We start from the raw sequence: 71,507 nt of genomic DNA, 5'->3' as shown, positions 1-71,507 counted from the left end.
ATTAATTATAACATCCAACATGTAATATGATTTTAGGTGGATTTCGTTTCTGTGGTTAAAAGCTGAACAAAGCTCTCTTCTTAGAGTTTTTATTCCCACCAGAGAATACTTAGACTAATAAAATATTTTGAGAAAATTTATAAATCAATAGGAAATAAGAGTTTTTGGCCCCCACCATAAAATAATTTCTTAAGTAAAAAAAAAAACCTTAAATAATAATTGGAAATAAGAGTTTCTGGCTCAACCATAAAATAATTTCTTAAGTGAAAACAAAATACTTTAAGTAAAATATCTACTTACTGGTCGCACCCGAAAAAAATTCCTTAAGTACAAAATAATATACCTTAAGTAAAAGAATCTTAGAGCAGTTCCTATGGAATGAACAAAATCCAAGTTTGTTCATTTTGCTCCCACTATAGAATGAACAAACATCAAAAATGGATGTTCAAATCAATATATTTGTTGATTTGAACATCTGGATGGACCACACAACGCGCGCTTGATGATAGGTCCGGCGATCGTGCCACATATGCGGAGTTGGAGGGAAGATCGCTGGAGTTGGAAGGAAGATCGCTGGAGTTGGAAGGAAGAACGCCCCTCACATATTCTCTCTCCAAAACCTGGTTATTATAATTAGGGTTTATTTTTTATTATTTATTAAATAATCCGTGGGACCAAACTCTTATTAGTTTATGTAAATAAAATTATTAGTGAGACCCAACTCTTATTAGTTTATGTTAATAAAATCACTAGTGGGACCCTAAAATATCAGATTTGTTCATTTTGCCTTATTTTCTATAGTGGAGAATGCAGTTTGTTCATCCACGTGGCTCAACAAAATTTTATTTTTGTTCATTGCCATAGGAACTGCCCTTACCTCACGGTTAAGGTAGTTTTTTTTTCTTTTTACTTGTTTATTAAGATATGAAATTCTTCACGTACAAAAATAAAACACAAAATTGGTTAAAAAGACCAAAATCAACAATTCCTGGGTGAAAATGACATTTAGATTTTGATATTGTTTAAATGGACAAAAATGTAAAAATAGTAAGGATGTAAACAGTTTTTTTTAATAGGAAAGGAAACTTTTATTATAAAAGAAGTTGTTACACAACTTGTTTATCCTGCTGAATTAGCGATCCAATCCAGGCAGGATATCTGTTTTCCCAGTGAAAAGAAAATAATTGAGTTCTTGCCATCTTAGCTAGAGAATCTGCTAAGTGGTTTGCATCTATGTGCACATAGTTGCAAGACCAAAAACTAAAAGAATTCAAGATATCTAGAGCGTCCTTAATCAAATTAAAAGAAGTCCATTTAACTGCTGACTGCCTTCCTTTCAGTGCTTCTATTACATTAACGCAATCACCCTCCAGCTGGATTCTTGTCAGACCCTTGTGTTTAGCCCACATGACAGCTTCCAACAAAGCGCGAGCTTCAGCTTGCTCCGGATCTATTGCAGAAGATGTACCTCATCGCAATCCATCACAATCACTTGAAACATTTCTGCATATTAGTCCCCAACCAGACATACTATTAGCGTCTACATAAGAGCCATCAAAATTAATATTAATCACATCCACAGGAGGTGGAGACCAATGATGTTGTAAATGCCTATAAACTTGGTGTAGTTGACACTGTGCGATCTGAGTTCTTTTCCAGTCATTCAACTGAGTATGGACTGAAGTAGCAATATTTTGAGTATCGATGTTTATATTATCAAAAACCTTTGCACATCTGGCTTTCCTGATGTGCCATAGACAGAAAGCTGCAGTTTTATACATACTGAAATCCATCACTATATTGTTACTACATGTCAAAAAGAATTTTACTACCCAATCATACATATTAGAATTCAGAATCTGTGTTAAAAGGACACTGTCAACCTTCATCCAAACATTCCTGGTAATACTACAGTCAAGGAAGAGATGCTGAGGGATTTCTATGTCTTGGCTGCAAAAAGAACAAGTATTATCATTATGTTTAGTGAACCTAGCCAGTCTAGTTTTTGTTGGAAGACAACTATGCAAGAATTTCCACATAAAATGTTGTATTCTAGGTGGAAACTTATGTCTCCAAAAAACTTTCCAGTTTATATACATGTTGTTCTTACTAGGAGTAACAGTAAGGTTTCCTGTAGGATTACTTTATAAGCATATTTGACAGTAAAAAGGCCATTATTACTAGGTTCCCATCTTAATTTATCCCGACCAGAGAAAGGAATTCTGATTTTCTTTATCTTCTCTACAGTTTCTCTATCAAAAAGAGCAGTAATGGTATTCTCATTCCAACAGTTAAGATCGTTATCAATCAGTTGGTTGACATAAACCATATTAGAAGAATAGAAATTAGAAGATGGGGGTTTATGCATATTTGGGATCTAGTTATCCTTCCAAATATGCACTGATTTCCCATATCCAATTTCTCAAACATAAAATTTCTTAACAAATTCCAAACCTGTGCAAATCCCCTTCCAAATCCAGGAACCCTGTTGAGAAATATTACCATTCAAAGCATTAGAGTTAGCAAAATATTTACCTCTTATAATTTGGGCCCATTGATCATCAGGGTTTTCAACTAATCTCCAACCTAGTTTGGTTAAAAGAACAAGATTAAGAACATCAGTTCTTCTAATGTTTAGGCCACCTAGGTCTTTAGGAAAACCTATATCCTTCCAGCCTTTAGGAAAATATCCTTTTTCATTGTCTTTCTTTCCCCACCAATATCTCATCTCTAGGCTATCCATTTTGTCAGTCAACTTATTTGGCATTGGAAAAACAGCAAGATGGTGGCTAGCTAAGCTACTTAGGACAAATTGGGTCATTACAGTTCCACCAGGTGGAGCAAGATATGTAGGTTTCTAGTTAGCTAAGCTACCCTTAGTGATCTCTAGTAAATGCCCAAAGGATTCAGTTTTCTTTTTTTGAAGGAGGAGAGGGACACCCAAGTATTTCTCATTAAGAGACATTCTTTTAATCATGAGGATATTAGATATCTTGTTTTTAACATTAGTAGGTACCTTAGCACTGAAAGCAATTGCCGATTTCTCAAAGTTCACAGCTTATCCTGAAAATTTACTGAATTGGTCAATTAAAGAAGCTAAATTTCTAGCATCTCTAGTTCTAGCTTTAATGAAAATCAGACAGTCATCAGCAAAAAAAAAAAAGAGAAACCGAAGGACAATGCTTATTAACCTTAAAACCATGTATGAGATTATCCTTTTCATCTTGAGTCAAACCTCTAGATAAAGCTTCCATACAAATAATGAACAGGTAAGGAGACAAATGATCTCCTTGTCTTAAACCTCTTTGAGGGTAATAAACTTTACCAGGAGCACCATTCAACAAAATAGAGGTAGAGACAGTTGAAATACATTGATTAATCATGTTACACCAATCATTGGAGAAACCAAGTTTCCTTAGACTATCTAGAATAAAAGACCACTCAATTCTGTCAAATGTCTTTGACATGTCTAGTTTGATGAGCCATCTTGGGCCTTTGTCTTTTTCATAGAGTGAATTAATTCATGGACAATAACAATGTTATCATGTATTAACCTACCAGAGATAAAAGCAGTTTGAGCTGGAGAATTTATCTCATCAATCACACATTTCAATCTAAAAGCAAGCAGTTTAGAAATTATTTTATAAGTTACATTGCACAAACTTATAGGCCTAAAATCTATAGAATCCTTGGGGAAGTTGTTTTTAGGAATTAAAGTAGTAAAGTTGTGGTTCAATTGCTTCAAGATATGATGAGAGTAAAAGAAAGATTGCGTCATTTTGACTACTCCAGGTCCTACTGTGTCCCACATCAACTGGTAGAAGCCAGGGGGAAACCATCAGGACCTGGAGTAGTCCAAGGTTTCATAGCAAAGACAATTTTTTTAATTTCCTCACAAGAAGGAACAACAGTCAGCATACTATTATCCTGATCAGAGATACAAGCATTTATGTTACTAAGAAAAGAGTTAGAACATGGGGGGGATGAGAAGTCCTACTCATGTAACTAAAATGTCTAAGTAATTCTTCCTCAATATACTTCCTCTTATCTAACCAAAGCCCTAGGTTGTTCTGCAGGGACTCAATCTGTGTTCTTTGTCTTTTTAAAATTTTCTTTTTGATGAAATAAGTTGTTTTTCTGTCATCTACCAACATGGCTTCTTCCACATCATACCAGTATTTTAGATCCCTAGTCAAATCAGCTATTTTTATTAGCATTTTGGTTATTATTGTTTCTAGTAAGATCAGAAACTGAGATTCTAAGTTGGCAATATGAGTACTAATATTCCCAAAGTGATGATAATTCCAATTTCTAAGTTCAATCTTGGTATGGTGAAGGTGATTTGCAAGTTTAAAGGCATCAGAGCCATTCATAGTACATTTCCATTCAGTTTTAATAAGTGCAGCACAAGTGGGATATCTAAACCAGGCTTTATTTACTCTAAAAGGCATCTTGGTACTACACTCCATTTTACTAGTTACTAGCATAATAGGACAATGATCACTACCTAAAATAGTAAGATGATATAAAGCAGCATGAGGATAGAGATCATTTCAATCATAGGAAATTAAAACCCTGTCTAGCCTTTGAAGTAAGAGCTCATTACCACTCCTCCTATTACACCAAGTAAAGGGATTACCCATGTAAGGCATACTGCTAAGACCATAATTGAACAATAAAGCATTGTTATCATCAATCTCATTTTTGGTTGGGAAGATTATCACCTTCTTTTTCACTACTGTTAAGAATGAAATTAAGATCTCCTATGACTATCCAAGGATTGTTATTACTTTGTCTAATACGACTTAGGTGGGTCCATTATCTATCCTTGTCATTGTCATTCAAAGCACCATACAAACAAGTCAGCAAGGAGCTGGAATTTTGACTATCTAATTTTACTATATAGTTTATCATGTTAAGCTGTATATCAATTATCTTAAGATCAATTTCGTCCTTCCATAGTAAGCACAGACCACCAGAAAGGCCTATAGGGTTTATGTAGGTGATATTTGGATATTTGAATCTTTTAAGGAGAAAGCTCATTCATTTTTGTTGATTTTTGGTTTCAGTTAAGAAGATAATGTCTGGGTTTTGGGATCTAATGAGCATGTGAAGATGATTTCTAGTGTTTTTATTTCCAAAACCAAAAACATTCGAAGATAAAATCTTCATGATTGAGAAATAATTTAAAAAACTAATGCAAGCTTTATCAAATTCAAGCAGAAAAAATAGATTGTAAAAGGATTTTGTGGGAAATACCTTATGCTCCCCTGTTGTGCATTTGGATTGTTTCTCCTCTGTTGTGATTCTTTCTGTAGTTGTTAGATCCAGTTGTTCCTTGTCATTAGAACCATCAATATCTGTGACATTGTTTCTTTCTTGAGCATTTGTTGTCCTTAGCCTTTTACCCAATCTTCCAGACACATCCCCTTCATCTTCTTGAACTGATTGATCTACCCTTGAGATTAGAAGAATACCATCCTTTGGAGGGACAAACTGAGTTTTCTTTGATTCCTTCTTCTTTTGTACCATAGGGATAATCTCAGAACCACTTGCTTCATTAAGAAACTTTTTCCCAGCAGTATTTTGCACACCCAAGAAGTAGGGTTTATTTTGAGCTTTGACAAGGAAGTCAGTAGCTGCTTTACAGGCACCTGTGGTATGCTTTATAATGTATCAGCTGAGGAAGATGTTATGTGGCTGCTTCTCATAGAAAAACTTGATCCACCTTGTGTATCCTGCGATAGTCTTTGCCATGACTCCTCTCCTCAGGGGATTATTAATGTCAAGGAACACACAAACCGTAACTCACTCCTTATCAACTGGAATAGCATCTTCAGGTTCAATAGCTACTACCTTTCCCAATAATTTTCCAATTTTTGTTACAGAGATCACATTCATATGCTCTGGAAGTAATTTCTTGAGTTGGATCCAGAAACATTGATAGTCCCAATCTAGATCTTTGTAAATGACTTCAGAGGTATAATCATGAAGAATGACCAAGTAGTTGTTAATACTCCATGGTCTGGTAATAAAAATTTTCTTTTTCATCTCCTCTTCTTTAAACTTGAACACCATGATGTTTTCTCAATCTCCACCACTTTTACCTCACCTTCAGGGATGAAATGCCAAGTGAACTTAATATGGTGCTCAACTGCTTTGAACCCCATAGATCCTTCCTCCATTATAATCATACCAATGAGACAGTTATTCCAATCAACAGTCACTTTGTTGAGTTCTTCTTCTGATACTTGAAGTTGCATATCATTATCCTCATCCAATTCCAGAGCATCAAGCCTTAATCTTTCTGCCAGATCAGTAACATTTTTTCCATTGGTAGTTGCCATGATTCTTTTGGTATTGGTATTGAAACTTTCTCCACTTTGAATTAGGGTACAATCTTTATACCTATGGATACCCAACCTAAGATTATTAGGGTTTTCAGTATCAGTTAAGGAAACTCCTAGCCGAGATATTTGGTGAGGAGATATAAACTGATTGTGGCAAATCTTCATACTTACGGTAACAAAATATGTGACTAGTAAGTCAAGGAGAAGAATTAGGATTCTGTTACCAAACTTATCTCTGCGTTTTTGAATTTTAAATTTCATTTTCTTCTGCCTTTTCTTTCTTTGACTTTTCAACTTGGAACTGGATCGGTACCAACTCAGTTTGTGGCTCTCATGATATTGGAACAATGGATAAAACCGTGCTTCAAAAAGCAACTGAACTAACAGGGCAAACGCTTTAATCGCAACTTCAAAGAAGGAAAACGCCATTGAGGAGAGAACAACCTGTAAACACAATAGAGGAGAAATTAGGTTAACTAGAAAACCATTTTTCAAATTGGAATAAGAAATAAAATTAAAACAAGAAAAGGATTTAGAATTTAGATAGAGAGAGATCTATTGAAAGATTAGTGAACAAAATTGAAAAAATCATGCTGAGATTGAAAACGAAATCATAGTCTGTGGTAATGGAATAAAGATACTGAATCGAAATTGCAGACTAGTTTTACTGAGTCAGGGTCGCCGATCTGCTAAGTCAGGGTCGCCGATCGGGTAGAGAAGAGATAAGATATGGGAATTATTTTATATGTACTACATGTGCACACATGTGTGCAAATTGAGATGTCAATATACAATATCTGGGTTGAGCCTACCTTATAGAATGTGATAAAAAGATTGGATGTAAACAGTTTCATCCTACCCATTTTCAAATATTTTTTTTTTATTTTTAATTTACATCAGGATGCATCTAGTTTCATCCTTACTATTTTTTAAGTTTTAAGTGAGGATGAATCCAGTTTCATCCTTGCTATTTTTTTGGTGTCCATTTCACCCATAATAACTTTTACTCGTCCATTTGAATCATGTTTTAAAAATATTTGGACAAGTGACCCATTTTCCGAAAATAAAATATACATTTTGAACAGTGTAGTCAATATCGGCCGATATATCGCCGATATTTCGGATACCGGTCTAGAACGGTACGATATAAAGGATATCGGGGATACGATATTTACCCGATAAAATCGGCCGATACGGACGAAACGAGATTTTCCGAAATTAAACGGTACCGGTCATTTTGTGTAAAGTGTAAGGGTAATCTTGGTTTTTCAGTTCCGGTATAGGTTAAATCCCTAAAATTTTCATTCGATTGTTTTCAGTGGAAGAGAAAAGAAGAGAATCCAATACCTGATTCAGAACTGTGGAAGAGAAAAGAAGAGGAGATGAAGTGAAAAACAGATCGTGTTCTTCAAATACCTGATTCAGCAAGTCGTGTTCTTCAAATATCATCATTGAGAATCCAATCTAAGGAAGGAACTTTTGATTAGCTGATGTTCTTCATCTAAAAATCTCAGAGACTATTGATTAATTGAAGGTTGGGGTTTTGAACCTTTTGATAATTAGTCTTTTTTTTTTTCGCTTTGATTAATTAAATTCGTCAACATCTTCAAAACCCACTTATTTTTGAGGGTTCATTCTTATTAATAACTTGTACCCACAAATTTCATCTTCAAAACCTATATCAGAAAGAAAAAAAACCCAGTTTTTTCTTCATCAATTAAAGAATTTGAGGTAATAGACCTTCCTAATAGACAATGGAAATTGACAGTTAATGGTCAAATATGGTAATAGACCTTCTTTATTATTGGTTTTTTTTTTTTTTATTTTGGTTGATTTATTAGCTATTTATGTTTTAGGTTATGGCTATGAATTCTTCTAGTGCATCTAATGCAAACACCACAAACAATATATGTGGTTCATTGCCTTCTTCTACGCAATCTAGGGATCCGGCATGGGAACGGGGTGAACGCAAAGACCCAGAAAATCCAAATATTATTACCTGTTTGTTATGTAACAAATTAATCCGTGGTGGTGGAATCATAAGGCTTAAGGAGCATCTCGTAGGAAAGTCAGGGAATACTTCACCATGTCCGAATGCAACCACTTCTGTTATCAACAAAGTAAATCAGTTGTTTGCTGTAAAGAAGACCGAAAATGCTCATAGGGCTAACATTGATTTAGCGTACCAGCGTACATTCAACTCTGATGAAGGCTCTGATGTTGACACAGATGTTGGGGAACAACAAGTTGAAATTGATGGCAATGTTGGCAGTGGTAGTGGTGTTGTTTTACATGTTCAAAATCAGACGAAGAGAAAGCGAATAACCCAAAGTAATACAAGAGGTCCTATTGATTTATATATGAGGACAGATCACAAGAAAACTCAAAAGGTCACCGCTGAAAGGAACTGTGCAGTGAAAGAGAAGTTATTGAAGACTGCATGGAAATGCATATCATCTTGGATGACTGAGAATTCAGTGGCATTTAATACCGTTCGTTGCCCAAGTTTCAAAGAAATGATCTTTGCAATTGGTGATTACGGGAAAGGTATTTTTTTCAAACCTTGTTTTCCTTGATGAACTAGTTCCTTGCTTGTTCCTTGATTGATGCTTGCTTATTGAGAACTAGTTGCTTGTTAAATGTGTGAATGATATAACATGCTTCTTAGAAATCTCATAACATCTGTGTTGTCTGGAATTGCATAATGTGTTGACTATTGCATAATATGCCGACTATTGCAGACTATTGCATAATGTGCTGACTTTTTTTTTTTGTTGATGTTAGCTATGCCCCCCCCCCCATCTTACCATCAGATTCGTACCAATCTTTTCAAGGACCGATTAGAAGAAATGAGGATGTTCGTTGATACCTTTAGGGAACATTGGAAGAGGTTTGGATGTTCTATCATGTCAGATGGTTGGACGGATGGGAAAAAGAGACATCTTATTAACTTTTTGGTGAATTGTCCTAAAGGTTCAGTATTTTTGACGTCTGTGGATGCCTCAGATAGAACCAATGATGCTGATTTCATTCGTAAGCTTGTAAAGGAGGTAATTGCTGATGTTGGTACAGAAAATGTGGTTCAGTTCATTACTGATAATGGTTCTAACTTCAATTAAGGCAGGGAAGGACTTAATGCTTGAATACCCACATATATTTTAGACTCCTTGTGGTGCTCATTGTGTTCATTTGATGCTAGAAGAACTTGGTTCCAAGCTTCCAAGAATCAAGACAGCCGTCATACTAGGTAAGAGACTAGTTACATATATTTATGCTCATTTTCAAGTATTGAGTTTAATGAGGGAGTTGACTGGTGCAGACTTACATAGGTCTACAAAAACTAGATTTGCAACTCAATATTACACACTAGAGAGTCTTCAAAAGTATAAAACTCCTATGCAAATGGTGTTTGTGAATGATAGGTGGGTAAAAACTAGGTTTGCAAGAGAAAATGTGGGAGTAAATGCACTTAAAATTGTTACAAGTATCAAATTTTGGGAAGATGTCGATTACTCTTGTAGGGTGCTAAAGCCTTTAGTTAAGGTAGTAAGATTAGTGGATATCGAACGCAAACCTACAATGCCTTATTTTTATGAGGCAATGAGAATAGCAAGGGATCAACTTGAGAAGAATTTGGATGAAGATAATGATACTTGGGTTATAGTTAAGGCTGTTTTTGATAAGAGATGGAAGAATAACTTTAATCATCCTCTACATTGTGCGGCTTATTATCTAAATCCTTCCATGTTCTATAAGATTCCAGCTCATTTGATGGATAATGGTCCAAAGTACATAGAAATCAAAAGGGGACTTCATACAGCTATGTAAAAGCTTATAACCAATGAAGATGAACTTGAGATGGAAACAACTGAATTGAGAATGTACAGCGATGCTTATGGAATCCTAGGAAGTCAGACTTGCAAAAAAAGAAGAGACAAAGATCAACCTCGTAAGTTTTCCTGTACTGTAAGTTTAAAATTTGGTTACGTTTGTGTTAAATAGGTTTGTATTGATTAGCTACTTTGTTCATGTTTATGACAGATGATTGGTGGATTACATATGGAGGAATCGATGTCCCAAACCTACAAAAATTTGCAATCAGGGTATTGAGTCTTACTTCTTCTGCTTCCCCATGTGAGCGAAACTGGAGCACATTTCAAAATGTGAGTCTTACTTGTTCTATATTTACAGTTGCATTATGTTCTTTGCAAAGTCATAAATTTCAACAATGCATGAAACAACAATGTATGTTCTTATCACAACAAACTGGAATGCATGAAACAATCAGTTTAGCTATTTATTTTTTGTATTTCAGTTGCACACCAAGAAGCGGAATCGCATAACACAACAAAAATTGAATGATAGTGTATTTATCCAATATAACAAAAAATTGCAGCGTCGTTATAAAGAAATTGCAGAATATAATGATGATGGGAAAGCTCGTGACCCTATTTTTCTTGATGAGCATGATGAAAATGATGAATGGTTGGATCCACAGAACTTACATGACTTGGCTGTAGAAGGTAATAATGTAACTTTGGATGATTTGCAAGATATTCTTGGCGAAGAAAGTCGTCCAGTTGATAGTAGAGGTGCATGTAGCTCTCGAAGCAAGTCTACTTACCCAACCGATTCTGAATATGATGGCTATGATACTGATCAATTGATGTTAGACACTGATAATGGACTACTTGATGGACCTAATGGAGCTACTGAAGATGATGATATCTATTATTTAGAACAAAATTGTATTATCTTTGTTTAGTTACCATTTTAGTTTGTAAACTTTAAAGTTGGTGAAGTTACTCTCTTGTTTCCGGTTTGAACTTTAAACTTGTTTAATTATCCTTTTAAGTATTGAACTTTAAAGTTATTGAAGTTACTCTTTTGTTTTTTTTGATAAAATTAATGGTATATATTATATTTTATCCGTAAATTTAGAACCGATATTATACCGATATTTCAACGATAATATCCCCGATATAAAATCGTACCAGTGTATCGGTCGCGGCCGAGATGAACCGATATCCGACATTAACTACATTGATCTTGAATAAAACAAAAAATTCACGGGCAAAAGAAAAAAACAAAAATTCGTGGGCGAATTTTTTTTTATCTCTCTACCCGTTTTATTAATTTATTCCCTTAAGTATGACCTATACCAAAAAAAGAAATATGAAATTCTTCACAGGGAAAAACAAAATATATCTTGGTTAAAAAAAAAACTTCACGATTAAAATAAAAATACATGGTGTAAAAAACAATACTTCACGCGTAAAAAAAAAATCTTAATTGAAAAAAAAAAACTTTACAGATAAAAAAGAATTTATCTTTATTTTACATGTTTAAAAAAAACTAACCATGAATCATAAGCCTATTTTTATTCACCAATACACCCGCACTTTTCTCTACAAAACATTTAGGACGTGCAATGCACGTTCAACAACTATATATATCCCAAAATTTTATTTTTATACCGAAAGATTATACCCACAATAAAACATACATATTTTGTGCGAATATCTAGATAGGTGCTCAACTAATTATTATAGATATGAAATATTGAAACATAGCTTAGGAAACAATACACGGAGAAAACTGACATGGCAGTAGTGCAAGCCAAGTCATTTATTAACGATATCCATACACATATCAAGTAGTACTTCGTAAACCAGAGGATGGAATTCAGTTATTGATTTTTAAAAGACATTTCTAGTTTCTGGATTTCCGTAGAGACTTTGACGTCTGTTGCTAACCCAAGGCTCTCAAGTAGCTTTATAACGTACCAAGGAAAGTCGAGCTGCCACCATTCAAGACCTAAACGAGCCGAAAATTCAAAAGCGTGATGATTGTTGTGCCATCCTTCTCCACTTAAGTTTATTATGTTCATCACCCAATTGTTTGTGGATAAATCTTTGGTGTTGTATGGCCTTTTACCCCATATATGGCATACTGAATTGATGACGAAAGTGCCATGGTGTGAATATGCTATTCTAACACCCTAAATGTATATGAGAAAATAAAATTATCAATTCATTCGAATATGCAGATAAAAATTTGCCTGTGATCCAATGATTCCACCAATAAAATACAGATAACCGGATTTTCCCTAGGTTATGTGACTGAACTTACCATTCCCCAAATAAAGTGGGGCAAGCCTCCTGCAACGTACAACAGCAGTCCAAGTCCAACATAGTGAAAGGATATTGTTTTCTGAAGAAACCTGTAGTAAGCTTGTTTTTTTAAATCCATGACATTGTTTCGTCTTCCGCACTGCAAAAACATGACGAGAATGTTGTCATTGATGTCATACACATTGTGAGCAGGGACAGTACTGTTTACTATCGCAGAAATTCTCCTGAGACGGTTTACCTTCAGGTTTTGTTCAATTAAGTGGCAATGAAAGGCTATGTATCAGTAATAAGTAAATAATAAATAATGATTAGTAGACCGAGAATAAAACCTTTTCCCTTAGGTAGGTGTGTTGAAAAATCCAATTTATGTAGCTGAACCAAAATCCTTCGATTGGGCTATGTGGGTCTTTGAGGGTATCCACGAACTGATGGTGAAACCGATGAACGCTTACCCAATATATTGGGTCTCCCTGAATGAGCAAGTTCAACAACAGAAAACACATTGAGCAAATAAACATACACGCAACAAAAAAGATTGGGCATCACACAAGGAGAAGTAGGTGCATATGCATGTAGCTAACCTGTCCAGCATGAAGTCCGAAATAAGCAAACAAATATTCAACTGATTTACTGAGCTTCAAACTTTTGTGACAAAGGCTTCTATGGTAACAAAGACCAACCCCTATAGGTCCACATAAGATGATCAATACCACAAAAACCCAAAATGCATCCCAAGTAAAATGGAATGGAGCAGCTAGTACACATATATGTTCCAGAATTACTATCCCCAAGTTGGCGGCATCCCATAAATAATCCGATCCTCCTATTGAAGAAGGCGTCAGCTCATTTTCTGTACCTTGCAATTGTACCTCCTCCCCGTTTGGATAATTATAAACACTTACATGCGGAGCCATATTTTGATCTATGTTCTCTGGTTTGCGTATTTGTAGTTTACTCCGGCTACGCCTATTTATACAATTGTTTTGAGATGCATATTTAACTAACCTTCTCTCATTGTTGTACTATGTATGTTATCCTGATATCTCATGAATTTCATTAACTACAGCTATGCAATGTTGACAGGTAACGACCACCTTCCAAGATAAGCAAACAATTATTCAAGTGACTTTGTGATCTTGTAACTTCTATGACAAAGGTTTCTATGGTAACGAAGACTAATCCCTATAGGTCCAGTTAGCTGCATATACATTACCACAGAAACCCAAAATGCATTCCAAGTAAAATGGTAGAACATATACATATATGTCCCAGAATTATTATCCCCAAAATTAGTGTTAACCTTGACTCAAGATACGTTGTATAGTAAAATTCAATCGTTTAGCAACAGCATTCCAAATTGGAGAGACCATAGGATACTGAAAGAAAAGGTGACATCACATAAAGGACAATCAGGGTGTGATCATATGCCTCTTCTATAAGTGTTTCTCTAGCTTTAGCTCTATTATGAGCAAGTAACCACTTAAAAGTGGACCGTTAAACTTCCAATTTTGTTACCCCAAACCTAACCTCTTTATTATAATGATCCCATAGATTCACACAAAAAGGATAATACACAGAAAGCTCTTTGTTTTCCTTCTAGATAAAGAGCAAATTAATGGATTGGAAGACAAGTTTACTACTAGTAACTTCCTTCACAACAAGTGTTAGGGTGTTTTTGTGAAACTCTCAAGTTAAGGTTCACATGAAACTCTATCAGTCTTGTGACTATAAGCACGTTTAGTTAACTAATTTTATGCGACCAGAAAAAACATTAGTAAAGCTTGGCATGTCAAAGAATACTAGCTAGATATCTTAATAAAGTTCTGCCAAATCATGCCATTAAAATTCAGAAGCAATGCACCATAAATTAACATTTTACCTATAATTGGACCGAACCATGATCTACCCAATACACTTATATATTCATAAGAATTAGTAGTTAGGCAGAAAATATTGATTTATTAAAGATTTTGAGAGGAAAGAAAACCTTTATTCTAAAACTAGTCTTAGATTTTACAACGATTTTAAGAATTTAAATTTGATCTGATACATAATAAGGGGTAGTTATTTAGTGAAATTGAATCTCTTTGTTTCTGTCAGACTGATAGTGTGGACTGAAACTGAATTTCTGCTAATCTTTGGTTTCTTCTTCGTTTTCATTTCTGCATGCAAGAAAGCAAAGAATGCAATCTCTATTATTTACATTTTTTTTTTAAGATTTGAGATCATCACAAATATGGCTATCAAATTAAAATATGTCTGGATATTCACAGCTTTACTGTATTGACAAATCATAATTTAGGGGGTATTAAACCTTGAAACTCTGTTAATTGACCTCTTGACTATCAGTGAATCATCCCTACTTGACCCAAATAACCATAATATTTGTTGATCATGCTAGCTTTCACCTAATTCTCTCATTAACTTATTCTGCATAAATATCCCTGCATGCAAGACAGCATAGAATGCAATCTCTAGTAATTTTTGTGAACTACATTCCATATTCATATAAAGAATATAAAGAATTCTCATTCGACTTTTTTGATCGAAACAATTTTCATTCTCTGGCAAGTTTTGGTCAAATTATAATTATAGACTACTCTACATAGTTGAAACAACATGACATTAAGTGACAGTGGAGATGCTGTTATTTTCAAGATGAAGCAAAAGAAAAAGAGATTACCAGATTTCTTGCAGGGCGTGAATTTGAAATATGTCAAGCTTGGCTATCATTACTTGATTACCCATCTCTTCACTCTATTTCTTGTACCTATTTTCATACTTCTCGTTGCTGAAGCTATGCAGACCAACCCAACGGATGTGTATGAGCTTTGGCATCACTACCTCAGGTACAATCTCGTCACCATTGCGACTTTCGGGGTTATCATGGTTATAGGTTAATGTCTTGGACTCGATCGGTCTACCTTGTTGATTACGCCTGTTATCTTCCACCATCTCGCTTTCAAATTTCAACCCATGTACCTTGAGCGTTGTCAAGGTTATGGTCACCTCGATCAGCCTTGTGATTACTGGAAATCCACCAACACATCCAAATGAAAAGTAAATAAGATCTAAGACATGATAAACGTAAGAATAAAGGATTATTTATTAATCTTCAGCGAGATACAAGTTATACTCGTGGACAATCAAGAAACCCTAATCCCCTCTCCAAGCCTATGGATTACAAGGAAACCCTAACTTTCCCTCTCTCCTCTTTTCTGCTAGAATCCCCCCCTTTACATTGCTCAAAGGTCTCTATTTATAGGCCTATGAAACCATAGTGGTACACAAATCATATCATCTCACCGAGGTTACTTTATGCTTCGCCTGGTGCATATTCCATAAAGGTTTCCCCCACCTTTCGTTGTCTTCACGTGGTCTTGTCGGGACACCTGTCCCGTTTCTTGCGCCCTACTACTCCTACTTCGCAATTTGTCTTCTTCGTCAAGAAATCCTTTTGTGGCTTCGCCTTAGCATCTCGATAGTCCTTCTGTTTTTCTTCGGGATGGGGACTTACCTCGCGTTTGGGATCTTTGTCTCGCCTTCTGATGTTGACTGATCTGATAGGTTACTGACACGGATCTTTGACTAGTATTTCATTACCCTACTTGGTATGACACGTGACAATCCTATTTCGTGTACCTACATTTTTCCTTTTCTTATTCCGTCCAAGTTGCTGCGAGGATGCAATAAGAACCGTCTTAGTTTCCTTAACCGTTACGTTCCCCATTCCCGTAATTCCACGTGGCCACGTTCCCTGGGTAACCTTTCGTTACTGGTCATCTTTACTTCGATCATACAGCTTCCGGTTTTACCGACCCCCTCCTCTTGCTATAAATACACTTCTCCGCCCTTACTTTGAGTTTATTTTCTGCTTCTTCTAATCTCTGTTCTTTTCTTTCTTAACCTCTGTTCTTACTTTTTCCTTATTTTCCCATAATCCTCTAGTTTCTTCATTACGATGTCTCCCAAAGGAGATGCTGCATCTTCTTCTCTCAAAACTATCGAGGAGTTTCAAGCCGATCTCCAGAAGTTAGGTTTATCCTTAACTCCAGTTGTTGATTCTTCCCCTGATCCTGCTATTCTCGCTACCCAAGAGATGGAACTGAACTACCGGTGGCTTGGTTAGGATACTTGGTCTGCTGATAAGGTGATAATCTCTCTAGGTCAGCTGAGAGCGGTACTATCTTTACCTTTGTATGATCCTTCAAACCCCATCTTGCTGGAGATTCTCGGTAGGCTTCAGTGCGGGGTTTTCCAGCGTACTGGTAATTCGGTTCGTATTGCCAATGAGTTCAAATTTCGTTCTCGTGATGGCATCTCGCAACTTCCTTCTTCAGCTGACGAATTTGATTCCTTGGATTTCAACATAGACTCTTTCATGGACAATTATTCACTTGTCTTTACAAGCACCCGGGAGCATCAGAAGTGGGTTCTTGAGCTCGTTAGAAAGGCGGTTTTTCCCCCTACTAAGGAGCTTCTTCTATATGTGGATTCCCAACTTCGTCTTTCTATTGATGACTAGGCGAGGTTCCCTTTAGTGTTTGGTGGTCCTTTCGTTTGGCGTTACGTTGAAAAGGGCTTTCCTCGCGATGGTCCTCTTCCCGACACTGTTACCTCGCGGGATGTGATTCGTGGAGACTTCGTTGGACTGCTCCTAGCGAGGTATGACTTTCCCTGCTACAATTTGCGTCATTTGGAACTATCTGTTGTACTTATGATTCTCAATTTGTTTTAGTATGTGATGCCCTCTACTGGACTCGTCAAGGTGCGCTAGGAGAAGAAAGTGGCTGCTAAGAAGACTCCTTTTGAACAGGTATCATTTTCGTCCATTTGCTAGCGGTTTTGTGATGATTTGCCTATCCTGACGTCGTGCCTCTTCGTAGGAAGGAATACCTTCTTCTGGGGTACCCAAGGGCCACAAGAAACGTTCTCACCCTACTCCTCCTCTTTCTTCAAAGGTACCATCCTTATTGCCATTTGTTTATAAATTTTAGCCCTTTTGGTTTCTAACCTTTGACTTCGCAGACAGGTGCTCCCTCATCTGGTGCATCCAAGAGGCCGTGAAATACCTTGGATGTGGATGCCTTATCCGCAATACAACCCTCCGCTCTCCTTGGTCGTCCCGTTCGCTCTAAGGAACAACCCCCTTCAGTTATTACTTCTGCTCCTCCGAAAGAAGCCGATTCTGTCATTTGTTCCAAGGTCGCGGATTCTCCTATTCAGCCAGGGGTTGAATATCCTAAGAGTTCTTCAGGGGTGCCTTTCTCCGGCGAGAAGGGAAAGCAGCCTGTCCTGCCTGCAATGTCAAATCCCCTTTTCAACCCTGACATGCACTTCCTACGAGATATCTACCAGAAGGCCCAAGAAGATCCTGCTATGAGATATCGCGCTTTGGAGTCTTTGTCCGCCCTTGTTTCTGATGACTTCCTCTCTCAAGACTCGTCCGCGCTTTTGAGTGCTTCAATGAATCTGTCTCTCCAGCAGCATTCTTCCTTGATGAACCAGGTGATTTCTTTGTACCTTTTCCGCCATTTTTCCTCTTCGGCTCCAAGATTTATTTTCTGAGTTCAAGCTTTGCTTCGCAGGAAGTCTACCGTCACATGGCTACCCTTGTGGAAATTCGGCTCGTTCGCGAGATGACTAGGAAAGATGAGGCTAAAATCAAAGCTTTATCAGAGGACCTTAAGAAAGAAAAAGATCATTCCCGCCAGCAAGATCAAAAGATAGAGAAGCTTTTGAGTAAGTTTTTTCTTTTTCTTGAACGTCCCTCTATTGTTCTTCCCTTTGCTTCCATTATTTTCTTGTTCTACGCTTCGTAAAGCTCGATGCATGCAACGTCAAACGAGCGCCGACGAAGATTCCTCTTCGCTGAAAGATATTCGTGCTGAGATGGTAAATCTTACAACTCAGAATGATATTTATGTTTCAGAGGACTCCATCCTTAATGAAAAGGCCGAGACCCTTTGCTTGCAAGTGGACCGTCTGTCAGTTGAATGCTCTCGTAACGAGGAACTGAACCTCCACCTCCACAATGACAACATGCGCCTTAAGTCAGAGCTTCAATGGGACTCTGATTCTCTTACTGCCTCGCGGGGACTTTATTCTTCGTCGATATCCAATTATAAGAAGCTGGAGGAAGATTACGTTCGAGTGATCAAAAGCAAAACCGATCTCACGGCTACTCTTCGTAGGTCCCGGAACACTGCGGATGGTCTAAACGAGGAGGTTGACTGTCTGAAGAAAAAGGTGGAACCCTTGAAAGATAAATTAGCCACTTCCTCTCGTTCGAAACCTGTGAAATCCTCTCCTCCAATCAAGCTTGGAAGTCTTCGCGGAAAAGGCGTTCTCGCCATTCAGTCTAACAAGAGCACTTTGAAATCCCCTCACGGTGAAGGATGTGATAGAATGTAGCATGAGTTATGCGTTCATCTTGAAGATTCCAACCTCAAAGTAGCCAGGCTTGATCATCTATACTCTGATGTTCAGAGTACTTTAAATACTACCATCCTTCAGGAGGAGGGTAGTTTTTAGGTGTACTATTATCTTTGATTGTCCAAGCTTACTTCCTTGTTTCTAATATAATTCCTCTTACCTTCGCAGAATCAACTGAGCGTCATAAGAGCCAGGTCCTTCGTATCACCAGGGAGAGAGATGAAACTCGTGGTGATTTTTCTCGTCTTAATGAGGAGGTTGAAAGCCTAAATGATAATATGGACGAGATCATCGAATCTTCCAAGAAGGTTTCCAAGACAGCCCGCAAGAATACTCAGAGCTATTTGGTTCCGCTCTTCAATGAATACTGCGCCGATCATGGCATTCCTCCTCCTTCTTTCCTTTTAGAGGTTTTTTCCGATTATGAGAAGCCTCACGATGAAGTTGATGATCCTTCCAACGAGGAAGCATCTTTTGATGACGACGTGGAGCCAAAAGGTGACACCACGAAGAACTACAAGGGGTCCAAGGGAGCTTCTATTAGCATTACCAGGGCAGGTGGTGAGGTCCCTTAGCTCGCCATCATCGATGAAGCCATCCCTCATTAGAAATTTAGTTTTGTCTTCTCTTGTCTCGGATCATTGTTTTACAACTAACAATTTTTATGGGCACTCCCAAGCTTGGGGGGCAAATACTTTATTTTGGGAATCATCACATTTTATGATATTATGATTTTGTTTTATCAAGCGTGTGTTTATTTGATATCCGCCATTTGCCTCAAGTATATACTGATCATGAAAACTCTTAAAAGAATAATGAAGCCTTTAATTATATACTTGCCTTTTATTCTTTTGCGAGTTTTCATCTTTACTTTTGCCCTCACTTCTCAAGTCATCCTTATTCCCGACTTTCTCTCTTCACTCATCCCTGCAGCCTTTTGCTTTCCGGCGAATTAAGAATGCTAATTTTAGAAGAGTGAGGAGCACCGATTGCTATAGTATGCGTCCGGTCTCAGTTTTCTGCCTCAGGTTCCTTCTCTTAGATCGGATAATGCTACGAGAACAAAAAATATAAAAGTATATTCTTGCCTCTTTTTCTTGTTGGCATTATCCGATCGAGATGGTTCTGAGAATGCTCTTTGTAACTTTGTTGTTTTAGTAGCTGTATCAATTTCTTGCTTATATCCTTGGTTTTCGTGTTTATGAGGTCTTAATGCGCCTCCTAATTAAGGTCTTATTGTGCCTCACCCTATACAGGGTATTAACCACACCTTAACATCTTTGTTAAGTTTTCTTTTCGTGACAATATGACAGGCCTACCTATTCCCATGAATAGCAGCCCCATGACATTGCCGTCTTTTTTGGTCAGACAACTCCCCCTAATCTGGAGGGTGCCACCCCTTTATATTCCCCATGAGTGCCCCTTCAAGGAGGTTAACCCTAACATGCATGTTGGTCTCCTCTCATACGGTTATTACGACATTCAGTTGTTTTCGTGACTTCTTATCTTCTTCGCCGATAAGGCTCGGAGTTACGAAGTCATACCCTAAGTGGGGTTTCTTTGGGATCGAGTGCATCGTAGCCAAGACTTGTGATAGACGCATTTATGTGTCTAATATAGCTCATTTGTATATATTGTTAGTGCTCAATTTTGTACTTATTTGGTTATTTTATTTATTTGTAGGTGTTTTTAGAAGAATAAGGATTTGCGGCGAAATTGGCTGAAAATGCGGCGTTTGGACCTCCGTTGATAGAGTACCGGAAGCGCGCCAGAAGTGTACCGGAAGTACCCCAGAAATACCCCGGAGGAACCCCGAAAAAAGTGCGGAAAATGCCCCAGAGGACACTTGCTATACGGATCCTTGATTTTGGATAAGGGGTAACCTAATTACTAAGGGGTGACCCATTTCCAGGCAGCTGCTAAAGGGACACCAGAACTGGATAGGGGGAGGTCTTCTTCAAATTTCAAATACTGGTTTTGGCGGGAAAAGCCATGCATTTCGCTGTTGATTTTTGATCCGATTGTTGGAGCTGTTTTAGGGAGATTAAACACCGGAAATTGATTGGGCTGGACGTGATATGGATATAAAATTCTAGTATGGATGATTTCATGGGCTTAATTGGGCTAGAATATCCGGGAGAAGCAATCAAAGTTAAAACAGAGAGACGTGTCCTGTTGTGCACTTTCAAAGATTTTTGAGAGATTTCTGGAGGAATTTGACGATGGATTAACATGTACATGGTCTTATTCAAGTCTAGGGAAGAGTTTGGTAGCTATTTTATAGCTAACAACACGTGAAAAAGCTCAACAGAAGGGATTATTCTCTCAACAGCGCAGAGAAGAAAAAGTCGGAATTTTTACGAGTTATTTGGGATTTGAGGGCTATATAAGAGTGGTTTCAAGTCATAGAAAAGTGGAGAAACCCTGAGGAGAGAGTTTAGAGTCCAGGAGAGCCGAGGAGAAGCGATTACAGAGAGTTATTGCTGCTGCTGCTGCTGCCATTAAAGCTTCTGAAGAACACGAAGAACAGACTGCTCAGAGCAGTCTTATTTTCTGCAGCGTCAACAGCAGCAGCGGGGTGTCGTTGTTTTACAGCAACAGAAAAGTATCGTTTAATTTTCAGCACTTACCTCTTTGTAACAGTGACGCTGTAACACTTTTACAGCGTTGCTAATTCCTATTTCATCATATAATCATCAATAAAAACACCTATTAAGCCATGAATACATCTTATGATCATGTTTTTGGGATGAGGAGCTAAACCCATTAGCCAAGGCGACGGAGGAAGCCATTGGTCCTTATTTATGGTATAATTCTAACTTTATTATTTATTTGCAATATTATTACATGATTATTTGCATGGAATTTTAATTGAAAAATTGATTTTTATTGAATAATTGTGATTCATTTTGATGGAGCATGCTTAGTTTAAGACTCTTGATGTTTCATGCTTGGTGTTTACATTTATTACTTCAAAAATCTACAAAAGGCATAATATTAGAATCACTCTAAAAGAAAAATTGCATGAATATTAATTATTAGAATTTATCAAATAATGGGTCAATGGTGGAATCCAAGTCTTGGTGTTTTTCTCTAAAGGTTTGAACTATTTTATTTATTTGTGTGTTTAATTTAAATCTAAAAAAAAAAATTGTTTTCTTCACAAGTCTGAAAAGACCCCTTTTTACCACTACTACTACAATCACTATTTGAAAATCATCAAATTTTTGGCGCCGCCGACGGGGATTTGTGTTTAGGTAGCATTTTTTTTTTTAGATTTTTTTTTTATTATTCTTGTTCTTCTTTACGTTTTTGGTTTTTTTTGTTTCCTTGCAGATTTTTGAAGTTGGAGCGAGAGATAAATTTGCCAAAGCTTGTGGTGATTTACTTAAAGTTTGGGAGTGAAAACCAAAGCTAAAGGAGCGAAAAGAAGAAGATTTTCAGTTTTAAAAGAGAAAAAAAAGAGACATTTTTTTTTTTGTAATTTTTTTTTAGACTTTTTTTTTTTTTTTATTTTTTTTTATGGACTTTGGACATTAATTTTGGGACATTTTTTTTTATTTTTAAACCCTACGGAAGGGTACCCTTAAATATAAACTGTTTGCAGGGAAGGACGACGATTACGATATCGTCTCGGCCCCTCGGGTTCGCACACGGCATAGGAGTCGTGGCCCGAGTCGACTTCAGCGGTTCTTCGCCCGTCTGGTACGGGAGGTAAAATTCTAAACACCCGCGAATCTCCTGCAAGCGGGTTACTGGACTCCTTAAGGTGAATATATGCTGAGGACTTGAATATGGACTGTTTTTAAATTCCTAGTAAAGGGCAAGGACTGGACCAATAAGATAAGGGTTCGGATTTCATCACCGTTTCTTGCCCGCCTTAGGAAAACGAAACCTAAAGCGAACCTAAGCCTAAAATTTGGACTAGAAAGAGACCTATAGGGTATCGAGCTTAACAGGACAATCATTCGAAAAATATTGGTTACTCTTTTAAGCACACCTGAAGTTCTTGACGGTTACTGCGAGTTGAATGCGTGACTGCGCCGCATTGGATCGGTGAGGTTTTGGGTATCAAAGCTCCACTGAGCTTCCCTCGCCTCGATTCAACTTGCTTTAACTCGGATTGATTCCAGAGGGGTTTGCTTAAATTGTAACGAATTCCCTTTCGAAGGATTAGAAGCTGGTCTAGAAACAATCTAAGTGGAGCCATCATGCTTGTTGTTTGCTAGAAATCTTTAGGTTTGCTGTGGTAAAGTCGAGTCAGCCTGCTGTGTGTTTGCTAGAACCTTCCTGTTAGGATTTTTATTTCTTTTTGAATTCTTTTTAGTGTATGCCCGATTTTGTTAATAGGGCTTGGAAAAGAGATACTCTAGGTCGATTGATTAGCGAAAAACCTAGTAGTTCTTCTGATTTAAGCAGGGAGCTCGAAGACTCTTCTTTGGAGAGCCCTGTTTTTGGAAACTTCAGTTTTGAGAATTTATCTCTGAGTGACAAAAGTACCCCTAGTACTCCAGTTGTGCCAGCGATGGCAACTTTGAAAGATTACATGTTCCCAACTAGGACCAACCGAGCTTCATGCATTAAATTGCCAGCCACTACGGCTAATTTGAGATAAAACCTAGTATTCTTCAGATGATCCCTATATTCTTAGGAAAAGATGATGAGAACCCTTATTTTCATATTAGGGACTTTGAGGAAATCTGTGGGACAATTAGGATAAAGGACCTTACCGATGAAGTCTTGAAACTTAAGATGTTTCCCTTTTCTTTGAGAGACAAAGCCAAGACCTGGCTTAACAACCTACCGTCTGAATCCATAGAAACATGGCAGGAACTTATCGCTGCCTTCTATATGAAATTCTACCCTAAGCATAAAACTGCAGCTGTTAGGCAGAAAATTAGTGCTAGTGTGCAACAAGAGGGAGAGTCTCTTTATAGGTTTTTAGAGCGATTCAATGATCTCCTATCTCAGTGTCCTCACCATGGATTTGATAATATGAAACTTGTACAGATTATTTATGATGGTTTAGACTATTCGACCAAAGCCATGGTTGAGTCTATGTGCGCTGGTGAGTTCACTAGTAAAAATGCTGATGATGCTTTTGCCTTCTTAGGAGCTATCGCTGAAAAATCCCAACAGTGGGAATCTTGTGTTGAACCCCCTAAAAGACTCTTGGTCAATAGAAGTAGCACCAATATGGTAGATACGAGTTTTGCGTCAGATGCTAAGTTTGCTGCTTTGTCCAGAAGGTTAGAAGCTTTGGAAATGGGTCCAGTCTAAAAATAGGTCCCTTGTTGAACCTAATAGAGCCTCTCAAGTCTCTAGTTGTGGAATAGAGCCCGATAATTCGTTTTGGGAAGGTCAGGTTAGTGAAGAGCAAGCCCATGCTGTCTATAACAACTCTAGGTTTGAGAACGTCAGAAGTTTGACCCATACTCAGAAACCTACAACCCTGGTTGGAGAAACCATCCTAATTTCTCTTGGTCTAAGGGCCAGAGTCAAGGCCAGTCTAGCAACTCTCAGCCTCCCCCAGGTTTTGGTTTTAAGAATTCTTCAGGTCAAACCCAGTTTCAGAACACTTCGAGAAAAAGATCTCTACCTTAGAGAACTCTCACTATGTTAGCAAATAACCATGAAATGCTATCAAAGAACCACCTTAGCTTTCAACAAGAAACTAGGCAAGATTGAAGAATAATTCCCAGAGTCTTGCCAAATTAGAACTTCAAGTAGGACAAATAGCTAAGTTTATAAGTGAGAGAGAAATGGAAGGTTCCCTAGTCATACTGATCCTAACCCTAGAGGAGAGAAATCGTACAATCAGTGAATGCTGTCACAACCCTAAGAAGTGGAAAGAAAGTTGACAACAAGGTCGCCATGCCTGATAGTGAACATGCTGTAGTTCACCCTGCTGAGCCAGAAAATGAGGAGACTGATAGAGTCTCCAAAGAGACCAATGAGGGTCCTGTTGAGCCTCACTTTGTTCCCAGAGCCCCGTTTCCCCAGCTGCTAGTTCCGACTAAGAGGGAGTCCAACTTTAATGATATATTGGAGGTTTTTAAGCAGGTTAATATCAACCTTCCATTATTAGATGCAATTAGGCAGATTCCCTCTTATGCCAAGTTCCTTAAGGACTTGTGTACGCGAAAGCGTAAGCTCAGTGTCCAGAAGAAAGCCTTCATAGCTAGTCATGTGAGTTCTATTATTCAGAATACCACTACTCCTAAGTATAAAGACCCAGGGTCCCCTACCATTTCTTGTACAATAGGTAAGTACCGTGTTGAGAAAGCGTTGCTTGACTTAGGAGCCAGTGTGAACTTACTGCCATACATGTGTACCTTAAGCTAGGACTTGGTGAGATGAAACCTACCCAGATAACACTCCAGTTAGCTGATAGGTCCGTTAAAATCCCTCGTGGTGTGATCGAGGATGTTCTTATTGAGGTCGACAAGTTTATTTATCCAGTGGATTTCGTGGTCCTAGATACCCAACCTGTCCCCGACCCAGAGAACCAAATACCTGTGATTTTAGGTCGCCCATTCTTAGCTACGTCTAATGCGATCATAAACTGTCGAAATGGTATTATGAATCTATCTTTTGGTAATATGACTATTGAGTGAATATTTTTAATGTAAACAAGCTACATTCTGAGCTAGATAGCACATGTATTGAAGAGGTGAACATGATAGGAACCTTAGTTCAGGAGTCATTACCAAACATCGTACCGGAAAATACATTGGAGAGTTGTTTATCCCATTTTAGCCTGGATTTCGACGATGATAGTAACATTGAACAAGTAAATGCTCTGTTGGATTCTGTTCCTATGTTAGATATTGATATATGGAAAGATAGGTTCGAACCATTACTAGCTTCTGAGTCTATCTTAATACCTTATTTAAAAGAGCCTCCTGAGTTGGAGTCTAATTATACATTTTTAGGCCCACCCGAGTCTTTCCCTGTGATTATAGCCTCCGATTTGGATAGTGATCAGGAAAGTAGTCCAGAGACCGTGCTTCAAGAAAATAAGGAAGCCTTAGAGTGGACCATAGAAGATATGAAGCAAGCTGAGGATGAACCACCTGATTATGACTTAGAGAAAGCAATTGACCTTTTTCAAGAACCCGATGGTCTAGAAATTAGGAACATTGTGACTAGTCATTGTAGAGGCACCCAAAATTAAGTTTGGGGGTAGAGATTGTCAATTATCCCCAATAGAAGTCCCTAACTTGGGACTCAAGCCTAGTGCATCTGAGGTATCGCTTGAGTGTATTCAGACTCCACAACCTGATCCGCCTGATAATGTCCAGGAGAAAATCCAAATGTTAGAGACCCGTTTTTCGGATGAATCTGTTTGCCGAGACACTCATATGAAGCCCAAGTGGGCACCTCAGATAAATCCAGTTGTCTTGCGAGAAACTTTAGATCAGGTTGTGCTTATCTGCTCATTTTTCTGATCTTGAGCATTTGTCTCTATTTGTGGCAGTTCTATTTGGTCTTATGGACCCACAATTATTTCGACTATTGGTATACGACTTTGGAAGGTGAAAATTCTTTTTGAGGTATTTGATGTCTAGCTAATGACTATAAATTTAGCATTTACTGGGAGGCTCCCGCGTTCATGTGATACGGTAATATCCTTCCTTATTTCTTTTCCCTCCAGTGGTAATAGTTTCTCCTTGTTCATGCTTTTATTTCATCCTTAGAACATTGAGGACAATGTAAGATTTAAGTTTGGGGGTGGGGAAGAAACACTTTTTGTTAGCTTTTAGTTGCAATAAATAAACTCCAGAGCCTAGAAATTTATGCCTATTGAGGATTGCACTAACTAATCTAAGTGGATGGAAGCATTTTGATTGTAGGAGTTTGAGGAACCAATCTGATTAGATGGAAACATCTAAAGAGTCTATTCATAAAAGCACAGAGCTCAGGTGTTAGAAATAACATGATAGTTTCACCATATCTCGTTGAGTCCTTTTCACTTCTATTTTTATTTTATTTTGTTTTTAAACTATGTTTCTCTAAGTATAGGTGGGGCCCACGATTCAAGTTGTTACCAATGCTAGGGTGAATTAGAGTGATTGAGATACCTTCAAAAAAAAAAAAAAAAAAAAAAAAAAGTTGAAAAAAAAAAAAAAAAAAAAAGTTGAAAAAAATAAAAAGAAAAGAAGATGAAAAAATGGTAGTTACCAAAAAAAAAAAAAAAAAAAAAAAAAAAAAAAAAAAGAAAGAAAGAAATTGAGACCAGACCATTTGACCAAAAGGAATAAATTCAATAAAGTCGACCACTGGTACCCTTGTATATGCCAGTTGTGTTGACCTAGAGTTAGGTTATCGACCACTGGTACCCTTGTATATGCCAATGTGTTGATATTAGTCAGACTAGTATCTCAATCCATTAGGATAGGTTCATTTTGGCGGAGGCCTTCAGACAGATATGGGAAACGTCGTTCACTTAGTAAACATCAAAACCATCTATGTTTTCTATATCCATCTTCTTGATCTATCCATGTGATTAGTTTGACTCCGAATATGATGTCCATAGTGCAACTATCTGAGTAGAGCTCTGTCACTTTATATGAATTTTAGTATGCTTGAGTGCAAACTCGTGTACAGCAATTGGAATTTCGCATCAGGGTACTTCTTCCTGTAGTCAATAAGTATGCCAACCAAGGAGATTCTTTAGTGCCTTCCAAGGTTCTGCGTAGATAGCTAAGGTCTGGAGTACAGGTTTTGTGGGTATATCTCTGGTAAGCCCCCGAGACTATAACTCGGCCACTAGGGCCACCTAGGGGTTTAAAGGCTTATTGCATACGCTAAATGCAATCGACGATGCCTGCGACAGTGAGTTAGGATTTTATTTTGTAGTTTTGATTTGCTCGGGACTAGCAAATAATAAGTTTGGGGGTATTTGATAGACGCATTTATGTGTCTAATATAGCTCATTTGTATATATTGTTAGTACTCAATTGTACTTATTTGGTTATTTTATTATTTGTAGGTGTTTTGGAAATAATTTGCGGCGAATTGGCTAAAATGGGCGTTTGGACCTCCGTTGATAGTACCGGAAGCGCCCAGAAGTGTACCGGAAGTATCCCAGAAATACCCCGGAGGAACCCCGAAAAAAGTGCGGAAAATGCCCCAGAGGACACTTGCTATACGGATCCTTGATTTTGGATAAGGGGTAACCTAATTACTAAGGGGTGACCCATTTCCAGGCAGCTGCTAAAGGGACACCAGAACTGGATAGGGGGAGGTCTTCTTCAAATTTCAAATACTGGTTTTGGCGGGAAAGCCATGCATTTCGCTGTTGATTTTTGATCCGATTGTTGGAGCTGTTTTAGGGAGATTAAACACCGGAAATTGATTGGGCTGGACGTGATATGGATATAAAATTCTAGTATGGATGATTTCATGGGCTTAATTGGGCTAGAATATCCGGGAGAAGCAATCAAAGTTAAAACAGAGAGACGTGTCCTGTTGTGCACTTTCAAAGATTTTTGAGAGATTTCTGGAGGAATTTGACGATGGATTAACATGTACATGGTCTTATTCAAGTCTAGGGAAGAGTTTGGTAGCTATTTTATAGCTAACAACACGTGAAAAAGCTCAACAGAAGGGATTATTCTCTCAACAGCGCAGAGAAGAAAAAGTCGGAATTTTTACGAGTTATTTGGGATTTGAGGGCTATATAAGAGTGGTTTCAAGTCATAGAAAAGTTTAGAAACCCTGAGGAGAGAGTTTAGAGTCCAGGAGAGCCGAGGAGAAGCGATTACAGAGAGTTATTGCTGCTGCTGCTGCTGCCATTAAAGCTTCTGAAGAACACGAAGAACAGACTGCTCAGAGCAGTCTTATTTCTGCAGCGTCAACAGCAGCAGCGGGGTGTCGTTGTTTTACAGCAACAGAAAAGTATCGTTTAATTTTCAGCACTTACCTCTTTGTAACAGTGACGCTGTAACACTTTTACAGCGTTGCTAATTCCTATTTCATCATATAATCATCAATAAAAACACCTATTAAGCCATGAATACATCTTATGATCATGTTTTTGGGATGAGGAGCTAAACCCATTAGCCAAGGCGACGGAGGAAGCCATTGGTCCTTATTTATGGTATAATTCTAACTTTATTATTTATTTGCAATATTATTACATGATTATTTGCATGGAATTTTAATTGAAAAATTGATTTTTATTGAATAATTGTGATTCATTTTGATGGAGCATGCTTAGTTTAAGACTCTTGATGTTTCATGCTTGGTGTTTACATTTATTACTTCAAAAATCTACAAAAGGCATAATATTAGAATCACTCTAAAAGAAAAATTGCATGAATATTAATTATTAGAATTTATCAAATAATGGGTCAATGGTGGAATCCAAGTCTTGGTGTTTTTCTCTAAAGGTTTGAACTATTTTATTTATTTGTGTGTTTAATTTAAATCTAAAAAAAAAAATTGTTTTCTTCACAAGTCTGAAAAGACCCCTTTTTACCACTACTACTACAATCACTATTTGAAAATCATCAACTTGCCAGACGGACATGGCCGGTAACGCTCCAGACGTCCCAGGCACCCGCAGCTCAACCTAATACATCGACGCCTTGGTCATATTTCTGCACTCCTTATCGAAGGCCATCATAAAAGGGGTCCCCAGCGGGTAGGTCTTATCATTGCCCCTAGATTTATGTTTGAGTCGTCCACGACATGCGTTAGGTATTTGCCTCTTGCATTTTCATGAGAACTAGGGTGCATGTCGTGGGTTCCCAACCTTCCTAGGCGAAGGTTTTAAGTTTCCCTGGAAATTTCTATTTCATATTCATTATTTGCCTCCTGATCTTGAGGTCTTACTTTCTTTGGCTACTCGGCGAATATTTATTTCATCAAAATTTCATCAAATTTTATTGTTATGCTCTTCGGAAATTGAGTACATCGATCGTTTCATTTTTATCATCAAAATAAAGCGAATACATTTATCTTATCTTGTCTACTCTTCTTCCTTACGAATGTGCTCGGCTTGATATTATTTCAACTCCTTCATTCGTACTGCATTTCTTATCTTAAATAGTGCCGAGAATAGCGGCTGCCTAGTTGACAAGGCATAGATGAATGATCGCACCAACTCTTCTTCCAAGATTCTTCCCTTCAATTCTTTGCATATTGCTTCCCCTCTTGCAACGAGGCTTCGCAAGCTCTCATTCTCCCTTTGCATTAACGAGAAGAACGTTGATATCTCTGGCTTGCATGGATCGCTCCTTGAACATTTGTTCACCATTTGCAAATCTCATTCTCTCATTTCCCTAGGGATATTGTTTCTTCTTTGAGTAACCGCTATTGATTGTTGCATTCAATATTCTCTTTCTCTGAATTCTCTTCTGCTGCTTTCGATGGCTTTCTTCAAGTCTTCTCGCTCTTTTTGCTCACATCGCCCTAGACCTTCTCGTTTTCGTGCGTATTGTTTTTCTTCAGTTCGTGCTCTTCCCATGGCATATCTTTCCTCCTGCATATCACTATCTTCCTGCTTCCTTTTCAAATGATTATTTCTGATAATCAACTTCTCATTTTCCCTTTCTAACTTTATTCGTTCCCTGACCAGATCCTCTTTCCTTCGCCTCTCTTGGTAAAGTTCCTCCTTTAACTGGGCCATCTCCTCGTCTTCGCGAATTTTGTATTCCAACGCTTTCCTCGGCCTGTTGTTCTTACACCCTTTTGCCTCTTGACCGGTTTATCTTCCCTCCTTCTCGTGGAATTTGTTTCTCCTTTGTCGTGGGAGTTTCCCTTTTTTTCTTTGTCATTTGATTTCCTTCAATAACCTTCCCCTTCTTGGCTTTTCCCTCTAGCTTTTGATTGATTTGGCCTCCTTCCTCTTGAATTGCATTCTTATCTTCCTCAATATGAACTTTTGCTTTATTGATTTTCTCCTCGTCCTCCTGCGTTACGCTCAATTCTTTGCTAGACTCTATCGTAAATACCATCAGCTGCTCGGATCTTTTTTCTTCGTTGACTTTCTTCCTTTGTTCCATCTTCTTTCTTATCTTCTCCTCATAGTTATGCACATCTTTTGTTTTACATTCTTTTGCATCTCTCAGATCTTCCCTTATCTCACCGATTCCACTTAGCATCGGGAACCGGATCCCCTGGTGATATGTCGACGCAACTCCCTTTATTCCATGTATCCAAGGCCGCCCTATGAGAGCATTGTAAGGAGAATCGACATCTACGACACAGACTGTGACCTTCGTCTATATTACTCCAGCGAGAATCTTCACGGTCAACTCCCCTTTCGGCTTAGACGCTACCCCATTGAACCCATATATGTTATATGTAGAAGGTACAAGATCCGAGTCCTTCTATCCCATGGTCCTATAGGTATGGTAAAATAGGATGTCGACTGAACTCCCAGTATCAACTAGGATTCTGTCTATTGCCCAAATTCTCCTTTCCCCAGCTTGCTCTTCCTCCCATCTGGAATATTTTCCAAATCCCAAGGTCACGACCAGAGGATTTGTGTGCGAAATTTCCCCATCAGGTGCATCCTTCGCCGAGAAGGTTATCTCCCTCTTCTGCCATTCTTCTAATGGCTCTTTCGTTATGACGCTGAATATTTCATTTCCCTCAAAATCCCTCTTGTGTACTCTTTTAAGCACATTGTCATGAAAGTCTTGGAGACGTTTTTTCCCGTGAATTATCGAATTACAGTTTAATTGTTGCTTTCCTCGGTCTATCTCGAATCGGTATATTGGCTGATTTTCATGAGGTGGCGGGGGTGGCACATAGCCCTCTAGGAAATGCGCGAGTTTCCTTTGATCTATCAAGCGAAGTATAATTCGTCGAACATTCCTGCAATCTCTTGTGTGGTGTCCATGAAAGTGATGATACCTACAGAATTCATGACTTCAAGACCCCGGTAGAGGCTCTCTTCCGAAATTTGGTGAGGGCGGGATTTCCTCTGTCAGCACTATTGCCTCCCACACCTTCTCCACAGTTATGTTAAGTCGTGGGAGTTTCACATATTCAAAGATCGGTCCATTGGGCCTCCTTTCCCCGTATCTAGGTCCCTGATTATTCCTAGGTTGGTATCCCGTATTGTAACTTCGTGGCTCATGATTTCTTCTTTTTCACTCCTCATACCTTTGCTGACCAATCCATTCCTGATCTCCACTCGAGACGGCCACAATCTTTGTCGGGACGGGAACTGCTGGCTCTCCCTTTCCTCGCTCGAGTTCATCCTCTACTGTGTGCACTGTCCTTGGTAACAACCTAGAATTCCCTTCTTTCGCTGGGGCCAACTTTATTTCGCTGACCTTCCTATAATTTTCCTCAAACACTATGTATTCCTCCTGGCACTCCCTCAGCTCGTTCATCATTATCGAGTTTCGAATAATAAATATATGTGTGTACAGCAGGTCCGTTGGAATCAGAGCATTCACGAAGGCTAAGATGAAGTTTCGTTCATCAACTCTCCCGACTAACTCGCTGCACACTTTCCTCCATCTCGTGACCAACCCCCGCAAGCTTTCCATTGGCCTTCTCCTCAGGTTGAACAGTGTCTCTATCCCTGGCCTCAACAAGTTGTTGCTTATATACGTCGTCAAGAATATCCTCTGCAAATATTTGAATTATCATATCGACTTCTCCGGGAGCCCATCAGACCAGGCTAATGCTTCCCCTGCTAAGCTCGCAGGGAAATATCGACAAAGTACTGCGTCATTTCGTCCCCACTGCATCAGCGAAAGGGTATATTGCTTCAAGTATTGCACTGCACTTTCCGTCCACTGAATATGCTTGCAAGTGTTGGTAACACGCATTTCTCCGGGATTTCCGCGTGCATGATCTCATAGGTGAATGGTGACTTATCTGCTTCCTCTATCGCTTCTGCTAGTTGCACTCTTCCACCTCTTCGTGAGTTATTTATTAAAGCCCTCATGTCTCTCAGCTCATTCAGAACTTCTTGGTTCAAGTTTCCTCCGTCCTCCTCTTGGTGACGGCCTATCATCACGCTAACCCTCCCTTCGCCCGGTCGTCGTGTTTCTTCCTCGTCTCGGATAAGGTTCGCTTGATGTTGCCGTTCGTCCTCCTGCCTCCGTTCTTCCTCATATCTTCGCCTCCGATCTTCCCATTGGGAGATCTCCAATGCTCTTCTCAGGTATCTTTCTTCGACATCATCTACTCGTCGCCTTCTTCTTCGTCCTCCTTCATCTTCTTCATGGTCATATCTCCTTCGCCGCAGTTCATCTTACTCCGAAGATATAGTGTTTCCTTCCGAATCTATGGCGTTCGTCTCCACGTTTTCATTAAGCTGCCGGTTTTGTTGTCTCAACCTTGCATTATGCCTTTCCAACTGCACCTGTTGTTCCGCTAAGTCCCGATCTCGTTCTCATTCACGATGGAGCGTCTACCTTAGCTGGTCCAACGTCATATTTTCTTCACCGATATTCTCTTCTATCTCCTCGCGAGTCATCTCCTCCTCGACAACGGTGTCTGTATCGGATGTGGGCACTGAACCTTCCCTGAGTCCATCTTCCTCCGTATGCCGCTGGTTCTCTTCTCGTCTGCCTGCTGCAACTAATGTTCCGGCCCGTTCCATCCTTCCCCTCTTATCTGCCAATCGTTTGCTTTTCCTTGCTGCTATTACGTGTGCCGCTCAATCTGATGTTCTAGCCATCAACCTATCCCTACTTCAATATCAACGAAACTTTTCCAACCCCAATTATCTATATTTCCTATTCTCACACCCTCAACTTTCTGGAAATCTAAGTATCCCTGTTTCTGGGTGCCAAAATGTGATTTCTGGAAATCTAGCAACACACACAAATGGAAAGTAAATAAGATCTAAGACATGATAAACGTAAGAACAAAGGATTATTTATTAATCTTCAGCGAGATACAAGTTATACTCGTGGACAATCAAGAAACCCTAATCCCCTCTCCAAGCCTATGGATTACAAGGAAACTCTAACTTTCCCTCTCTCCTCTTTTCTGCTAGAATCCCCCCCTTTGCATTGCTCAAAGGTCTCTATTTATAGGCCTAGGCAACCATAGTGGTATACAGCTCATATCATCTCGCTGAGGTTACTTTATGCTTCGCCTGGTGCATATTCCATAAAGTTTTCCCCACCTTTCGATGTCTTCACGTGGTCTTGTCGGGACACCTGTCCCGTTTCTTGCGCCCTACTACTCCTACTTCGCGATTTGTCTTCTTCGTCAAGATATCCTTTTGTGCTTCGCCTTAGCATCTCGATAGTCCTTCTGTTTTTCTTTGGGGTGGGAAGTTACCTCGCGTTTGGGATCTTTGTCTCGCCTTCTGATGTTGACTGATCTAATAGGTTACTGACACAGATCTTTGACTAGGATTTCATTACCCTACTTGGTATGACACGTGACAATCCTATTTCGTGTACCTACAAGCCTTGAATGGAGTTCCAACGGAAGATTGTCAAGCAGTCTGGACTTGGTGACGAAACTTCTTTGCCTGAAGCAGTTCGCAACCCATATTTAAAATCTACAAATATGATGGTCATAGCGAGGGAGGAGGCAGAGCAAGTGATGTTTGGTGCATTGGATATTCTATTCTCTACTACATCTGTGAAGCCGAAGGACATGGGAATTCTTGTTGTGAATTCTAGTTTATTTAGTCCTACTCCATCCCTATCCGCTATGATCATAAATAAATACAAACTTAGAGGTAATATCAAGAGCTTCAATTTAGGTGGGATGGGTTGCAGCGCTGGAGTGATTTCAGCCGATCTTGCCAAAGACATGCTTCAGGTTCATCGAAACACCTATGCTATTGTCGTGTGCACAGAGAACATTACTCATGGTGCCTACTCTGATCGCAACAAATCCATGATGTTATCTAATTGTTTATTCTGTGTAGGTGGTGCTGCGACCTGCGATGCTGGCAATCATTTCTTCTTTCTGGGAAACTTGATTAGCTCTGAGTTCATTCAGTCTTTCTGAAACAAGTTTCATCTCTACTTTAACGTCTAACTCTGGTGATTTTATCCCGTTCATCGTTTCTCCCATCCTTAGAGGATTTTCTAATATCAATCCTGAACTCTCACCCCAAACGTATGCTGATATGCATATAAAATTATATATGTTTTTCGTGGCACAATATGAATATGTCCATGCAAGCTTCATATTAATATATTATTCAGGAGGAGAATGAGGAAAGTGAAACTAACCTGTTGATAGGTGGAGAAGCAACTTCAACTGTTCACACTTCTTGGAGAATTTCGCAACATGCTTAGCTCCCGTAGTATTAGTACGAATAGCATCATCATATCTTCTCATCACATAAAGAGAAAGACATGACATATTAACAAAAAAAAGTAACAGGTTAAAACACACGCATTGCACATAGGTAAATTACCTTTTATCAAATTTTGTAGTTGCGGCAAAATTTGCAACAACATCAATTTCTTTCCGTATCGTACTTATCAAATTAGAGTCATCGATTCCTAAGTTTTCCAGAGAAATATCACCGGCAACCGGTGTTACCTTCTCAGAAATAAAAGTGGTGTATCTGACACCTTGTCTTTCTCTCAAAACCCTGAACACTTCTCCGGACACCTTATTATACATACAGATGGACAAGTTAGTATTTACAAAAATAGATAAATAAATGTGCATGCCATGGCGTACAACCATAAATATACCTCATTATTATTATTAATACGTTGAGCAGCAGACGCAGAGTTGGGAAATAACTCATAATGTGCTTCACATTAGGTTGTACTCTGAGCAGTTTCTCCACAAAAACTGCATAAAATTAATTGGTAGATATTATTTCACATAAAAAAAAAAAATCACATTGGAAAGAAATAACTCATAATGTGCTTGCTTATTGAAGGTTCTTACGCTTAGCAAGAAAACCAGTTGCTCCAGTAACCAGGATACATTGGTTCTCCAGAGATTTAACAACCGAATTCAACTCCATTGCATGTACCAAATCAAACTTTGAAGAGAGAGAGAAAGAGAGAGAGTAAGAAAGTAAGTCTTGTCTCTCCGGGGTACAAAAAAACGGGAGTGTATGTATGATATAATATATGCTGGCTCAGTAGTCTTGCAAATTTATATGGCTACTAAGCTTAGTGATATTTTTGCACATTTGCACCTTGGGCACCAACTATTCTTTGTGAATATAAAAATGAACAATGCCGTTAGGTGTAAAATAAAGAAGGGTTATTTTATTTTTGGTACTCAGGTTTTGTCCAATTTTTGAATTTGGTCTAACATTTGTCCAGCTTTACGTTTGGTATTTGGACTACACGTTGACTTCCGTTGACTAGGTTAAGTTTACTTTTAATTAATTGACCCAAATTATTTTATGTTATTTTACCTAAACCGTTGATTTAGGTACACATGAACGGTCACTGATATTTTATGATATATAGACTTAAAAAGTATTTCCTCTTTCCTCTTTCTCCATCTCCCACCGAAACAAGCATCCACCATTTACCTCTTTCCTTAGTACGCCACCACCTCTATCTTTAACTCACTGGATTGAAATGCAAGACGAGGATTAGTCATGAATTAGTGATTGAGAAATGATTGGATGGAATCTCATATGCAATTTGGATTGGGGTTGTTTGGTCGATACAATTGAAGTCAGTGGTGGTGTTTTTCTAATAGCCTAATCCTCGAATGTATTTTGCCTGAGATGACCTTGCTTCAATGGTGGCTGTATGGGCACTGTTTTAGGCGTGAACCACAATGAAGGAAGATGGGGTTTCTGTGTAGAGAGTGGTGGACCGGCTGAGATCTGAAATTATATGGTTTTTGTTGGTCTGAGATCGAGACTTCAAGGATTCAAAACAGGTGCCAATAGAACGGTTTTGCATGGAGAGATTGAGTCACTGAGATGATATAGGAATTGATGCTATTAAGAAGTGGAATTAGATCGCGATTTTGCTTCTGAAATTCAGAGGGAATTTTTTTGATTGGGATTTGATTTGTTGTTGGTTTGAATTAGGGTTTTTATTTTGTTTGATTTGTGTAAACTCGTTTGGGTCCTGTTTGGAAATCAGTTCCCTTCAATTGATGGGAATGTCATTGAGTTAGGGTCACGGTGAAAGCCGGAGGTGGTTGTGATGGTGGCACAGAAAGTTCTGGTGGCGGCGGTGATTGGTTTGGAGAGGTGAGAATCATGTAAAAATTTTGGAAAGCAAAGGGCATGATAGTAAACTTAATAATAATTTTATTTTTTTGCTTTTTTAATATGATTTCTAAACAGAAGTAAATATTTAACCGAGTCAACTCTGGTCAACGTCAATTCCAAGTACCAAACATCAATCTGGATAAATGTTAGACCAAACTCAAAAATTGGACAAAACCTGAATACCAAAAACAAAATAACCCAATAAAAAAAGAACTCCAAAAACCCAATAAAAAAAGAACTCCAAAAGGGTTGTGCAAGGTAATTCTAGATAGAGGAGACAGGGAAATTAAAAAAAAGAAATAGAAAGAAAGAAAGGGGGTTTTCAGCAACCCATTTGCAGAACAATATTGAATTCTTGGTAAGTTGTGGAAGTAGCAGTCCTTTGCAGGACTCAGGTTTCGACTTCCCTAGGTTCTGTGTACTTAATCAAGAACACCATGAATGATTGTGCTAAGCATATAGAGAAAATATGAAGAAATGAGAAATTCATCAAAAATTAATCTAGTTTTGCAATTACGTATACAATCACGTGAAGAAGAAGAAGTGGTTAGACATAAACAAGAAAAACAGATGGCTTTTTATTGTGGGAGTAGTATTTCCGACAATTATTGAATAGCCATGTCAATTCTCAATTTCCGTGTATATCCATACTTTCTAATAAAAAAGGGTACATAATTACAAATTTGAACAACTGCCACGAGCGGCCAAAGGAAAAGTTTTACTATTAGGTTTTACTTATTACATGGATACAACCAATACAAAAGGTTCAAATTCTACTGATAAAATAAAAAAGAGAACAATATGAGAAGGTAAAGGAAAACACAAAACCGTCTCGTGCTAAAGCTACAAAGTACAAGGAAAGCAAAATGCCAAACGAAAACACAAATCTGGAACTGGGAGGACAAACAAAGACTCGAGTCCGCAGCAGAAACAACCCTAGAAAACAGCAAAAAAGACCACCACCAATACAGTTAATTAATGTAGTCATTACATTTAAGGACCTAGGTTTAGATATCACCATTGACACTGCATCCCTCGTGTACCCTATACTAATAAGCTTACCAACGAGTGAAAGTAACATATAGAAATTTCCTGACGTACTAGTGTTGCAGAAAACCCAAGTCACTTACTAAAGGTATCCATGGAGTTAGCTCTCCTTTTTACTTTGATACAATTCATTATGAGTTTTGTAAGACATTTTAAGTTTCTGTTTCTCAGTAGGGACTTTGACATCTGTCGCTAATCCAAGATACTCAAGTAGCTCTATAACGTACCAAGGCACGTCAAGCTGCCACCACTCCAGCCCTAAACGAGCTGAGAACTCAAAGGCGTGATGGTTGTTGTGCCAACCTTCCCCGCTTCCAAGTAAGCTTACCACCCAATTGTTCTTGGATAAATCTTTAGTATTCCATGGCTTTTTCCCCCATGTATGGCACACTGAATTCACCATGAATGAGCCATGGTTTCCTAGTGCTATTCTAACACCCTGAAAGTATTAAAACGAAGTTATCAATCAGCCCGCTTGGTTATAGCTAGCAATTCCCTGATTTCAGAACTTTTTAAAAACTCTTGACATAATAAATAAAGATATCCCCGACTCAACTACCTCATAATCGAAGTTATATAAAGAGACAGACTTCAAATCACACATAAGAAAGATGAAAATCAAACGATCTTTCATTTATTATTTACCATTCCCCAAATAAGGTGCGGTAAGCCTCCTCCAATGTACAACACAAGTGCAAGTCCAACTATATGAAACGGGTATGTACTTCGGAGGAACCTGTAGTATGCTTGGCTTTGTAAATCCATGACATTGTTTCGTTTCCCCCCACCCTGCAGAGTATTGAACAAGATAAGAAGATCTCTGAAGAAATGTCCAGCCATCAATCTTTCTTCAAGGTAATTAGCAACTATTTAAAAAAATGGCTATCATTTCAAAAAACTAAAATAAAATCTGTTATAAGTTTGTCTTTTTTGTTTAATCGGCATTATTAGTTTTCTCATTGATTTTCACATACTATATATTCAATGATCTCATGTTTTTGGTGTTCATTGAGGAATAGATAAAAGGTATATATACTTCTAATGTAAAATCATGTATCTGTCCCCAACGAAGTAAAAAGATTGAGAAAAACACCTTTTCTCTGAGATGTGTGTGTTGAAGAATCCAAGTCACATGGCTGAACCAAAATCCTTCCATTGGACTGTGCGGGTCTCTATCAGAATCTGTGAACTGATGGTGATGTCTATGAATGCTTACCCAAAATATCGGATCTCCCTGATAATCAATTTCAGCAACAACAATAAATTAAAGAGACTTACACATCAACAAACAAACAAACAGCAGGGTTACAAAGAGATATATAACTAACCTGTGCACCATGAAGTCCAAAATAAGCAAACAAATATTCGAGAAATTTTGTGAGCTTAAAACTCTTGTGAGTAAGATTTCTGTGATAAGAAAGACTTATCCCTATATAATTAGTCAAAAATAACAATATGCAACTACCCCAAAATGCATTCCAAGTAAAGTAGAACGGAGCAGCTAAGAGAGCTATATGCTCCACTATTATTACACCCAAGACCAAGGCATCTCTGAGGCGATCCAATTTTCTTTTTGAGACATCAAGCTCTTTGTTTGTGTGTTGCAACTGTACCACACTCTTCGGATTATAAACAGGTTCTACAGCCATTTTTAGATGCACACTTTATTATTCAGTTCTCAATAGCTATTGTTGGCGATCCCAATTATGATGTTCTTGAACTTCTTTCTTATTATATATAGGTTTACAAAGGAGTAACGTTAGTGCTAACTAATTTTCTTTGTGAGCCGGTTAACTGTTGGTTAGTTAGGAATATGTTTTTTTTCGATTCTGTTAAGGTTGTTGTTGCAGATAGCATTAGTATTGAAGTCTGATATATCTATAAATAGCTCTCGCTATCTGCTATTCTTCATACTCCATTAATAACCAACTTTTCCATTAATAGAAATAATCTTTCCCTATCGAGCAGACTGATCACCAGTTCTTAATTAATTTATAGGTAGCCCTCAAATTTGCCAGTTTAAATAACCTTCTAATTTTCTTTTTACAAACTAGGGAAAATATTATATTTAACTTGTATTTCGAATGTAAAAAAAATTCTGAGTAGTGAGTAATGTGGACTTCAACAAATTTGAGCATGACTCTGTAGCATACGCTTCCACTTTACCTGCAAAGAAGCACCAGCGGAGTTCTTTTCCAGTGTCCATTTAGAAGAACTTTTGCAATTAGTGTAATTAGCATTTGGAGCTTGTTCACAACTTGTTTCGTAATAAGCATTTATGTTTTGGGTTTTCTTTTTACATTTTCTTGTATATTCTTCATTCTTAATAAAATTTCTCTTCCAATCAAAAAAAAAAAAAAATTGCAGCCCTTGTACTGCTTTTTGTTTTCAAAGTGCTGGTTTATAAATTGCGGGTAATGCATTGCAAGTAAAAACGTTTCACAAAATTGGTCAATTGACCCAATAACGATAATTTCTGGGTGAAAAAGACATACAAAACTTAATATTGTTTAAATGGACGAGAATATAAAAATAGTCAGGATGTAAATAATATCATCCAACCCATTTTCAAATATTTTTTCAGAAAATGGGTCATTTGTCCAAATATTTTTAAATCATGGTTCAAATGGACGGGTAAAAATTACTATGGGTAAAATGGACACAAAAAAATAGCAAGGATGAAACTGGATTCATCCTGACTTAAACTTAAAAAATAGCAAGGATGAAACTGGATGCATCATGATGTAAATTAAAAATAAAAAAAGTATTTGAAAATGGATAGGATGAAACTGTTTACATCCTGGTTATTTTTATATTTTTGTTCATTTAAACAGTATCAAAATCTAAATGTCCTTTTCACCCAGGAATTGTTGATTTTGGTCTTTTTAACCAATTTTGTGTATTTTTTCTTATTTTTGATTTACATCAGGATGCATCCAGTTTCACCTCGCTATTTTTGAAGTTTAAGCCATGATGAATCCAGTTTCATTCTTGCTATTTTTTTGGTGTCCATCTCACCAATACTAATTTTTACTGGTCCATTAAAACCATGTTTTATAAATATTTGGGCAATTGACTCAATTTCTCAAATGGTTTTCATCGGTGACTATGGGTGCCAATGTAGCTAAGGCTTTCGTTTGGATCTTATTGTAGGGAACATAAATGGTTGATCTATCGTTTGAGTTGAAGCCTTTTTTTTTACCTCTATGGTGGAAATTAGAATGTTCCAAGAACTTTTATTTTTTTATCATAAAGGAAAATTCATTACTGACAAAAACAGCAGTTACATAGAGAGTTCCAACTCGAGGATTGAGTGGATACATCTTGGTGGAGCTTCAACCCGCACTTGGTTATATTCATACTTCTTGGCATATTTGTCTAGTCCATCAGCGACTTCATTACCTGATCTAGGAAACAAAACACACTTGACATAAAACAAAGATACTATGATCCTACTAATATCTGAAAGGAGATTGTGATCCTGCCAACTAGAGTTTACAAAATTTGAAGTTGTGATTTGAAGTCACAGCTTCAACGACAGTCTTGCAGTCCCCTTCAATGATAACATTTTTCCACCTTCTGCTTTTGATCCATTCTACTGCCTCCAAGAGAGCTAAACCTTCTTCTTGTTCAGCATGATCTAGGTTTTGTTACTTTCACCATGGAGTCCGGAAACCTCCATGCACAATCTCTCAAAATCAGTCCAATACCACATATTTTACTCTTTTTATCAAAAGCTGCATCAAAGTTTAATTTCCACCAATTAGCAGGTGGTTTTTCCCACTTTCTCTTGACGTTATTTCCTTGTTTCCTGCAGATATTGTTAGTTTCACAAGATAGTATATTATATTTTGTGCAGAAATTTTTTATGCTCATGATTATGTCATTTGGGTAGGGTTTTTTTCCTTCAAACACACGGGTGCATCTATGTTTCCAAATTTGTCACATGATAACAGTAGCTAAAAGGATGCTTTTTCCTTGCTTGAAGGAGATTATGCTTTGTTCTTGATTCCAAGTTTTGATCCAGGCTTGCAAGGAATGACATTGTTGTTGAGAATGCATAGCTTCTGGGAGAATTGTGAACCAGATTACTTTTACTAGATCACATTGCATGATGATATGGGTATCTGTTTCTGGAGCTTGTTTGCAGAACGGACAAGAATAATCCTCAAGCTGCATCTATCTTCCAACTCTAGTTCTTGTTTGAATAATTTCTTTTAAACATCTCCATAGAAAAAGATTGAGCTTGTATGGGAGCTTTAGGTACCATATTTTCAAACAAAATTTTTGATCTTCTCTATGATGTTGTTGCCACTAATTTCTTGAATGAAGGCTTTGTAAGTAGATTGAACTGTGAAAGAACCATTTCCTGTAAGGCTCCAAATTAAAGTATCCCTGGCATTTTTGGGAATTCTTATTTCTTGGATCTTCTTCCTTTCTTCTTGGTTGAACAGTTGATAAGGTTCTGAACTTTCTATTGTTGAGAACCTTGTTGAATTAAGCTCTTAACTTTTTCATTGTTGCCTGAGAACTGTGTTGCATTTTAGAGTTGAGAGTGATGAATCCTGCAACCCAGTTATGCCTACAGATTTTTATGCTTGAGCCATCCCCTACACTCCAGATATAATGTTTCTTTACTATCTGCAAACCTATGTGAATACTTCTCCAAATCCATGATCCCTGAGAACTTATTTCATCACATAATGGATCTTTGTTGTGAAAGTATTTTGCCTCCAGAATTCTGGCACATAAGGAATTATGATCTGTAACCATCCTCCATACTAATTTTGCCAACAAAGCATCAGTCAATTTAATGGTGTTTTTGAATCCCGTACCCCCTAGTCTTTTTGGTTTTCAAATAAAAGACCAAGAGATGGAGTTCATTCCTTTTTATTGTCTTTGTTCCATGAGTATCTTCTCTGGATTCTGTCAAGAGATTCAGTCACATGTTTTGGCATCTTAAAACAACCCATCTGATAGTTTTCCATTGTGCTTAAGACTGACTGCACTTGAGTTGATCCTCCATCTTGATCTAAAATCTTTTCTTTCCATGTACTTAACTTACACTGCACCTTGTCTTCTATTGGTTTTAAACTTTCTTTTTTATCTTTGCCTAAGAAGAGGGCAGTCCAAGATATTTTTCATTCAATCCCATGGGTTTCATTTGCAGTAGACTAGTTAGATTATCACATCTCTGAGGTTGCATATGTTTCTTGAAGAACACACCTGACTTTTGGAAATTTATAACTTGACCAGAAGCAGCACTGAGTTTGTTTATGATGTCTAGAAGGTACCTTATTTCCTGATCTTTTCCCCTGAAGAAGAGTACACAATCATCTGCAAATAGTAGATGATTTATACTTGGACTGTAGAAGCTTGGTTTGATGCCATGTATCTTCTTCATGCATCTGCCTTGCATAACATTCTTGAGAAACCCTCCATGCAAAGAATGAATAAGTATGGAGAAATTGGGTCCCCTTGTCTTAGGCCCCTTGATGGGTTGAACGGTTGACAAAAAAAACCATTTAAAAGAATAGACACTGAGGTGGTGCTGATACATTGATTAATCAATTTACACCATTTGTTGCAGAATCCCAGTTGCTTCATTATGTCCATCAGAAACTTCCATTCAATCCTGTCGAAAGCCTTCGACATATCCAGATTGATTCCAACTTCCCCAAATTTGTTTTTGCTTCTTTTCATATGATGAACTATTTCATGGGCTATGATAGTGTTATCTGAGATATTTCTGGTTGGGACATAGGCAGCTTGAAAAGGATATACTATTTTTTGCAGGATGGGTTTAAGTCTATTTGCAAGAATGGGATGATTTTGTAGTTTATGTTGCAAAGACTAATGGGTCTATAATCTAAAGGGGTTTGAGGGCATTCAACTTTTGGGATCAGGGTTTGAAATGTGTAATTGAGTTCCTTCAGTAAATAACCATTTCTGAATAAATTTTGAGTCATAAGAATGATGTCATTACCTACAGTGTCCCAGTATTGTTGATAGAATCCTGCGTGAAAACCATCAGGTCCAGGTGCTTCCCAATAATTGATTTGAAAGACTGTATTTTTGACTTCATATGCATCTGGAATTCTTATTAAGTTAGCATATTCTTCATCTGTTATGCATGGGTTGATGAAAGATAAGATATCTTCTGTTCTTTGAGGATTTGAAGTATGTGTAATGGTGTTGAAATGATTATTTAGAAGCTGCTCTAATTCCTTTTTTTCTGAATGCCATATACCCGAATCATCTTTGATAGAGTCTATGTGGTTTCTTCTTCTTCTGAAATTTTCTTTTGAGTGGAAGTGTTTAGTATTTCTCCTCTCTTTCTTCACTAGGTTCTCCCTTGAATTTTGATATTTCATGTCTGAGTCAATCTTATACCAGTATCTTATCTTGTTTTAAACTGTTAACTTCATTGTTGTTGTTTCCCATTTTCCTTACTTGTACATCTTGGATTTTCTTCTCTACTTCTTTTATATGTTTATTTACATTCCCAAACACTTCATAGTTCCATTTCTTCATTTCTTTGTTTGTGAGCTTAAATCTTGGGACTATTTGAAAAGCTGCAGAACTTTGTTGTGGTTGGCTCCATGCATTAGCAATTACTTCCTTGCAGGAGTCTTGTTGAATCCATTTTTCATATACTCTAAATGTTCTCTTGTATCCTCTCTCAGCAGGATTTGTATTGAGCAGAATTGGAGCATGATCATAACCAAAAGATGTAAAACTGTATATTGTTGCAGATTTGAAGATGTCATGCCATTTTGTATTTGCTAGAGCTCTATCCAGTTTTTCCTCCACCAATTTCTTGTCTTGTTTGTGATTGTTCCAAGTATAAGGGTACCCTGAGAATTTTACATCCATCAAGTCAGTCTGAAGAAGCCATTCTTTGATACATTTGCTGATGCTAGATTGGGAAGATGCAGCTTTTGAGATCTTTTCTTGAGAGTTGATGGTGATGTTTAAATCTTCTATGCTGATCCAAGGAATCTTCATGTTTTGACTTCTTGAAGTAATTGTTTCCCATAGCACTTTCTTTTCCTTGTATCTTGGGATCACATATAGGCATGTCAGTAACCATTGAGCATTTTGTGGACCAGCACTGACCATGATTTCAATTTGATTTTTCTTTTCATTCACAATGTTGATTCCCATACCATCTTTCCATAGTAGTGCAATACCACCAAAGAGGACAATGGAGGACTGACACCAATAATTAGGAAAACCAAAATTTTTGATGAAAGAATTTGTTTTACTGTGATTTTTTTTGGTTTATGAAATAAATACAATGTCAGGATCATTTTTGTAGATGTAGTGTTTTAAATGGTCTCTAGTATGTTTTTGGCAGCTGCCCTGGAAGTTCCATGCTAGAATTTTCATTTATATAAAATTTATGATGAGACAGCTAGTAGTAGAATGAGTATGCTTGTGATAATGACTAATTGAAACATGAAATGATTGTAAGATAGAATTGATTTGTAAAGGAAATTGAGTGAAAGGTGAAGTGGTTACCTGGTCTTCTTCCCCTGCATTGTTGTGGTACGACATCATTGCATTGCATTATTGATACCAATCCCCTCCTTGATTGTTGTCATGTTCTTGAAACTCTGGTTTATCTTACACACTGTTTTCTCCTTGACTGTCAGCATCCATGTAGAGGATTACCAAAGTTGATAGTCCTTGCCACATTTTCTCTATCCCTTTTTCCTATTCTATGCCTTGAGCCTTCACCCACCTCAGAGCGGCTTCTTCTTCAATAAAAACTGCAGTGACATGATACCCATCTGATGGCCTCTGGAAGGCTACTCTATTTGCAGCAGCAGCTTTCTTCTTGGAGACTTTCGTATTAATGGTGATTGGAGACTCATCCCCATATTTTGGGTTCATTGACATTACATCTTGATCGGACAAGTTAGTTTGTCCAAACTTAAACAGAGTTTTGTTTACAAGAGCCTTCACAAATTTTGCTTTATTTTCACATACATCATCATCGTAGTCCAGAATGAAGCATGCTAGACAGAGGTTACCTGGATGCTTTCGGTAGTAAAAGGGAATCCACTAAGTACAACCAGCTCAATTTTCAGTCAATAGACCTCTAATGAGAGGAGTTTTCACATTGATGCTGATATTTGCACTGACTGCATTTGAATCTATAGGGTTGCCATCCTTAGGATCTAGATATTTGACCTCTCCCGGAATTTTTGCAAATTTGAACATTGTTTTTGATTCAAATAGTTCTGGAGGTAAATCCTTGAAGTCTACCCAAAATTCTTGAGTGCTGAAATCCATCTTTTGAATCTGGATAAAGGAGTTGTAAGGCTTAACCATGAACAGACAACCATTCACTGACCAAGGGGCATTCTCTAAGACCTAGTTGACTTGATCCCAGTTTCGAAATCTTACAATGAAAAAATTTGGTGTTGGGTTTCTTATCTGAATCTTCTTGACTTTCTTTGCCCAGAGGGTTTTGAGGTGAAATTCAAGGCTATCAGGTTTCAATGGTTCATGAGATACAAGTTTTCCAACTATGTTGGTATCCCATTTTTAAATGAATCTGTCAAGATTGAAACTTGAGTAAACAAAAGTTTTCCTGATGTCATCCGACTCAGACTTATTGAGGTTTGTGGACATCAGTTGTTCTTCAAGGTATTTCATATCACCCAAATTTGGCTCCATGATTTTGAATTCTGAGGTAAGGGTTGGTATTAAGAAGTGAGTAGTGGTTAAGGCTATGATGATAAAACTTAATCCTAACTTGTTCCAATTTATAGAATGGTTGCATGATTTTGAACTGAGACGTGTTAAAATTGTCATAAAGCTATCGATACTTCTCTTCCAACAAGAAGAAATAGCAAAAAACTGATCTTTACCAGTATAACAAAACTTGGATGATGAGATAGATTTCTCTGCCATCGACTCAACGGGAACTGAAAAACCTTGGAGATAACAACCTTTAAATGGGATAACCTTTTGCAATGACAATTTTGTACCAAAACAAGGCAACAAAGACCAGGCACAACGTTAACACCTGCAAGTCATAATCAAGAACCAGGAGGGTAAATACGAAACAGGAGGACTGAAATCGAATTTAAACCCCTGACATGCAAATTTCGATTTTGGGAAAAACTTTAAGACATAAGTAGCTAATAACGAGATTCAGACAAAGAAAGAGAAATTGCTTGTTAAATTAATCACAAGAGAACAAGAAATATCATAATTAACAGATTTACTTGTTGCAGGAACCAATGCTTCATTAATGATGGAAGAGAAATCTGAGTTGACTTAGCTTGACTTCCTTTGACTAATCGCCCATGATTTCCGATCTGCTTCCAGGATATAATGGACATAATGACTTAGTTTCTAATGGACATAACGAAGCAACTGGGATTCCGCAACAAATGGTGTAACTTGATTAATGTTTCATGAACTTGGACACTTAGTAAAACGTACTGATCCACTCTTGGACATCTGGAGTTCAATATTAAGGAAATAAAACAAGACGGATTATACAGTACCTTGAGTTTTATTGTTGGGTATATAAAATAAACAAACAACATATACAAAGAACCGTTTTTTGGGGACTACTCATTTTTTAGTAGTCCCCAAAAAATGGTTCTAAAATTAGCACATGCAACGATAAGGCTTTATCACAAGTAACCAAAATAGGAGCAAACAACGAGTAATTAAAAAACAATCATAAGACGGAGAACCCAGCTGCAAGGTTGCAAGGTTGCAAGGGTGCATTATTATGAAAGACAAACCCTGTATACAGATCTCTTCACTTCTTCTAACATCAACACGCATAAAATCTTGAGTAGAGCAGCCCTTCCATATTATATCAACACGCATTTTTTGAGTAGTCCCCAAAAAATGGTTCAAAAATTAGCACATGAAATGATAAGGCTTTATCACAAGTAACCAAAATAGGAGCAAACAACGAGTAATTAAAAAACAATCATAAGACGGAGAACCCAGCTGCAAGGTTGCAAGGCTGCATTATTATGAAAGACAAACCCTGTATACAGATCTCTTCACTTCTTCTAACATCAAACACGCGTAAATTCTTGAGTGGAGCGGCTCTTTCATATTATATTTTAAGTTATTAAATGGATATTAACAGTGTGGGAGACTATTATCCTTCACACATTCCCTCACGTGTAGTTTCGTTCTGTCTAACACGTGGACCTACGTTGTGTGGTGTCCGTTGGGTCTACTCACACACGGACCTAGCTCTGATACCAAATTAAAATATGCAGGCATCCAACTCAAAACCAATTGGCAATGAGTGGAATGGCCCTTCCATATTATATTTTAAGTTATTAAAGGGATATTAACAGTGTGGGACTATTATCCTTCATAGCTTGTATCATGTCCTAATACTATCCATTTAAACCATCCATATCAGCTCACATAATTGACTTGGTTTTACACAGTTGTCCTTCTCAGCTTAATTAGAGCATAATACCGAAAGTTGTCCCACGGTGTGTGGGTTTATCAAACTTAAATGTTTATATTAGTAGCAATCACATGCACCATCTATGTATCGACATTTTTTTAATCAAAATAATTAATTTTTATTTTCTAATTAAAATAAGTAAATAATTTATTATTAAAAGAAAAGAAAAATAGAAACAAGAGGGACTTAGAGCGAGAACCTAGCTAGTTAGTAAGTTCGCGAATTTTATCTGCATAATTCGCGAATCCGTCAGTATCTTCGTACATTTGGAACCCTGATTTTGATTCGCCAATTTCCAGCTTAAGACGAATTATATGCATATTTACGAATTACCAGGCTGTACGGCTCATATAATACTTTCTTATGTCATCATCAGACTTTCATTTGTATCACATTTTTGAGTTTCTAAATGTTACATGCCCCAATTTAATCCCTATACCACCAACATGTTGTTATATTGTATATACATTTTTATAATATTTGCCGAATTCGTATCTATAAGATAAATTATATACGTTTGTATGTCGTTCTGCAAAATGAATTATCCCTGAATCACAAGATGTTTGACTGAGTAGTGGACCGAACTTACATTCTGTCAAAACGGATAACACTAGTACGCTTCCTGTCCCGAAATTTCCCCATATTCGGAATTGCTAACTAGGGCTGGAACCTCCCGCAGAGAGAAGTGGAAAAGATAAATGCAAGGAAAGATATTGGAAAAGAGAATATCGCATTTACAAGTTCACCCAAAGTGTTTCGTCGATCCAAAAATTCTTCTCAGATGCTTTTAATGTAAGTAAAATTCCTTATTTTAATTTAGTTTGTCTTCGTATGAACATGCAGAACAGGTTGAAAACCAAATAATCTATGCAGGTTGACATTATTAAGCATTTATCTATCCATTAACATGGTTTCGCTTAAATTAGTTTTAAGTATCTTCTTTGGAAAATTGTATGCACGATTGATATAACTCTTGAGTTTAAGATTCTATTTTTTATTGCAGTAACCTGTTGGAGTTGATTTTAATTTTTCTTTTCTTCCAATATTCTTTTATCGTTATTATTAATAGTAATTTTTATTTTTCATTCTTGCAGATGGGTTCTTCTGGAAGTGCTTGACAAGGTTTCTCCAGGAGCAGTTAAATGGAGGCGCTCAGGCACGCGTTGAAGCCTCTAATTAAATGTCATTTGATATGGTAGATAATTGCAACCAAGTCTTAAGTATTTCCTCAGTCTTCTATATGTTGGAGGATCACTATTCCGACCTACCTGATAATGTGACATTCAATGCATTAAATTAAGTTCAAGTCTTATGGTGGAAGAATTCCATCTTCCGTGCCACCTCAATATTTGAAATTGTCCATGATAGCTCAAGTCTTATGATGGAATTATAGTAACGCTAAAAAGAATAGTGTTTGATTTGGTCAGTGGTATTTGATTAAAATATTTGCATGATTGAAATTAATGGTGGCTTTTCGGTGTTTGGTTATAAAACACAAAAAAAACTATTTTGAATACTATTTTTTAGTGCTATTCAGAATAACGTTTTCGTCTTTTAGCACGCTATTTTGAATAACGTTTATTTATATTCCTCACACCACTTCATAAAACCATGGAACATCGTTTGGAAAAAATGCGGATGATGCCAACTTGGAATCCATTAGACTTGATATTCTACATTTTTTCCAAGATTTAAATAGGTTCGATTCCACTGTAGTACTTTGCTCGATGTCTTTCAAAAGAAGTCTACATATTCTTCTTATCTGATTAACGTTACATTTCAAATAACAATTACCTAATAGCAGTTAACTAGCCCAACATCTCAAGTTTCCCATTGTAGAGACAGAAAGTTAAAAAGGCTCTCCCCTCTCTCCTCTCTCTCCACTTCACCTGAGCTTTCTCCTCTCTCGGTAACGGCTACTTCCTACCGTTTCTTTTATGTCTCATTCTTCCAACATCTCTTTAACGGCTCTCTCTAGCCGCCGATCCCAAAAATTTTGACGGAAATCTCCAATCTTTCTCTGCTAATGATACTTCTCATATAATCTCAAGCACAATCCATGAACACTACTCACAAGTCTCACATTTGCAACTGCAATTGTATCAATTACACAACACAAATCACAAATACCACTCAAATCACAAAAAGCTCATAAATCACTTGCAACTCACAAATCACTGAATTCATAACTTACAATCTGAAGAATCACACAGGAATGAATGCCCAATCCATCAAAGGCCATTCTGGCATATCTCATGATTATTATGGCACAAAAGCTTTTCTGGGTTATTTTACAAAAACACATACCCAATCTATCCTATCTCAGCATCTTTCAGTCTTACTGGAAAATTCTTATCAAAATCAACTTGCCACTAAACTCCCATTGCCTAGATTTAAATTACCATGTTCAAGCTCTCAAAGCCAGATTTTTATCCTAGCAATGGAACGAGGTTTTTTGAGACAAAAATCTCAACCAGCTAGTCTGAGGTTCCCTAGTTGCAAAGCTCATTGGGGAATCAGCTGGATTTCTACACCTCCTTCCCCTGGTATGTATCAGTGTACTATCTTGGCTATTTTGGCTAAACTTCCTGGAGGTGAGTACTTGACTCTCTGTTTGTTTGTTTCTCTACTCATTACTCTTAATTTGATCTTCCTACAATTTACCAAAAGCATATGCTCTTTATTTCCTGCTAGTCTTACCAAGTCCCTTAAACCTGACTATTTCTTGAACCTTGTTAGCACTCATGATCTACTCTATTGGGAAAATTGCTTCTTTCTTATCATGTTTTTAACTAGGAATCAGCTACATTGCACTACCCTTTCTTTAAATAGAAATAAAAACTTAAACATAGTGCTACAAATTACCAAAGTATGCATAAAACATTTCCATCAACATGATAGCATCATTTTTCTTCGGCATCAAACTAAAAGAAAAGATTTCAGATTGTCTGGTACTACTAAACTCAGAATGTGCAGCTTGCCAAATCCTACCTGTTTAGTCTGCTTTTGGCCCCCCAGACTCAAGTGCAACATCTCTCACAGCTCTGGCCATCACTGCCTTATACACCCTCTCTACATCCCTTGCATCTGCTTCAGGAGGCAAAGTGTCATCAACCGGCAACACAGGAAGCTGGGGCTCCTCACCTCGTATAGCACTAGCCTTTGCAAATCTGTAGATTTGACCCACAATCCTAGAATCAACTCCAGGAGTTACATATTCATCTCGAGGAACTTCAAGTGGATGTATGACCTCTCCAGCACTAGTCTGAGACACCTCGGACACATCCTGAGCCATCTGCCTGAGAGTGGGAGCAAGAATGAACAAATTGGGAAACGTGATCTGACCTGGTTCAGGTGGCATTGTAGCTTTGATCTGAATTTGTTCCTTGGCAGGATCGGGTATATGAGCAGAAAAGAAGCCCTGCTGAGTCCCCCTACAGACAATTCGCTCATCATCTACCAATACAATGCCTTCCTTTATCACCCGGCGGCCCTTTGTGGGGTGCAGAGCAAAAACAACCCACCCATATTTTACACCCACAAGTTCTCCATTCTGAATTCGGCCTTGCTCGACCTGTTGCGGTGGTCCCCCTCGTCTGGCAGTTGCATACACAGCCCTTTCCCCCATTTCCTGCTCTCCCACCCCTAAAACCAGACATCCTACCTCCAGAACCTGCTCTCCCATTCATTGCATCAGAAGTATAATGCAATTCATGCATGTTATAACCAGAAAAACCTTCACTTATCCTTACAGTTTCAACCTACAAAATTCAGTCATCAGACTGCAAATAACACTCAAATTGATTAAATGCATGGAAGTTAAAACCTCACCCAAGAACTGCTTGAATTACAAAGAATTTTACCTGCTTTATCCGAGGGATTTCAACAGGCTGCTCTATCTAAGACTCGACTTCGGCAACTCTCTGCTTCTCATGCTCATCTCTTTGGGGTCGCATATTTGCATCCATATTCCCTTTGCCTGGATATTTCAACGCGGAGATTACTCTAGAAATGTTGTTCAACAAAAGGATTACACATGAACACTTTTTTTCTCTCAGCGAAAACTGATCAAGAAACCGATTGAAATTATCATCTCAGCGGTTTTAATCAATTTAAGAAGAGCAACAGCCTCTCAATAGCAACCGTCAAAAATCCTCGGGAGTTACCAGACTTGTAGCATTAACTTCCGGTCTTGCAACTTGAGGCGCATGATCAAGCCTACTAGCATCATTATTTGGCCTACTACAAGCAAAGAACCACCATTGGCTCATGCAAAGCGGCAACAGACACCTGGAAAGAATTCTCTTTCCACGTCAAAGGGTCAGATTTTGAGTAAATGGATCTGCAACATTCCCACCCGACAATCCCAAATACAAAAACTACCTCAAACTTTCGAAATGACTCAGACACTTTTACCCACTCAGATACAAGATTTTTGAAATGACTCAGACACCTTTAACCACTCAAAGCCTTCCAGCCGCAAGTACAAGGACCACTTCAACTGCAATACCAAGGATCAATTCAAAGACAACCTCTTCATCAAAGAAAAAGAACAAATCCAACTTGCGTCACCATTTCAAAATTCAGCTAGACATGTCGTTCTCAGTCATTATGAAGACTACACAATTACCATCTACTACCCCCAATGGGAAGGACAAGGTAAGACTCTAAACAATTTAAATAACAATTTTATTGTCCTTGTATGCAGGTACATGAGCCAGAACCCATTAGTCACGAGATCCAGCAACAGCTATCACCAATTGAACTACAAAGTGATGTCCACCCCAACAGATCAGTATTTATCAAAACCAGTTTGGACTAACTTGAGTACAACCCACATCTTTGTTCCAAAGACCAACATTACTGACATTTTCAAGAATCTTTTTCAAATTAAATCTTGGGTGAATGCCCCACACTACCACAGCTGGTCCTGCCTTGTTAGAATACACTTTGGTAAATATACCTACTGGTTCTTATTCGTTTACTAACCACAAATGGCTTCCTCATCAAATCCCTCCAACCCAACCATTGAAATTCTTGTTGATCAGATGAACAAAACCCTCAATATGCCTGAAGAAGATCTTTATCCTAAGGTTTTCTTAAACCCTGACAACATTAGAGCCAAACAACCTTTAGATTGGAAATGGTGTTTTATTGGAAAACTCTGCAGCAATATCTGTTATGAAACATCCATAATCAGTACATTCATCAACAACAACTGGGAATTTAATGGTAGAGTTGAACTAGATATTTGGAATAGAAGAAGGAATTTTTTCATCCTGAGACTCACTCATGAAGATGATTACTCAACACTAAGGAATGGTGGAACCAAAAGAGTTTTTGAAAAGCTTATGGTTCTTGTTGGTGTCCCCCTTGGAGGCCCATACTTAATTCATGAAGAACAATTTTCTAAGGTAATGGTTTGGCTGCTCATCAAAAGAATCCCATCACACATCATACCAGATATCAAAAGTATTCTAAAACCTGTTGGAGTTTTTCAAACTGCCAAGAAACCTTATGGAAGAGACAAATTTTAAAAAAATTTAGAAGTTAAACTTACCATTGATGTTACCAAACCTTTGAAGTTTGGTATTAAAGTTTTTGAAACCCCAACTATCTCTTATTGGCTGGAGTTTGCTTATGCTCTCAATGGAATCAAATTCTGCAAAGTTTGTAGAATATTAGATCACTCATCCCCACCCTGCCCCATCCCACCCTCAAATTCAAAATCCCACTACTCAAATCACAAAAGCCTGCAAACACCTCAATCTCTCCCACCACCCCAAACTGCGTACCAAAACTCCGTTCAAGAAGGAAGGAATGCCATTCATAGAGGATAATTTGATGCTGATGCTGCTCAAGACTTTGAAATCAAGATGAGGAATGCAAAACAGAAAGAATTGGAAAAAAAAACAATTTCTAAATTTGCTCCCTCATGTTCAAAACACCTCACTTTTGGAGCCTCTGCTAGAGCTGATCCCAACTACCCACATCCGGATGTCATTGCCAGCCAAATAAGGCACAGAAAACTTGAGCTCTCAAAGAAAATCTCCACCAACTACAGGAATCACCAAGCTAAAACAAAGATCAAGTAAGCAACTAGAGCTAAAAATATTTCAAACACTAATGCCAACCAAACTCTGGACACCACTGGTATCTTTCCAACCATCCCTTCCCAAACCATCATAACTCTAGCTCAAATCAAGGAAAAATGGATGCTGAAACTGTCCAGTTTAAAAAGAAGGCTTGGAAATCTAGAAAGACAATTCACGTCTTCACTGAAGAAGATTCACCCTCTGATAATGACAGTATTAAGGATTTGGAAAAGCAGAAAGTCATGCCAAAAAGGAAGCAATCAACTCAGGGTGCAGAGCCTATGGAAACCATTGAAACTGACAACAGCAAAAGACTCAAGGACTACCCAGAAAACTATGTTGAACCTCTGGCCTCAAGCTTTCCCCTTATGACCAATGGTGTTTCTGGCTCATCAACACCAACCCCTGAGGTAATTCCCTTCTCTATCTCCTATCTTGGATTAAACTGCAACCAACATTTTATTTCCACATATTGTTACATCATAAGCTACTATGATCCTATAGCTAGGAGACCAGCCTCTAAATACCCCCCCTATATCCTATTTTTGGAAATTCTTTACTTCTATAGCCTGGAACTGCCAAGGTCTAGGGAAAAAATATATTAAAAATTATCTTAATGATATGCTGACCAAATTTAATCCTGATATCTGCTTCATATCTGAAACCAAACAGAAACATGGTAAACTTTTAAATTCTATGAAACTACTTAATATCCAAAAAAGTTAGCATGTTAATCCGGGAGGGGCTAGTGGTACAGCTGGTGGATTAGTAATGATATGGAAGAACAATCTTGATGTTGAAATTCTAGACTGTTAATTTAACCATATCAATGCTAAAATACAGCCTACTAGTGGCCCTCCATGGCTCTTCACTGGTTACTATGGTAATTCTAATAATACTCGGTGTGAACTAAATTCTTGGAAAGTTTTGGAGTATATTGCTTCCAAGAACTCCCTCCCTTGGTTGGTTATTGGTGATTTCAACTTTATCTTACATGATTTTGAAAAATACAGTACCCAACCACTGGACAATGCTGAAGCTAATATTTTTAGTAACAAGATTATTGATCTAGATCTAAATGATTTAGGCAGCACTGGATTCCCTTTCACTTGGACAAATAAGAGAAGTGGGCCTGCTCTCACTGAGCAGAGATTAGATAGAGGATTAGCCACTGAGTCATGGATAATCCTATATCCAAACTCTACTATCACTAATCGTTTAGATATTGGCTCTGATCACCATCCCATTTTGCTTAACACTAATCCGCACTGGAGTACTGGTAAAATCCCTTTCAAGTTCTTTGGTCCTTGGCTAGACCATAAGGATTGTAAGGATATCATTTTTGAATGTTTGCAGAGGAACTTATCTGGTTCTAGCGCTTTTCTAATTGCTAGAAAACTCAAATAGATCAAGCTGAAACTCAAAATCTGGAACAAAGAATTTTATGGCAACATAAAGACAAACATTGAAGAATGTAAGCAACATCTGCATTGGTTACAAGAAAACTACTTCAATCAGGACAGAAGTAAAGCCTTACAAACTGCAATGAAAGTTCTCAGAGAATGGCAAGACATTGAAGAAAAATTTTGGAAAATAAAAAGCAGAGATCAATATATAAAATTGGGAGATAAGAATACAAGTTATTTCCACAAAACTACAAAAAGAAGATTAAGGAGGAACAAGATAGATACCATACAAGATAGTTCTGGAAACTGGATTGAAAACTACCAAGACATAAAGCAATGCTTCACCAGCCACTTCTCAAAAATGGCTACTTCAGAATCCCCTTCTATAAACACTGAAATCCTTAACCTCATTCCTACAGTCATAACCACTGAAGATAACAAAAATCTCAATAGAATTCCTGAAGATAGTGAGGTCAAAGCTATTCTCTTCAACATGGCCAAAGATAAAGCTCCAGGACCAGATGGCTTCCCACCTAACTTCTTCCAAGCGAATTGGGACATTAGAGGAGAGGACCTAGTTAAAATGGTCCAACATTTCTTCAAGTCTGGATACCTTCTCAAAGAAATGAACTCAACCTTCATATCCTTGATATCCAAAATTGATAACCCTACTAGTCCCAGCCATTTCAGACCCATTAGCCTCTGCAACACCACTGACAAAATCATATCCAAACTGCTAGCCCAAAGAATGAAACCATATCTCAACAAAATCATATCTCCCTACCAATCTGCCTTCATACCAGGAAGACAAATAATTGATAATATAGCCATTTCCCATGAAATTATTCACCACATTGGAACCAGAAGAGGTCTTAAAGGCAACAAAGGAAGTATGGGGATCAAGATTGATATGGCTAAAGCCTTTGACAGAGTGGACTGGAAGTTTCTTCATACAATTATGGTCAAAATTGGCTTCAACTCTGAATGGAGCAACAAGATTATGCAATGCATATCCACTACTTCTACTGTTGTCCTTCTAAATGGCTCCCCTTACAAATTCTTTAACCCTACTAGAGGACTCAGTCAAGGAGACCCCCTGTCTCCTTACCTGTTTCTTTTCTGCATGGAGGCTCTATCCAGAACCTTATCTCATGTTGAAGAGTTGGGTCTCATCTCTGGAGTAAAAATTTGTAGAAATGCCCCATCCATAAATCATCTCCTCTTTGCTGATGATTGTATGGTTTTCTGTAAGGCAAACACTATTGAAGCACAGAATCTCAAGGATATCCTCAACATTTTTGGAGATACTTCTGGCCAACTCATCAACTTCAGCAAATCAGGAGTCTTCTTCAGCAAAGACACTGATCCATCTCTTATGACTATTATCTGCAAGCTTCTTGGAGTTCAAATTCTACCTACAAATGACAAGTATCTAGGCTCTCCTTTATTTACCCATAGAAGCAAGATCCAATCTTTCAAACCAAGAGTGAATAAGATGAAGAGAAACCTGTCTAGCTGAAAGAATTCCTCACTGAACCCAGCTGGAAGAGAAGTTATAATAAAATCTGTCACCTCTACAGCGAGCATCTATCAAATGAATTGTTTCAGAATCCCAAAGAAAATCTGTCAAGATATGAACAAACTACAGAGAGACTTCTTCTGGGGAAAGAACCTAGAAAACCCCACAGGCTACTACCCAAAAGCCTGGAAAGCTATTTGGAAACCTAAGGAGCTTGGTGGATTAGGTTTTATGAATATGGAGCTTTTCAACAGTGCCATGATAACAAAAATAGGATGGAGATTGGACAAGGACAAGGATCCTCTCTAGTACCAACTGATGGATGCCAAATATTTATTGGGAAGAAATGTTCTCAGCATGAACACCAAAGCTAAAGATGGAGACTCCTGGATATGGAAAGGGGTTTTAGAAGGTATTCAGAACATTCAGCAACACTGTGAATGGACAATAGGAAATGGCAACACAATAAAAATTTGGGAGGACTTATGGACACCTACTTCAACTGACAAACTCATCAAACCTGCAAACTTCCCCAATGATATCCAACTGCTATCTCACTTAATGACAGATCAAAGGGAATGGAATATTCAACTCATACAGCAAATCTTTTAGCTCAGACACTTCTCAAGTCATCATTAATCTTGATATTCACCCCATAGAAGAAGACAGTATTCACTGGAATCTCAACGACACAGGAAAATTCTCTGTTAAAGCTCTATACAAAGCCAAAATAGAGAATCTCTATAGAAATGATCAAACAACAAGAGACTGGAGAGCTATATGGAATTTGGAAGTGGCACCAGCTATCAAAAATTTTCTCTGGAAATGTGCTCATGAAATTCTGCCAACAAATGCCAAAACTGCAAGCATTCTCCACTATATTGATCCCATATGCAAATTATGCAACTGTGGGGAGGAAACTATGACACACATGTTCCTCAACTGCCCTGCAGCCACTGAAATCTGGCAGCAAATGTTAGGTGGAAATCATGGCTCATTTGATCAACATACTGTTTGCATGGACTGCAATGCAAACATCAGTCATAATGTATGCATCTATGCAACCACTTGTTGGTTCATTTGGAAGGCTAGATGTGATCTAGTTTTCCAAAACATCTCTCCAAATGCTAAAAATACTACTCTCAGCATTCAACAACATCTCTGTGATTATAACAGAATTCACAAGTTACATTGCCATGCCTTGAATACTCAGGGGCATATCATTGAGACTGAATCCCATATAGCTACTCCTGGAACTCATGTTGGGATCCAACAACACAAGCAGAGCTTTGGTTTCTTAATCAAAATCTGTACTATTCAGGATCCCAACACTTATCAGTTTTTCTCTTCCCTGACTATTACTGATTTTGTAGGCAACTATGTTGATAGCAGAGGACACACAGGACAGTGGGGAGCAGAAGGAGCCACAGGAGGAGCAGACTTAGCCTTTCAATGGGCAGAGGAAAATCAGCACATGAACATAGAAATACATGCTGAAACAAGTGAAATCCTGGAGCACTTCAACACTCTCTACATCCAAGCAATCAAAGGAAGATTAAGTAGAAACTACCACAAGGAAAAACAGACATCGAATGAAGAATCCCTATTACATATCAAACCTGTAACTTTTGTTTTATTGGATCTTCAACTGTTACATAGAACCCAAAATCTCCAACCTTTGAATTTGGCTATAACTTGTAAGAACCTTAGCAGTGGGTCTAATGTTTTCCTAAACAATGACCACACTTGCATTATTAGCAATCCATATCCTTAGGCTCTGCCTAAGTTTTCTTTAAAAAAAAAGTTTCGAAAAAGACTGAATTGTAGTCATCAATTTCTCAAAGCAAAGTATGACTTATGTTTGTCATGAAACTCATAATTACTGTATCAATTTCTTTTGTTACAGGAGTCACCACAAATTGATTGGTTTCCCACATATTGTAAAATAAATAAAGCTCTTCTCGCTTATGATCACCTACTTGATTTGTCAAAATACCATCATCAGTTTGCACATAGGTGCTAATAGGTACCATTTTACTAGTGAAGTACCAAACCCCGTATATAACAAAGCATTTTTTTGTTCGTCTTATATGGAAATATTTACCTTTCTTAGTAAACTGATACCTCTTATTAGTAATATTGAGTTTGTCACGCAAAGATAGGTTGCTGAGGTTATTTCGTTATCACTTTGCTGTGTGATTTTTTTTACTAAAAAATGTTGGTTTTTCTTCTCTGTGATGGTAAGGTCGGGTGAGCCAAATTATCCTAGATTCATTGGGCCTTGGTGTCCTTTACTTTTCTTCACTTCATGTAAATTAGTGCGGGTTATTGGGAGAGACCTAAAATATCACGAAACTGGTCCGCTGTTGATTCAAAAAGCCTACAAAATCGTGAATTTGATCCATGAATCATGATTGATTTTGACGCCGTAGGATAAACTTACCGGATTGCTAATTAGGACGTTATTTTTATATAATGTGGAAAATGAGATGAATACAACGCGCTGTTAAGTGGAAATTAAGATGTTAGCTGATAGCTCGCGTACGACTATTAGTTACACCCGTAAATTAAGTTCAGCTTTGTAGACAAAAGGTATAGGCTATTTCTTCGCTTTAGGTTGCATGCTCCAAAAGTTGATGCAAGGCCACCTTCAGTTTACTGTAAAAAACAAAAAAAAATATATTTCTTTCGCCGCAGGCGGATGCGGATCCCTTGAACTGTTTGACTGCAATTTAAAAAGAGCAAAACCAAGAACTTAACAACCTCTTTAATTTTAGCCCCACTAATGAATGTACTTATGTATGACTATGATGCACTCATTGTGTCATGTGCCAATGTGCTTGTGTATGTACTCATTGTCTCACGTGAATTTTGAATGCCCCACTAGCCAATGTACTTGTGTATGTACTCATTGTCTCATGTGAATTTTTTTTGAATGCCCCGCTAGCCAATGTACTTGTGTATGTACTCATTATCTCATGTGAAATTTGCATCAAAAAAACAAGTGTAATTTTATGAACAGTAATTATTTCAGGGGTGCACGTGATCATTATGTTCTAACTTATGATCAGTAATTCTTTCAGGGGTGCTCGTGATCATTATGGACATTTGGTTCAAAAATAATTGGCAAAGAGTGGAGTGATCTTAAAGGCTATAAACATTATGTTTATGTCAGAAGTGGACGGTTAGCTCAAAATCAATTGGCAAAAAATGGAGTGGTCCTAAGGCCTATTCCTATGCACATGTCAAAAAAATGGTGTTTGACATACCAGGTGGCACGGCAAATCATTTGTGCCACTATGGGTAAACCGATTAGCGCTAGACTTTCTATCGAGCGATATTAAGTATAATGTCAACAATAAAATCTTTATCGCTAGCGATATAGATAATATCGCTCGATATTAACTAGGTCGCTGGCGTTATAAACAAAATCGCCAGCGTTTGATATTTTAACGCCTATAAATATTGCACCAACACCATTCCACCCTTCACAATTCCCTTCTCAACTCTTCTTTTTCCTTCTTAACTATTATTTCTTTCTTAAACACAATCACTTCTTAAGCAAAAATGGAGAGAGAAAAGAAGAAACAAAAGAACCAAAGGATGTACTAGTACCCCAGCCAATGGAATAAGTTTTATCGTGGATACAAATTATGAGTTTAATAATGTTAGACAAGTAGCCGGTGAATTCGGGTGCTTATCATAATATTTTTATAAATTATAATCGTGAAACATTGCAGCCGTTAGATGATGAATTAATCAGCGATAATCAAACTAAAGAGCGACAGCTTGACTAACGCTACCGATTGACTGACCAGCGAGCACAGGAAAGTGTTGATGGTGGTTTTTAGCTTAGGGTTAAAATCGTAAAACCTCGGTCTGACATGACGTCACTCTGTAAGGAAACGAAGCTGTGAGTTCTAATGTCTCCACTAGCACATATATTGAGCCTTTCAATACATCTAGGAGAAAACTACCAGGGCACCTTTTTTTTACCATGCTCCACGGCGGAGCCCTCAGTGCTGATTAGCATCATCTCCGCGCCAAAGGCATGCCAACCATGCCAGCCGCACCACCGTGCCAATAGCATGCCATGCCGGCCACGTCTCCGCACCAAAGGCATGCCGACCATGCCAGCTGCACCACCGTGCCAATGGCATGCCATGTCAGCCACGTCTCCGCGCCAAAGGCATGCCAACCATGCCAGACGCACCACCGTGCCAATGGTGTGCCATGCCAACCATGCCAGCCGCACCACCATGCCAATGACATGCCATGCCAGCCACGTCTCCGCGCCAAAGGCATGCCAACCATGCCAGCTGCACCACCGTTCCAATGGCATGCCATGCCAGCCACGTCTCCGCGCCAAAGGCATGCCAACCATGCCAGCCGCACCACCGTGCCAATGGTATGCCATGCCATCCACGTCTCCGCGCCAAAGGCATGCCAACCAGGTCAGCCGCACCACCGTGCCAATGGCATGCTATGCCAGCCACGTCTTCGCGCCAAAGGCATGCCACCCATGCCAGCCGCACCACCGTGCCAATGGAATGCCATGTCAGCCAAGTTTTCGCGCCAAAGGCATGCCAACCATGCCCCCCGCACCACCGTGCCAATGGCATGCCAGCCATGCCAGCCACGCCAAAATCATGTCGGTCATGCCTCCATGTCGTTGGATGCCAAAACGGAGGGTTGCAGCAATCAATGACTACCCTTCCTTCTGAGATGCAAATCTCAGCCGTACAAGTTCGTCACCAAACGTGTGGAAACTTCTGGCCCAAGGCCAAAATTCCACGGTTTATGCCAAATCCTATTTTGGTCGCGCCTAAACAATGTTAAATCCAGGCCGTCCATGCCACTGGCTGCCAAAACGGAGGGTTGCAACAATCAACGGCTACCCCTCCTTCTGAGATGCAAATCTCAGCGGTACAAGATTGCCGCCAAACGCGTGGCGACTTCTGGCCCAATGCCAAATTCCACGATTTATGCCAAAACCCTAATTTGGTCGCGCCTAAAACGCGCCAATGGCATTCTAACCATGCCAGTCGTTCCACTGTGCCATAGGTGTGCCAACCTTGCCACGCCACTTGGCCAAAGACATTGCTAATGGCTCCACCCAAGCCGCACCATGCCAACGGCTCCATCCAAGCCGCATCACACCAATGGATCCAAGCCGCACAATGCCAGAAGCTCCTTTCCAAGCCGTATGATGCCAACTCTTTGGTCACAATGCCAAACCCTAGCTAATTTGGCCACGCCAAGGCTACGCTGGCCATGCAGCCATGCCGCTAGCCGCCAACGGAAGGTTGCCATAATCGACAGCTTCCCTTCCTCTTGAGATGCAAATCTCGACCGTCGAAGGTCGCCACCGAATCGGCAAGCCTCTCAATTTAAACTTGTCACACGCAGCAACATGCTACACGTTTTCCACGAAAACACTCGAGACATCAAAACATGTCACAAACTGGGGATGCTCATCAGGGTATTGGTCTAGCGGTTTACAACGTGCGCCGTGCAATGCGCCCGTTACAAGAAAGTGTCATAAGAGTAAGGCGGTTAGTAACGACAAGAAATAATGGTGAAATGTATCCTTCATTTTGGAAACATCAATTCCAGGCGTTACCCGTTACCATTCTCTTCCATTACTCAACAGTTTCACTTCTTACGAGGCCAGGGCACATTTTGTTACGACTTGTATAAGTAGATCTCACCTATTTCCACCAATAACAAGTTTTGGTCAGGAGAACACTACAACATTCAGAAATCACCTGGTAGTTTTCCATCTTGGCTATCCAGCTTTACCTTCTGATACAAGTCGTAAAACAACCATACCTTTCAGAATCAACTATTCTGGCTTCAACAGTCTGATCGCTTCCCTCCCTAAGACCAACCGTTCTCCTTCACTTTGTGGCCGAAGCAAGTATGGAACGACCATTTCTTGGTTTAGGCCGGATTTGTACAGATTGATTTGTCGAATCTAAAGTACTCCTGTGCATTACATTGTTTAGGGTTTAGACTCATTTCTCACCCACACACACGAAATTACCGGAATCAGTAGAAACCGTTTTCACCCTCAAACACCTATATGCCAGGACTGGCATATAGGCATATGAGTTTGGCGGTTTGGTATACCCATAGTGGGTGCATATATGTCAAATATCACGTTTTGGCATGTGCATAGGAATAGGCCTAAAAGTTATAAACCGCAGGACCTTAGCTAACCCGTATAATATGTAACTTATGACATACAATATGATATTAGTAAACTTAACACGCCTCGGCCAAATGACTCGACATAAATAACCTACTTTGATACCATGTTAGAACGTGAGCATCCAACTCAAAACCAATTGGCTATGAGTGAAGTGGCCGTAAGATTACAAACCGCAGGATCTTAGGTAACTTATACAACGTGGGACTAATAATCTCAACTGTTCATTGTTAAAGGTGGGACTAATAACCTGTACAATTGGTTTAGCATAATTGTAGAAGGGAAAAAATACAAAACTTGATAGATTTTGCATATAAGACTATTATTTTTGTTCAGCAAAGAAGAGAATTATAATGAAAAAAAATGAAAGGATAGTGTTTTTTTTCTAACAATTTGTTCGTGTTTGGTTTTCTTGATACAAGTATATCGGCGATTCGGCACAGACAAGATCAAGTTCTTCTTCATATAAAAATAGATATAGGTCATCCGGATTATTCGTTGCATATGAAGAATTCTTGGGTAAATCACTCTCTCAATCATGGGAGCATCTCTTTTTATAGAAGAAAATCCATCAAAATGGTCGAATTATAACTTCGGATATTATTTCTTCTCCAACCCCAAAATACAAGACTTAGATGTTATCGTTTTGTATCGCTTTTTCTCTTCGCGATTTGTTTGCACTTTGCATATTTCTTTGTGTTTATTTCATATTATGATGTACATGTTGTTCCTGAAAATCATCATGCAAATGCTTTTATTTGAAATGAAATACTTATGATTTGATGATGATAAAAAAAATGAAAAACAAAAAAAATTTACAAAACCCACAGATTTTTGCATGTAAAAATTTGTGAGTAGAAACAGGGACGTGCTATAGCATTGGTTATCCCCTTGCAAGGTCTGTCCCTGCCCCGAAGAAAGTGAAATGGGAGTGACGCAAACCAAGTCATTCATTAACGATAATATAAGTAGCTATTACATGACGGGGATAAATGACATAATATAATATAATGGCATCCAACATGCACCCACTACTGTAACTATTAAACACTTAGCTAAAAAACAAAAAAGAAAAACTACTTCTAGTAGTTATTTCAAGAACAACAAGTACATTATAAAAAAAAATGAAAAAAAAAACTAGCGGAATACCAAATAGAAAGTGAGTGTAAACCAAATCATCTACTAGCGGAATACCAAAAAGGAAATAAAAATCACTTATTAGCGATATCCATCCATACCCATATCAAGTAATACTTCGTAATACCAGAGGATGAAAATCCGTTATTGACTTTTACAAGACATTTCTAGTTTCTGGATTTCCGTAGGGACTTTGACGTCTGTTGCTAATCCAAGGCTCTCAAGTAGCTTTATAACGTACCAAGGAAAGTCGAGCTGCCACCATTCGAGACCTAACCGAGCTGAGAATTCAAAGGCGTGATGATTGTTGTGCCATCCTTCTCCACTTAAGTTCAGTATGTTCATCAACCAATTGTTTCTGGATAAATCTTTGGTGTTATATGGCCTTTTACCCCATATATGGCATACTGAATTGATGATGAACGTGCCATGGTGTGAATATGCCATTCTAACACCCTACATATATATATATATATCAGAATAAAATTATCAATCGGTTCGAATATATGCTGATGAAAATTTGGCTATGATGCAGTGGATCCAGCAATGAAACTTAGATCACCGGATTTTCCCTAGGTTATGTGAGTGAAATTACCATTCCCCAAATAAAGTGGGGCAGGCCTCCTGCCAAGTACAACAGTAGTGCAAGTCCAACATAGTGAAGGGATATCGTTTTCCGAAGAAACCTGTAGTAAGCTTGTTTTTTTAAATCCATAACATTGTTTCGTCTTCCGCACTGCAAAAACATTATGAGAATGTTGTCATTGATGTCATTGCACATTGTGAGCAGGGACAGTACTGTTTACTATCGTAGGAATTCTCCTGACACGGTTTAACTTCAACTTTTGTTCAATTAAGTGGCAATGAAGGCTATGAATCAGTAATAAGTAAATAATAAATAATTATTAGCAGACCGAAAATGAAACCTTTTCCCTTAGGTAGGTGTGTTGAAAAATCCAATTTATGTAGCTGAACCAAAATCCTTCGATTGGGCTATGTGGGTCTTTGAGGGTATCTACGAACTGATGGTGAAACCGATGAACGCTTACCCAATATATTGGGTCTCCCTGAATGAGCAAGTGCCAACAACAGAAAAACATTAAGAAAATACACATACACGAAATAACAAAATATGGGTAGCACATAGAAAGATGTAGGTGCATATGCATGTAGCTAACTACCTGTGCAGCATGAAGTCCGAAGTAAGCAAACAAATATTCAACTGATTTATTAAGCTTCAAACTTTTGTGACAAAGGCATCTATGGAAACAAAGACCAATCCCGATAGGTCCACATAAGATACTCAATACCACACAAACCCAAAATGCATTCCAAGTAAAATGGGATGGAGCAGCTAGTACACATATATGTTCAAGAATTACTATCACCAAATTTGCGGCATCCCAGAGATAATCAGATCTTCTTATTGAAGGAGGCGTCAGCTCAGTCTTTGTACCTTGCGATTGTACCGCACCATATGGATTATTGTAAACAGTTTCCTGCGGAGCCATATTTGTGATATATGTTTTCTCTTTAACGTACTTTGTAGTTCACTCCGGGCTACACCTATTTATATATGTTGTTGCACTTGGTTTCCACTTTGGATTCGAGACACATTTTTAACTAACCTTCTCTCTTTGTTAGTTAGCTAACCTTCTCTCATCATTTTCTATGTTATCCGGGTATCTCATGCATTTTGGCCCTAAGTGTTCTATATTGTGGGGTAAACTTTTCTTATCTCATCGTTGTTTACGTTACCAGGGTATTTCGTAAGGAGGAAGGATCCGACCCTCTCTTACATGGACAAGGTCAAACATGATTTGCGTCATTTTTTCCGCAAAATCCAAACGACAATGAATTTAAGTTTAATATTCTGATGATATGTTCCTCTTATAAGACTCTACATTCCTACAAAAAAAAATGAACACAATTCGAAATAGCAATCCTCACCGTATATAAATTTTAATTTCAACCGTTAGTTTTGAACGGCTGATATTCAAAGGGGTAGATGGTGGTTTTATACATCTCGAGTTGCGTACATTTTTTTTGTAGGAATGTAGAGTCTTATAAGAGGAATATATCATCAAAATATTAGAATTAAATTCATTGTCGTTCGGATTTTGTAGAGAAAATGGCGCAAATCATGTCTGACCTTGTCCATCTAAGAGTGTCCATGAATCTTCCCTCTTTCATAAATGTCTGAATTCACCTACCATTTTTCTTAAATTTTTCTCCAACCCTAACTTCTTAAATAAATGTATAGATGATATGGCTTATTCTGGCGTTGACTAGACATTCACTTAGAGGATTTTAGCAAATCCTAGTCGGTTTTTACTTAATTAAAATTAATTTCAATATATCAAATAACTATTTTTAGCTCTAATAAAATTTTAAAGTTATTAAAAATAAATTTTATTATAGGTAAAATAGCGAACAAAACCAATACGGTTGGGGATGAATATTTTTTTCTCCTAGATTTTAAGGAAAAATAGGAAGGAAAATGTCTTATTTGTATTGTCACATCGAAAATACATACAATGAACATTGGAGAAGCTCTTAATGATTATTGGATCTCAAAAAAAAACTCTATACATATGGACTCTTTGACTTGGGAATGGTGGGCCATGATTGTTCAGTCGGGACCTATCATTTTCATGTAAGGTTTACCATCTCCACCTGAATGTGTGTATATATATAGATATATGGACAGAGTTTCTTTTTTTTCTTTCCTTTTATTTTTTGGGCTGCAAAATTGTACACCCCTCAAAAACCAGTGTGCTCATTCCTCCCCTCGTGAATGATGTATAAGATATTCTAATAAATAATTTCATGGATTTTCTTATAAGAATTATTCGAGGCCCATCACTTGAGGACTAAGAAAAAAGGTCCTTAAGAAGTAATTCCAAAAATCTCTTAGCCAATTATTTTACAAAATGTCTAGTTTATCCCTGATTAATTAGTGTTATGTAACCGTTTAAGCGTTGAGGTATCGTATTAGATGTGAAATCACCTAATGTTAACAGAACTTAAAAACGTCAAACAACTCATAACACCAATCCAGAATCGGTGGATGTTCATGCACTCGTGGAACAATTTTGGGTTGATGCTATTCATTTACGAATCTATAATACAAAACACAAGGGGGTTTTAAGCCATCGACATACAGATAACATTTTCAGAACCAAACGGATGATCCGACCATCCCAGTCTCATCCCAGCCATTTACATCTAACAGATGTAAAAGTTATAACCTTCCTCCGTTATGGTTATATGCATTTATAACCCTCATATTTAGTTCCACACTAATTAAAAAAGATGCCCCATCAAAAAAATTAAGTGGACAATTAAATGTTAAAACCACGTATAACTTATATTTTTACACTCATATTTTATTATAGAGAAATAAAGAAAATTCCTTGCACCATATCTTTAAGAAAATCATATTAGCCAACCTTCATCAACCTGCAAAACACAAATAACATTAAACATTGGTGGTTACAATGTGCAAAACCCAAACAACAAAGAATTTTAGATTCTCTTTTTAAAAACACAAAAAATAATTTTCATTATACTCATTGTAAAGGGACAACGGAAAATTGAGAAAATTACATATCCAGCTAGAATAAAACCTGCAAAACGCAAGTAACATTAGAGTATTTGAGGTTGCAATGTGTAAAAACCAAAAGAACAAACAACATTAGGTCCTTTTTATTAAAGTACAAAGAATAATTCCCATAATTTCCATTATCTTAATAGTCGTACCTTCATGTTCCCCTGAAAAATGAACCATGCTTTCATCCATAACAAATTTAGCATTCTTGGGAACATTTGAGCAATCTTGGTCCGAATTATGACTATTTTTTCTTCCTTATAAACATGATTGACAATCATGGTAACTTGAATTTTTACGGGGATATTAGATGTTATCCATTCATTGATGCCATGAATAGTTAATCAGACTCTGCTTCCTCTTTAACTTGAAACTCTTTGCGGTGAAATGTGAGATACGAATGGTCGAAGCAGCGGTTTAACCTTATAAATGTAAGCAAAAAAAGTAGCGTTCTTGATCGTGTTCAATCTTAAATGTAAGCACAACGAGTTAAAAATCTCAATCAGGTATCTTTCTGATAAGGTACAATTGCCAAGCTCACCCAGTTCATCGTTGATCATTACCAAATTACAAGCTAACTTTTTTCCTGTTTTGATTAGACCAAAAATACCGGAATGGAATCATCAGAGCATGTGGATAATGAAAACAGGACGATAGTCCTTGTGATCTATGAAGAAATTCTGGGAGGATGTAATTACATTTATTACTGATCGGATGAAGATTCTGCATAATGGTCTAATTAAAACCACCCATCTTTGGGGATCGTATAATTTTTTTTATTTTTTTTAGGCCAAAAAAAGACAATTTACCTAAAGTTTTATCGAAAACCATTATTTTAATCAGTTGGAAGTGTAACTGAATTTATAACTATTTGGATGAGGAATATCTAATATATTCGTAGCTACAAGTTCTCATGAGCCAAATTAAGTATTATGATAGCGTGTAGTAATTATTAAAATCATTATGATGAAAATGCATCCCATCTCATGCTATGTCGTTACGGCACGAGTTATTTCTAATTACATATATAATCGGTTAATGTATGTAATATATAAAATTTGATTATAAAAATCGGTTTTTTATTAGTCATATATAACTGATTGATTCATTTTATAAGAAAAATAATTCACTCATCCTTTTAGGACATATTGATTCATTTCAAATCAAGCTAACCACTTTTGTGGGCATCAAGGATATGCGATCCTAGTGGATTACTTATACTCTCGTGAGGATTTACATAGAGATCTACTCACAAAATCTACACAAAAACTCGTGTTTCAAGCCTTTGAATGCATAAGCAATCCTAGTAGACGACTTAAAGTCTCCTGAGGGTTTACATAGAGATCTACCCACAAAATCGACACAAAACTTCCAAAACTCCACGCTCAATCTTTATAGGTGGAGGAATTTTCGTCCGCCTCAACGAAACCCACCATAAATTACGGGCATACTCCGGAATTTTGGATACCATGAAATGACAGCTTTCATCAAATATGAATGATTTCCCCTTTTCCTCCAAGTAATGCCTTTTCACGACTTCCTCGTACAAAAACACAACACAAACTTACTTTGTTAGTATTGTTTAATTACCAGATTAAAAGAAAAATCTAAAAATACTTACAAATTATTGCAGCGACAAGTTTAAATGGCTAGCAGTGCAGATCCATTGTTGGATTACAATAAAAGAAAATATCGCAGTTTGGATAACTTGGTACCTATCATGAATTTGTTGAAGAGTTCTTCTCTTTGTATTCCAAAATCTCACACATATTTGATATATATTTTCGCCCAAAAGGTTTCGGGATCTACCCTTACAGGGAGACATCTGCAACTCGACTTTTGGAATACCATATTTTGATTATGGACAAATCTTTGGTGGATTTAAATGATGAAATACTTGTACGTAGAGGTATGAAGTTAACTAAAAAGTGTATCTCAAAGGAGGTGTGTGTTGTTTGAGTAGTCGATGGAGTAGGAGTGAAATCAAAATGTAATTTTTAGGCAAATTGGGTATTAGAATGAGGTCTCTTAATATAGAGAAAGGCGCCAACGACTAGTTTTTCGGGGGGGGGGGGGGGGGGGGGGGGGGGGGGGGGGGGGGGGGGAGTGAAATAATTGAGCATAATCGACCCTCGTGAATGCCCATTAAAACTGATTGTGGATGGAAGCCAAAGAGAATCGGTCCTTATAGTTGTCAACATCAATTGATTGTAGATCTGAAAATTAATAAAAAAAAGAAATTGCACTTCCACCTAGTATAATTGGTTCATATTGTTAAACGTAATCCGCTTTTAACTAGAAAAGGACACATAAAACTTATATGTTTTTATGCTTGAGGAATTAGATTGCATGGGTACCTATATGAACCAATTGTACTTTGTATTTTACAAAAAAAAAAATGTAGAATCATGCATAAACTAATTGTATCATAAAGCTATTTCATACCATAACTATAATTAAAATCCATAAGTTAATTGTATCATAACACCACTATGCCATAATTAAACACCGTTACTAGTCTTACCATAATTACATACAATTAAAAGTTCTAATATCTTGAACTTACTTGGATAGCATAATAAAGAAGAAATCATCTAGTAGCATTAGCATTTGGAGCAGCAGCAACACCACCATCTGCACCAGCAGCAGTATCGGAAGCATCAGCAGCAGCACCACAATCAACAGCAGAAGCTATTGCTAAAGCTTCATTACCAAGTTTAAACTTCTCCTCAAGATCCCTCTATAATTCTTGTCTCCCTCTTTCTGCAAAGATGCCTAGCACCCCAAGTTCCTCATACGCAAGCTTATCTGCAATTTTCAAATTACACCATTTCCAGGAATTTGTCACAGGCTATACCTATGACTGATAATATTTGTAACGGGTATACCCTGTGGTAAATAGCCCGTTATTCATAACTGTGATCTCGTTTGTAGCAGTTGT

The 71,507-nt window shown here is 37.8% G+C and overlaps 6 protein-coding genes across 6 annotated transcripts; 2 read left to right on the top strand and 4 right to left on the bottom strand.

Annotated features, from left to right (window-relative positions):
* The first annotated feature begins 8,209 nt into the window (after positions 1-8,209).
* On the top strand, positions 8,210-9,469 carry LOC113335871. Its single transcript, XM_026581895.1, has 2 exons — positions 8,210-8,897; positions 9,135-9,469. The coding sequence occupies exons 1-2, from the start codon at positions 8,210-8,212 to the stop codon at positions 9,467-9,469; spliced, it is 1,023 nt and encodes a 340-aa protein (XP_026437680.1).
* A 2,243-nt stretch (positions 9,470-11,712) lies between these two features.
* Positions 11,713-13,437, bottom strand: LOC113336169 (acyl-CoA 5-desaturase AL21-like). The gene is made up of 4 exons (XM_026582157.1): positions 13,066-13,437; positions 12,814-12,954; positions 12,483-12,623; positions 11,713-12,351 (listed from the first exon to the last, which is right to left on the bottom strand). Exons 1-4 carry the CDS (start codon positions 13,396-13,398, stop codon positions 12,040-12,042), a joined length of 927 nt encoding a protein of 308 aa, XP_026437942.1. The 5' UTR covers positions 13,399-13,437; the 3' UTR covers positions 11,713-12,039.
* Positions 13,438-34,324: 20,887 nt separating this feature from the next.
* Positions 34,325-34,870, top strand: LOC113335869 (3-ketoacyl-CoA synthase 4-like). The gene has a single exon (XM_026581894.1). It carries the CDS (start codon positions 34,325-34,327, stop codon positions 34,868-34,870), a length of 546 nt encoding a protein of 181 aa, XP_026437679.1.
* A 222-nt stretch (positions 34,871-35,092) lies between these two features.
* On the bottom strand, positions 35,093-35,852 carry LOC113335868 (fatty acyl-CoA reductase 8-like). The gene is made up of 4 exons (XM_026581893.1): positions 35,774-35,852; positions 35,592-35,674; positions 35,286-35,485; positions 35,093-35,198 (listed from the first exon to the last, which is right to left on the bottom strand). The coding sequence occupies exons 1-4, from the start codon at positions 35,850-35,852 to the stop codon at positions 35,093-35,095; spliced, it is 468 nt and encodes a 155-aa protein (XP_026437678.1).
* A 1,910-nt stretch (positions 35,853-37,762) lies between these two features.
* LOC113336191 (acyl-CoA 5-desaturase AL21-like) lies at positions 37,763-39,814 on the bottom strand. Its single transcript, XM_026582178.1, has 4 exons — positions 39,449-39,814; positions 39,214-39,354; positions 38,766-38,909; positions 37,763-38,559 (listed from the first exon to the last, which is right to left on the bottom strand). Exons 1-4 carry the CDS (start codon positions 39,767-39,769, stop codon positions 38,221-38,223), a joined length of 945 nt encoding a protein of 314 aa, XP_026437963.1. The 5' UTR covers positions 39,770-39,814; the 3' UTR covers positions 37,763-38,220.
* Positions 39,815-65,020: 25,206 nt separating this feature from the next.
* On the bottom strand, positions 65,021-66,481 carry LOC113336208 (acyl-CoA C20 Delta5-desaturase-like). The gene is made up of 4 exons (XM_026582191.1): positions 66,138-66,481; positions 65,883-66,023; positions 65,552-65,692; positions 65,021-65,412 (listed from the first exon to the last, which is right to left on the bottom strand). The coding sequence occupies exons 1-4, from the start codon at positions 66,465-66,467 to the stop codon at positions 65,101-65,103; spliced, it is 924 nt and encodes a 307-aa protein (XP_026437976.1). The 5' UTR covers positions 66,468-66,481; the 3' UTR covers positions 65,021-65,100.
* Between the last annotated feature and the right edge of the window lie 5,026 nt (positions 66,482-71,507).

Source organism: Papaver somniferum, unplaced genomic scaffold, assembly GCF_003573695.1.
Source record: "Papaver somniferum cultivar HN1 unplaced genomic scaffold, ASM357369v1 unplaced-scaffold_150, whole genome shotgun sequence".
Lineage (NCBI taxonomy): Eukaryota > Viridiplantae > Streptophyta > Magnoliopsida > Ranunculales > Papaveraceae > Papaver > Papaver somniferum.
Note: the sequence above shows the minus strand (reverse complement) of the source record. Positions and strands in the feature narration are given on the sequence as shown.

What these genes read in the sequence shown, in the direction of transcription:
- LOC113335868 (XM_026581893.1), bottom strand. Translation starts at nt 35,852, where the DNA reads ATGGAGTTGAATTCGGTTGTTAAATCTCTGGAGAACCAATGTATCCTG. An exon ending in AACTGGTTTTCTTGCTAAGC is followed by an intron (nt 35,675 to 35,773) that starts GTAAGAACCTTC and finishes AATTTTATGCAG; the next exon opens with TTTTTGTGGAGAAACTGCTC. An exon ending in ACTACAAAATTTGATAAAAG is followed by an intron (nt 35,199 to 35,285) that starts GTAATTTACCTA and finishes TGTGATGAGAAG; the next exon opens with ATATGATGATGCTATTCGTA.
- LOC113336169 (XM_026582157.1), bottom strand. Translation starts at nt 13,398, where the DNA reads ATGGCTCCGCATGTAAGTGTTTATAATTATCCAAACGGGGAGGAGGTA. An exon ending in TCGGACTTCATGCTGGACAG is followed by an intron (nt 12,955 to 13,065) that starts GTTAGCTACATG and finishes TTGCTCATTCAG; the next exon opens with GGAGACCCAATATATTGGGT. An exon ending in CCCACTTTATTTGGGGAATG is followed by an intron (nt 12,352 to 12,482) that starts GTAAGTTCAGTC and finishes ATATACATTTAG; the next exon opens with GGTGTTAGAATAGCATATTC.
- LOC113336208 (XM_026582191.1), bottom strand. Translation starts at nt 66,467, where the DNA reads ATGGCTCCGCAGGAAACTGTTTACAATAATCCATATGGTGCGGTACAA. An exon ending in ACACCTACCTAAGGGAAAAG is followed by an intron (nt 65,693 to 65,882) that starts GTTTCATTTTCG and finishes ATGTTTTTGCAG; the next exon opens with TGCGGAAGACGAAACAATGT. An exon ending in CCCACTTTATTTGGGGAATG is followed by an intron (nt 65,413 to 65,551) that starts GTAATTTCACTC and finishes ATATATATGTAG; the next exon opens with GGTGTTAGAATGGCATATTC.
- LOC113336191 (XM_026582178.1), bottom strand. Translation starts at nt 39,769, where the DNA reads ATGGCTGTAGAACCTGTTTATAATCCGAAGAGTGTGGTACAGTTGCAA. An exon ending in TTGGACTTCATGGTGCACAG is followed by an intron (nt 39,355 to 39,448) that starts GTTAGTTATATA and finishes ATTGATTATCAG; the next exon opens with GGAGATCCGATATTTTGGGT. An exon ending in CGCACCTTATTTGGGGAATG is followed by an intron (nt 38,560 to 38,765) that starts GTAAATAATAAA and finishes TAATACTTTCAG; the next exon opens with GGTGTTAGAATAGCACTAGG.
- LOC113335871 (XM_026581895.1), top strand. Translation starts at nt 8,210, where the DNA reads ATGGCTATGAATTCTTCTAGTGCATCTAATGCAAACACCACAAACAAT. An exon ending in AATTGGTGATTACGGGAAAG is followed by an intron (nt 8,898 to 9,134) that starts GTATTTTTTTCA and finishes TGTTGATGTTAG; the next exon opens with CTATGCCCCCCCCCCCATCT.
- LOC113335869 (XM_026581894.1), top strand. Translation starts at nt 34,325, where the DNA reads ATGGAGTTCCAACGGAAGATTGTCAAGCAGTCTGGACTTGGTGACGAA.